The following is a 72,089-nucleotide window of genomic DNA, read 5'->3' on the forward strand; positions in this document are numbered from 1 at the left end:
TCCCCGGGAACAATATGCTCCAAATTAGACACACAAAGCCATCCCAGACCTTTTGGTGCCAGCAGGAGCCAACACAAAGAGAGGTAAACGACCACCCCAAACCCGCCCATCGATCAAGGAATCGCTCCAGCATTGGAGAATATCGAACCAAGTGATTGGGACGAAGTCCAATCACTTGGAACCAGGTACAGGGTCCGCCCCGAAAGGCAGGAAGCCCCTGGGGACTATAAGAATAGAGTCCAAGTTCAAATCGACCCTTCTTCTCCTCTCCACACCCTTCGAGACCCTTCTGCTGACCTTCTACAACAGCCGCGAGAACCGTAAGTCTTACTCCAACGCTCGCTATGAGATAGGCACTCCTGACTATCGACCTGTACCCGCTTTGAATCCCGCAGGCTCAGAACCCATACGAAAGGCCATTTGTTTCCCTGACCTGGTGGGCCATTTCCAAAGTTACGTATTAGCCTGTTAGTTGTAGGAAGTAGCTTAGAAGTAGGATTAATGTATAAGTATTGATTACTGTTTATAATAAATGTGCGTTGATTTAACTCTTACTAAGCGGTGTGTTGGATTATTGATCATTACTCGGACTTGAACCACGTGGCGGTATCAGAAAGATACCTGGCGACTCAAGAGCAAAGGTGATAGAACAAGAGCAATTAAACTAAGGCTAAAACGAGCAACAAACCGTACCCATTCTTGCCAACAAGGCGCTCGGGATCCAAGCGGCCCCTCTGCAGAAGTTTTGGACGTGTACTGCGCCTCCCGATGCAAACTCGAGCAGTGACCATCAGCGGCCTGTGTCCGCCTCATTTTGGTCCTGAGCACCAATTTTCCCGCTAAGATGCGGAAAGACGAGACTCAAATGGGTGCAGAGGCGGCGACCCATCAACATCTGGGCCGGTGCGATGCCCGACTGTGGCATGCGGGATTACCACCCGGTAGCAGAATAAGAATTTTGCCAAGCGGGATCCTGATGTTTGCTTTCTCATTCCGAATTTAAAAGTTTGCACCATCCACTCGGCCAACCCATTCGAAGCTGGGTGGTATGGGGTGGTCCTCACGTGACGGATCCCGTTGGCGGACATAAATGCCGCAAATTGTATGCTCATAAACGCCGTTGCAGCACTTCAGATATGTCATGTGTACTGAAAATGTGCCGGAGTTTCTCTATGGTGGTCTGGGGCGTTGTCACCTGTATCTTCAGGACCTCCATCCACTTGGAGTGGGCATTGACAAGGACGAGGAACATCGCCCTTGAAAGGGGCCCACAAATTCTATATGGAGGAGAGACCATGGACGACCTGGCCATTCCCACGGGTGGAGCGAGGTTGCAGGAGGCAGCTTCTGGTGTGCCTGACACCGGACGCAGCGCTGCGCCACCCGCTCGATGTCCGCCTCAATGCCGGGCCACCAAATGTAGCTTTAAGCTAGCATTGTCTTCTTGGACACGCCTGGGTGACCATTATGGAGGTCCATCAGGTGCGGGCTGCGTCCATGTTCGGGGACCACCACACGGGTACCCCAAAGGAGAATGACGTCCTCTATGTTGAGCTCCTGCATCTTTGTGGTGTCGGCCGTCATTCCCTGTGGTCAGGCCCTGTGCTGAGCCCCATACTGCACCATGTGTCAGACGTGGTAGAGCTGAGGGTCAGTCTGGGTCCACCCACATATGTTGTGGCCAGTAGTAAGCCCATAAAATGGAGGGGCCTTGCCTGCCCCTTGCCTGCCGCTGCCGGTGAAAGTGGCCTGGTCAGCAGGGGCAGATGGCTTAATGCATCGGCGTGGGGAATCTTGGTCCTGGAGCGGTGCTCCAACACCTAGTCATACGCTGCGAGCAGCAATGCCCATCGCTGGATGCGGGCCTAAACAATTGGGGGAAATCGCTAAATTTTCCTCGAAGAGGCCTAGGAGGGGCTTGTGATCCATGCGAATGGTGAACCGATGCCGGTAGACATTTGATAGAATTTCTTGACCCCGAGCATATCGCTTCTCTGCATCGGCCAACGCTCTTCAGGCGAAGGCGATGGGACAAACAGATCCGTCGTCCATGGTGTGTGCCAGCACGGCCCCAAAGCCATACAGAGGTGTGTCGCAGGCCACCAGAAGTGGTCGGGATGGGTTGAAGTGGGTTAGCATCTTGATGAGGAGAGTTGTTTCATCTCGATGAAAGCCGCCTGCTCCTCTTGGTCTCACTCCCAGTGCTGCCCTTCTTTAACAGACGCTGGAGGGGGGGCTAAAGTCATGGCCAGGTTTGGGAGGGACTTGCCATAATAATTCAGCAGGCCCAGGAATGATCAAAGTTCCATTGGGCGACCTGGTCCAGGAGCCTGCCAAATTGCCGGCAGGATATTCTCCATTGCACGCTGGAATAACTGTGGAAACTCCAGTTCATCTAAAAACTGTCCCATGTCCCTTAAAATCATCCCTAAACATCTTGTTTATCTTCCCCGGCTCCGAAACCACATCCCCTGCCCCAGTCCGTATCTTCAATATTTCCCTGCCTTCGTAGCTGGTGCGCTAACATTTAACTCGCCTTCTTCCCGTATTCTACTGCATCCCTCTTGCTCTTCGCAGCTGTCCTACCACATCGTCTACCTAGGAGTTGCCTCTGCAATTATTTCCTGCTCACCAATCCCTCCATGGTGAGCGCCCTCGAGTACTCCTTACCTACCTCCACTATCTTGTTCATTAACCGCTCATATTCCTCCCTCCTTTCCCTATCCGCATGTGCCTTGAATGAGATCATCTCCCCCCGGACCACCTCTTCTAGTGCTTCCCAAAATGTGGCCGTCGACACCTCTCAGTTTTGGTTCACTTCTATATAATCTTTAATCAAAGCCCGCACTTTATTGCAAAACACTCTATCTGCCAACAACCCTGAATTGAGCCTCCACCCCGGCCTCTGCTCCCGTCCCGATCTAAGCCGGATCTCCAGCCAATGGGGTGCATGATCTGAGATTACTTTCCCCGTGTACTCTGTCCCCTACACCCCAACCAAAACCTCCTGGCTCATCACAAAAAAAGAAGAAAACCCCTCCACATTGGAGGAAAAGAAAAAAAAACTCCCTCCAACCCCCATCTCCCCGTATTCTTCATTACTCCAGAGAGCCAGCACCTCAGTCTCACAAAAATGTTCAGTTCTCCCCCAGTCTGTGGTCCTTGATAAAGTCATTGGCCACTTCTGGGGTCTCAAAACAATATTCCCGGCCTTCATAAGTCACCCATAGTTTCGCTGGGCAGAGCACCCCAAACCTGATCTGCCATCGATACAGCACCGCCTTGGTCCTGTTGAACCCCCACGCAGTTTTGCCAGTTCAGCTCCAATGTCCTGGTATATTCGGACCTTGTTCTCCTCCCATTCGCAGTTCCGCTTCTCCCTGGCTCACTGCAAGATCTTCTCTTTCTCCACAAACTTGTGGAGCCTCACTATCACTGAATCTCCAACTCTTGGCTTCTGTCTCAGAGACCTGTGCGCTTGCTTAGGCGTCCCAGACTGAGCACTGACAGTCCCTGGATCCCTTTTTCGGTGCTTTCTCTGGAGGTGGCTATCTCCACCGCACGTTGCAGGTCCAGGTGGGCCTCAGCGAGTAATTTCCGATCTGTGGCCACATTGCTGAGTCCACACCCCAAGCGGTCTTGGAGTGTCTCATTTAATGCCGCTCTGAATTCGCAAGTCTCAGCCAGTCTTCGGAAGCGGGCCAGGAAGTCACTCACCGACGCACCCTGGGCATGAGAGCCGCATGGTACCAGGATCGGCTCACTATGAGCGGTGGTTTCTGGACAAATTGCTCCCACATTCGGCCCAGCAGGATGGTGAACGACTGGGTATCTGGGGGGTCCAGGTGGGCCAGGCTCTTTATCACACTCTAGATAGGCCTTCCGCAAGCCATTAGTAATATCACAGTTTGTCTCTCCTCACCAGTAATTGCATTTGTTCTAATAAAATAGTTCATACATTCCACATGGTGCCCCTAATCGTCTGTACCTGCGGTGAACGGTTCTAGCTGTCCAATGTGCGGCATTTCGGTGGTTAGTAGTGAAGTCTCCCAAAACCAAAACGAGGTGGACCAGGCGCGTAGCAACTGGTGTCGATGGCAGCTCCACTGAAACCTCGTCACCAGTGTTGTATCCACGATAAGCAGAACGCACAGATGATATCCCAAATTATGAACACAGTTTATTTCAATACACTTACAATTCTCCTCCACTCCCCTGCACCTAGGCTGGGGTATTCCCGCCCCCTTAAAGGGGAAGTCCCCCCACCCTAAAGGGGAAGTCCCCCCACCTTTAAAAGGGAAGTTCATATTCTGCAGAGGTCATGGAAAATTGTATTGCCCTGATCCCGGGACCTCCATTGGGGTTACAACAGAGATATTGACCAGAGATATTCACTGACTGCAAATATTAACCAGATTACTGGTAAAATCTCCCCTGCTATTCTTTGAATAAAGCCAATGGGATATTTTATGTTCACCAGTAGGTAAAAGTGTGTTCCTGCCGAGTAGAAAGTGCTGTCTAGTTGTAAGATTTTTTTTTAAATTTAGAGTACCCAATTCATTTTTTCCAATTAAGGGATAATTTAGCGTGGCCAATCCACCTAGTCTGCACATCTTTGGGTTGTGGGGGTGAAACCCACGCAGACACGGGGAGAATGTGCAAACTCCACACGGACAGTGACCCAGAGCCGTGTCACCTGGGACCTCGGTGCAGCACTTCAAGTTGCACTTCAAGTTGTAAGGTTAGCCTTGGCATAACGGATAGCACTCTCACCTCTGCGTCAGAGGATTGTGGCTTCACACCCCACTCGGAAACTTCAGAACGTGATCTGGGCTGACATTCCAGTGCAGTACTGAGGGAGCGGTGCACTGTCAGAGATGTCGGCTTTCAAATGAGGAGTTTATCAGACTCTTGTGGAAAAGTGGGCCTTTTAAAAATGTATATTCTTGACATAGAAGCAGTTTCCAGAGATTGGTGACGTTGTGTTTTTATTATTCTGAGGAGCCACAGTGCAACATTGAGATAGTGGGGGAGACTAAGGCCCGAGATCAACTAAGATGCTGTCGGAGACGTAATTCCTTCTCCTGCACAACCTATTCAATTCTTCATGAGGTCAATTTTCAGTTATGCTCAGGCTTCCTGAGACGGAGGGAGGAAATACCAGCTAAAATCAAATGGTGTTTGCTTGTACTTTGGTGACAAAGTATTGATGGCCAAAATGTGTTTCAAGAGGAATTCTCATCCTTTCAACAGAGGGAGGCTGAGGTGAAAGATCCCATACACATGGGAATAAAGGGCAGTATCGCCCTGCACAAACAAAACGATAATGCTCTTTTATGAGTCATATGATCAATGTAATTTATTACTCCTGCCACAAAGACGTGCCTTATGCATTCACTGATATTCAGATTATCAGTGATGCATGTATTATTCAGTCATTTTATTGAAGCTGGTTTGACAGTGATCATATAATTACTCGAATTTCAACCTTTACTGTAACGAGTGCAATGCCAATGCTGCGGATATCCCCAATATAATTCAAAGTAGTTTAGTGAGTTGGATTTCAACAGGATCCTCTGATGTTGGATAATCTAATATGGTAATTTGGTAATGCGAAGCGACCGTTCCACACAGGATATCACATGTCCTCCACTGAGTTATGAGGCAGTAATTCAATTGAGTAGTTCTTTCTGACATTGTAAACCACAAGAGAAACTCAAGTGGTTGACGAACTCCAACAGGGCGCAAACTGAAATATGTCTCAAACCCTTTGCAAGACGTTTATTATTTTCTATAATAAGATCTTTTTCTGTGGCATTGTTTGTGGCAAGTTGGAGGTTTGTTTTGTGAAGATAGCGTGTTGCAATGTATCAGCCTGTTACTAAGGTGAACTGGGTCCATTTAAGATAATTAGGTCTAATTGTTGTTAACAGGCACATCATGTGGTCAGTTACATGTTAATTGACGGTTGCAAAAAAGTAAGTGCCACACAAGTGGTGAGCACATAGATACAAGACTTTGATCTCTATGTACACAGACAGGGATTGAATGAAAGAGGGAGATATCTATTGTGTTATATAGATTTTTTTAAGTTCTGTAATGTAATTTGGGTACAATGTTGCTCAAATCTCACTACAGCTCAAGATATCTGGTGTTACAGCTTTCTAACGACTGCAGACTAATTTGATACAATCAAATGATACAATCCCCATGCCCACACTATAGTTAAGAAAGCCCACCAATGACTCTACTTTCTCAGAAGACTAAGGAAATTTGGCATGTCATCTACGACTGTCACCAACTTCTACAGATGCACCATAGAAAGCATTCTTTCTGGTTGTATCACAGCTTGGTGTGGATCCTGCTCTACCCAAGACCGGAGGATACTACAAAAGGTCGTGAATGTAGCCCAGTCCATCACGCAAACCGGCCTCCCATCCATCGACTCGGTCTACAATTCCCGCTGCCTCGGAAAGGCAACCAGCATAATTAAGGACCCCATGCACCCCGGACATACTCTCTTCCACCTCCTTCCGTCAGGAAAAAGATACCAAAGTTTGAGGTCACGTACCAACCAACTCAAGAACAGCTTCTTCCCTACTGCCATCAGACTTTTGAATGGACCTACCTCGTATTAAGTTGATCTTTTCTCTACACCTTGTTAGAACTGTAACATTATATTCTGCAGACTCTTCTTCCTTCCCTATGTACGGTGTGAATTGTTTGTACAGCATGCAAGAAACAATACTGTTCACTGTATACTAACACATGTGATAATAATAAATCAAATCAAAAAATCAAAACTGGGAACCTTAAAAATAAATTCTTTGCCCTGATGTCTTGAATGTTAAAGAGCCGATGGAACAGTTGTCTTTGTGTGAACCTTAAAACTCTGTTGTCTTTCTGACTTTGGTGAAGGGAGTTCCCGGGTTATTGCGTACTGACCGGTGAACTCGCCAATGTCATGAACAACATTCCATGTGACCGGAATATATTAACACACCCAACTTCCCTCACCTGTCAGCAGCCTTTGGCATGGTCGACCACCTTGTTCTCTTCTGTTCCTTTCTTAGTTCAATTCTTATCTGTAACAGAGGATCACGTCCTGTCTTTCCACCTCAGACGTCCCAATGGATGCACCCTTGGCTCTCTCTTTCTCATTCTACCCCCTTGACAATATCATCTGGAGAAATTAGATTGACTTCCACACGTGTGCCGCTGACGCCCAACACTACCTCTCCACTAACCTTCTCAACCTCCCACTGCCTCCCCATGTTATCAGATTCTTTGTCAAAGATCCAAGACTTTGAAGGACTGAAATGCCCCTAGCTAAACGCTGAGTGGACTGGCTGTCACCCTCTGCCCATACCACAAACTCTAGTTCCAATCCAGCCTTCGCCAATCCAACTGTTGATAGTCTCGGGGTCCTATTCAAATCTTGGGTTCAGCTTCCTGCCTCATAGCCTCTGCAACGCAAAGACTGATTAGTTCCAGCTCTGTAGCATTGCCAGCTTCTGCCCCTGACTCAGAACATCTGCTGCTGAAATCTCCTTCCATGCCTTTGCCATCTTCAGATGCCACGTTGTCAATGTTCTCCTGGCTGCCCACCTACACCACCCTCCATCCTGACTCAATTTTCCACTCTCCATATTGTCAGCCCATTCCAATGCCTCTGCCCATATTCACCCTGCATCAAGCCTTCCTCACTCACCATCCCTGCCCTTGGTGTCAAAATTCAATTTTTAAGACATTGGCACTGGGAGGCCAGGTTTGTGAATTGGAAGCACATAATGCCACATAATGCCACATGAGGGCTGGGATTCTCCGACCCCGCGCCAGGTCGGAGAATCGGCAGGGGGCGCGCGAATCCCGCCATGCCACTCTGACGCCGGGCCGCCGATTCTCCAGCGACCGCGGAGCCGGTCAAGGGCCGTTGAAAGCAGCCCCCCCCCCCCGCCGATTCTCCCTGCTCGACAGGCCAAAAGCCCGCCGAGTTCCGCCGAGTCCCACCGGCGGCGTTTACATAGAACATAGAAAAATACAGCACAGAACAGGCCCTTCGGCCCACGATGTTGTGCCGAACCTTCGTCCTAGATTAATCAGAGATTATCATTGAATTTACAGTGCAGAAGGAGGCCATTCGGCCCATCGAGTCTGCACCGGCTCTTGGAAAGAACACCCTACCCAAGGTCAACACCTCCACCCGACACTAAGGGCAATTTTGGACACGAAGGGCAATTTATCATGGCCAATCCACCTAACCTGCCCATCTTTGGACTGTGGGAGGAAACCGGAGCACACGGAGGAAATCCACGCACCAACGGGGAGGATGTGCAGACTCCGCACAGACAGTGACCCAAGCCGGAATCAAACCTAGGACCCTGGAGCTGTGAAGCAATTGTGCTATCCACAATGCTACCATGCTGCCCTTAAGAACAAATTAATCTACACTATATCATTCTACCGTAATCCATGTACCTATCCAATTGCTGCTTGAAGGTCCCTAATGTTTCCAACTCAACTACTTCCACAGGCAGTGCATTCCATGCCCCCACTACTCTCTGGGTAAAGACCCTACCTCTGACATCCCCCCTATATCGTCCACCATTCACCTTAAATTTATGTCCCCTTGTAATGGTTTGTTCCACCCGGGGAAAAAGTCTCTGACTGTCTACTCTATCTATTCCCCTGATCATCTTATAAACCTCTATCAAGTCGCCCCTCATCCTTCTCCATTCTAATGAGAAAAGGCCTAGCACCCTCAACCTTTCCTCGTAAGACCTATTCTCCATTCCAGGCAACATCCTGGTAAATCTCCTTTGCACCTTTTCCAAAGCTTCCACATCCTTCCTAAAATGAGGCGACCAGAACTGTACACAGTACTCCAAATGTGGCCTTACCAAAGTTTTGTACAGCTGCATCAGCACCTCACGGCTCTTAAATTCAATCCTTCTGTTAATGAAAGCTAGCACACCATAGGTCTTCTTCATAGCTCTATCCACTTGAGGGCAACTTTCAAAGATGTATGAACATAGACCCCAAGATCTCTCTGCTCCTCCACACTGCCAAGAACTCTACCGTTAACCCTGTATTCCGTATTCATATTTGTCCTTCCAAAATGGACAACCTCACACTTTTCAGGGTTAAATTCCATCTGCCACTTCTCAGCCCAGCTCTGCATCCTATCTATGTCTCTTTGCAGCCGACAACAGCCCTCCTCACTATCCACAACGCCACCAATCTTCGTATCGTCTGCAAATTTACTGACCCACCCTTCACCTCCCTCATCCAAGTCATTAATGAAAATCACAAACAGCAGAGGACCCAGAACTGATCCTTGCGGTACGCCACTGGTAACTGGGATCCAGGCTGAATATTTGCCATCCACCACCACTCTCTGACTTTTATCGGTTAGCCTGTTCGTTATCCAACTGGGCAAATTTCCCACTATCCCATGCCTCCTTACTTTCTGCATAAGCTTAGCATGGGAAACCTTATCAAATGCCTTACTAAAATCCATGTACACTACATCCACTGCTTTATCTTCATCCACATGCTTGGTCACCACCTCAAAGAATTCAATAAGACTTGTCAGGCAAGACCTACCCCTCACAAATCCGTGCTGACTATCCCTAATCAAGCAGTGTCTTTCCAGATGCTCAGAAATCCTATCCTTCAGTACCCTTTCCATTACTTTGCCTACCACCGAAGTAAGACTAACTGGCCTGTAATTCCCAGGGTTATCCCTCGTCCCTTTTTTGAACAGGGGGCACGACATTCACCACTCTCCAATCCCCTGGTACCACCCCTGTTGACAGTGAGGACGAAAAGATCATTGCCAACGGCTCTGCAATTTCATCTCTTGCTTCCCATAGAATCCTTGGATATATCCCGTCAGGCCCGGGGGACTTGTCTATCCTCAAGTTTTTCAAAATGCCCAACACATCTTCCTTTCTAACAAGTATTTCCTCGAGCTTACCAGTCTGTTTCACACTGTCCTCTCCAACAATATGGCCCCTCTCATTTGTAAGTACAGAAGAAAATTACTCGTTCAAGACCTCTCCTACCCCGTGGGACCTCGCCGATCTGCGGGGGCTGTCCTGGTGGGGTGTGGGGGGAGCCGACTCCGGGGTGTCCTCCACAGTGGCCAGGTCCACGATTGGGGGCAACCGATTGGCGGGCGGGCTCATTCTGGGGGGGCCTATGTTCCTCCACGCTGGGCCCCTGTAGGGCTCCGCCATGTTGCCCGTGGGCCGGCGCAGTGACGGCCATGGCGCGCATGCGCAGACCTGCGGCAGCCGTGGCGGGCTGGCTTTCGGTGCCAGAGCAGCGCACAGCACTCAGGCGCCTTTCTAACCCCCGAGAAAGGGGTGAATGCCTAGGCCTGGAGGCCCGTTGACGCCGGCGCCGTTCGCGCCGGTTTTGATGCCGGCGTCAACACTTGGCCGGGATTATGGAGAATCCCGGCCAAGATGTTTAATAATATGTGACTTGACATCTGAAGAAAAATATTTTAATTTGTTGAAACGCTACGCGCCAGCCCAGCCTTCGGCTGACTGAGAAATCCTTTAGGACCAGGAGCTTAAACCTAATACGAAGGTCATGGATTATTGGGCAGTAATGATCCTGTGCTTCTTCATGCCTCAGAGACTTAGACAATCTTCAGCAGGCACCTCAAAAAATACCACCAGCAGTGCGTTCATGAGACCCTCCAAATTAAATGGCAAGAAAGGCGATCCAACAACAGCATCTTCTCCCAAGTCAACATGCCCAACAATGAGGCACTAATTACTCAAAATCAGCTCGACTGGACAGGAGACAGTGTTCGGAGACCTGATACCACACTCACGAAGCAACTGTTCCATTCAGAACCGGATCATGGCAGAGGTCTCCAGGGACGACAGGGGAAATGCTTCAGGGCTGTCCTCAAAGCACCCCTGAAGAGGTCACACATTTCCGCTGGTTCATGCGAGACCCTGGCTTGTGACTGATCAAAATGGAGGAGGTTCATTCAGGAAGGGACCAAACACATCGAGAGAATTCAATGGGAACCTGCAGAGGGGGAATTGAGCTGTCAGAAAGAACACACAAACCTCCAAATCTATCAACACAGCCCTTCAATCACCACCTGCCTCACATGTGGCAGAGTCCCCAGATCGCTCATTGGACTTGCCAACCATCTCAGAGCCCATTGAATCGGAGTGGGAGCAGGTTACCCTCGAACCCGAGGGATTGCCTAAGAAGAAGACAAAGATCAGATCGTACTGGGAGGTTATACAAAACTACAAAAATGTAAATTGACATAATACTGCAATGATAAAAAGTTCCCTTCAAGGGAACTCTGGTGTAAAAACACCATAGAGACCAGTGAGTCCCAGGTTCAATCTCCAGTCTTGGTAGAAATAGCTGCTGAAAACAGTTGAGAGAAAAAAATTGTTGTATTTACATAGTACATCATCAAAATGCTTCACAATTAATTACTTTCAGAAGCAGTGGCTGTTGCAACAGAGGCAAACACAGCAACTGTTCTGCTCCACTGAGATCCCATAAACCCGCAGTGAGATGAATGAGTAGTTAATCTTTGTTTGGTGTTACTCATTGAGAAATGGTTGTTTGGTCAGGGGACTGGGAGTTCTACATGTGTTTCCTCCTGTCGTCTCATAAGATCCTCACGTCCACCTGATTCAGTAATCTTGGCTGAGCACCAACTGGACTTAGATTCATAGCCCTCGTACGAACGGGATATGTCGCTCGACTCATCGATTGACAATTCCAACGCGCCACAGCAAAAAACCGCACCGACCTCCTCAGAAGACAAACATGGGACACAACCGACAAAATACCCTTCGTCGACCAGTACTTTCCCGGAGCGGAGAAACTACGACATCTTCTTCACAGCCTTCAACACGTCATCGATGAAGATGAACATCTTGCCAAGGTCATCCCCACCCCCCCACTACTTGCCTTCAAACAACCGCGCAACCTCAAACAAACCATTGTTTGCAGCAAACTACCCAGCCTTCAGAACAGTGACCACGACACCACACAACCCTGCCATGGCAATCTCTGCAAGACGTGCCAGATCATCGACATGGATACCACCATTACACGTGAGAACACCACCCACCAGGTACGCGGTACATACTCGTGCGACTCGGCCAACGCTGTCTACCTCATACGCTGCAGGAAAGGATGTCCCGAAGTGTGGTACATTGGCGAGACCATGCAGACGCTGCGACAACGAATGAACGGACATCGCGCGACAATCACCAGGCAGGAATGTTCCCTTCCAGTCGGGGAACACTTCAGCAGTCAAGGGCATTCAGCCTCTGATCTCCGGGTAAGCGTTCTCCAAGACGGCCTTCAGGACACGCGACAACGCAGAATCGCCGAGCAGAAGCTTATAGCCAAGTTCCGCACACATGAGTGCGGCCTCAACCGGGACCTGGGATTCATGTTGCATTACATTCATCCCCCACCATCTGGCCTGCGAAATCCTACCAACTGTCCTGGCTTGACACAATTCACACCTCTTTAACCTGGGGTTACCCCATCTCTGGATCTGTAAAGATTTAATCACCTGCTAATGCTCGCATTCCAAGCATTGTCTGGCATCTTTGAATCTGTCTATATATATATGTTTCTGGAACATACCCCTTCATTCACCTGAGGAAGGAGCAGCGCTCCGAAAGCTAGTGACATCGAAACAAACCTGTTGGACTTTAACCTGGTGTTGTAAGACTTCTTACTGTGCTCACCCCAGTCCAACGCCGGCATCTCCACATCATAGATTCACGGAGTCATAGGGTTTTGCAGCAAACAAGGAGGCCGTTCAGCCCACCGTGTCTGTGCCGACCATCAAGCACCTATCTGTTCCAATCCCATTTCCAGCACTCTGCCCGTAGCCTCGTGTGCTGCAGTGTTTCAAGTGCTCATCTAAATGTTTCTCAAATGTTGTGAGGGTTTCCGCCTCTACCACCCTTTCAAGCAGTGAGTTCCAGATTCAAACCCTCCTCTGGGTGAAAGCTTTTTCCCCAAATCCCCTCTAAATCTCCTGCCCCTGACCGTAAACCTATGCCCCCTGGTTATCGCCCCCTCTTCCTTTCTCCCCTATTTATGTCCCTCATAATTTTGTACACCTCACTCACGTCTCCCCTCAGCCTTCTCTGTTCCAAAGAAAACTACCCCAGCCTAACCAGTCTCTCTTCAAAGCTGAAACTCCCCAGCCCAGGCAACAGTCTGGTGAACCTCTTCTGCACCCTCTCTAGTGCACTCACACCCTTCCCTGGGCTTGGAAGCGGATTTTTAAAAAAACGACCTGGATTCATGCCACTGATCACGGGACAGTGACCCTCGCAAACAAGCAGGCCTGGACAGAAATTGGGTGAAGAGTGGGTGTGGCTCGGACAGTGAAGTCCCTCTGTCAAACACTCCCTTTCCAGCCGACAAGTGAAGAGTGACTATTTGGCCAAAGTATTGGAGAGTGCAGAGTCAGACTAAGCTTCAGCCTGAACCTGCCGCTTCCCGATTAAAAAAAAAAGAGGATAAAAATAAATGTAGCCAATCAGATGAGAAAGTAATCGAGAGGCTCAGCTAATGTATAAACTGCCCGAGCTCCCTGGTCATGGTTTATTAGAGCACCTGAATCCCTTGATTGTGATACTGTCTTGCAGTTCAGTCCTACCTATCCATTATTCTTTATTTAAAGGATAATAGGCCAGCAGAAAATCTCATTACAGTACAAAGACCGGCACACTCATTTGCTCACTTTGAAAACAAGCTGACAGTGCAGTATTACTTTCTGCTGTAACAAGGCCCGTGGGTACAGTAAAATCCATACTTACTGCAGTTTTTTTTTTAACTGGTAGTGCTATAATATTTTCCCTCAAGTTACTGAAGCGACCTTTATACCTGTTTTAAATGTGGACTAATACCCTGTAATTATCAGTGCAATATATATTGCTCCGTGTAAATGTGAAATGCCGTAAACAGAGGAGGAATTTTTAATTTCCAATAAATGCAATTGACTTGGAGGAGTCAGAGCTGTCAATAACATAGGAATCAGCATTAAACAGAAACAGCACTGTGGATGAGTTACTGTTAATCTATCGCACAGAAGGTCATGTAAAATGCCTGTTACCATTTAGAAACTGTGTTACCGATCAGAATGTTCCAGGTTTGATTCCTGATCTGCGCCGGGTTCACTGATTTCAGGCAAATCTAGGAAGAGAATAAAGAAGATTGCCACTTCCAAGTATTTGTTTTGTAAATTTAGAGTATCCAATTAAGGGGCAATTTAGCGTGGCTAATCCACCTTCCCTGCACATCTTTGGGTTGTGGGGGCGAAACCCACGCAGACACGGGGAGAATGTGCAAACTCCATACAGACAGTGACCCAGAGCCGGGATCGAACCTGGGACCTCGGCGCCGTGAAGCAGCAGTGCTAACCACTGCGCCACCGTGCTGCCCGCCACTTCCAAGTATGACCTACACTTGGCTCACTCCCATCCCAGCCAAACTGGGAGATGCACTCAGGCACACTCAGGAGATGCACAACAGTTTTGGCGATGGTTGTTGTGGTTGACTAGCCTGTCAATCTCGGCTCACCCCTGAAGAGTGGCCACCTGGACCTGGGCGAGGTGTCAAAAGTCTGCTGACACCCATGGCATTGCATTCGAGTAAGTTTCAGCGCCCTTCAGGAGAGATAGCGGGGGGGGGGTCAAATATTTACGGAGGCCCTCAAGACGTTGTAATGCCCGTTATCGGCATGGCGCCACCAAAAACCAGCTGTACCAGTCTGAACCTGGGCAGGCTGGCATTAGTGACAAGTCAACCAACGTGAGGCTCTGATTGCATTCGGCTCTCCCTCAAGGAAAAATGGACCAGTTACTTTGATGCACAGCTGGGTTGAGTATGGTGCAGAATAATACCAACAGTGCAAGTTCAATCCCAGTACTGGGTGAGGTAGTTCTTGGGGATTGAGTGCTTGCCTTGCCCCAAGGTGATACAGTAACTCAAGCCAGGATTAGCAACTCTCGGTCTACTAGAACACTGCATTGAAAGAGAGGCAAAGGAGCAATTATAAGTCTTTTGGGCCAAACAATTATGGTCAAGTAAAAGGCAAAAATGGTGGTTAAAAATCCACTTGTAAACGTCACTTACTGTGAATCTTTTAATAATAATAATTGTCACAAGTAGGCTTCAATGAAGTTACTGTGAAAAGCCCCTAGTCGCCACATTCTGGTGCCTGTAATGCCAGCACCGTGGGTTCAGTTCCCGTACCGGCCACCCGGAGGAAACCCACGCAGATACGGGGAGAACGTGCAAACTCCACACGGGCAGCCACCCGAGGCCGGAATTGAATCCGGGTGCCTGGCGCTGTGAGGCAACAGTGCTAACCACTGTGCCACTGTGCTGGGAATAAATTAACATTAAACTTAACCTTTAAGGATCACAGGACTGGCTGCCAACACCCGTCAATATTCACTTGGAGCATATTTATTCAAATGTCACGAATATAACTTTGTCTCAAACAGGCATTTGGGGCAGAGTTTTACAGTCCCGTCACAGTGGTTGAGAGGCCAGAAACTGCGAGCCATTCAGAACTCCACTGACTTCGCCAGGGCTGGAAGACCCTGCCACTGGGAGGGGATGTAAAATTCTGCCTCAAGGCCCTATTTCCCAGAACCCTGAAACAACATTGACGTGGGGCCGACATGCTCCAGGCCGAACCACCCCACAACTGTTACGCTCTGCGGGATGGACCAAAGTGGGCCGAATGGGATTTCCGCCCCTCATTGAGGTGGAAGTCCCGCCCTCTGGGGCCGCTGGTAAATCCAATTGGCCGCAGCTCCATCAGTCCCAGCAGCGCCAGGAAGGCTTCTGTGGCTGCTGCTGGGACTGCAGAGGGAAAAGAAGATCGAGGCCCATTAACCTCTGGTGCAGGTACGTCTGGGGTTTGGGGCCTGGAGGGTTTGGGTAGGTTAGGGGGTGGGGTAGGGGGTGGGGGGGGGGGTGGGGGGGGGCATTGGTGGTGGGTTTGAGGGAGAGAGCAGGTAGAAAGGAATGGGAGTGGGGGTGGGGGGGCTTGACCCAAGGGGAGCTGCCCCATGATTCCCAAAGAGCCTGTTACTTTACTGCCCTTTAGAAATTAAAATGTACAAATCTGGCTTCCGGTTGCTTCCATGCCACCCACGCCAAACGTTTGGTGGTGTGGGCAGCGTACTATCAGGCTCAATTGGTTTAAAATTAACTATAATTGGCCGCTAATTATTTATTTTGATGATTTTGATGCCCGCTCATTCCCCATATTATGGAGTTGAGCTTGGGGATGGACGGGAACGTGGTGGGATTGGCCCCGCAGCACCCCTGGTAACACGCCCACCAGGGAGCGCATAAAATCCAGCCCCCAGGACTGGAACACTCCAGTGCAGGACTGGGGGAGAGTTCCACTGTCAGACCCGCCATCATTCAGGGTGAGACATCAAAACAAACTCTCATCTGTCCTCGCTGGTGAACGTAAAAGATCCCATTGCCCCAATGCGGTGAAGATCGGGGGTGGGGGGGTTATCCTCAATTTCTTGGCCGGGATATATCCCTCGATCAACATTCGGATGATCTGGTCACTATCGCGTTGCTGCTTGCGAGAGCTTGCTCTGCACTTCCCTGCCTGTAGAGCGCTTTGAGGTTTCTGATGGCCCCGAAAGGCGCTATATAAATGCAAGTCTTAGTTTATTTGTAGTGCAGGAACCGTTATCAATGTGACAGGAGGTGAACCTCTGGCACACCCACCAGCCACCATATTAAGTGCTGAGGTCTTTAAGCCTTTGGGTGCGGGCCACGATTGAATATGTAGGCCGCACTCTTCTGCGTTGACACACTCCTTCATCACCGCCTAATTAAAATCCAACAAATTTAATTGATGGGCAAGTAGGCAATAATCATGTTGTAGGAATACTCTTTTTAGCTTCAGCAGCTGCTGTGATCCACAACCCATTTTAAATCAAATAAGCACTAAGGGGATTTCTAATGGATTTATCTTTTAATGGCCCTGGTGTCTGAATACGGAAACTGTACTCTAGAATAGGGGAGCTCCAGCTGATTAAATCAGCTCTTTGTCTCCTATTTAAACACAGATCCCGTGAGCTCAAACTCTATAGTCTTAATGTTGTTGTCCAATTTACTGAACTTTGACCTACTTAAACTCAGCTCGGTCTGTAACAATAGTTGAAATGTCTGAAAGTATTGCGCTGAATGTTTATTTGTGGTGTTATGATCCTAGAGCAGACCCCAAGATTTTGGTAAGATCCAGTTAGGGATTAATAATGTTTTGTTTGAAGTAGACAACGGCTGAAGTTCCACCCCACAACCCCACTCCCCCAGACACCGCCCCCCCCCCCCCCACCCCATCCCCCAGACTGGAAGGTGCCGCTGGTGTGAGGGGTTGGAAAATGCTGGCCAAAGTTTCAGATTCAAAACACTTGCTAAGAGAATAAAGCCACCAGACCATATGGTTTTTGAACAAATAACAAAAAACGTACAAGGTCAAAAATAAAACAATTTACAATATCGAACTTGGACTCTAATGTCCCAGGGAAGTATGAGGTACATATAAATTAACAAACTGTAGTCGAACACACCGCACGTCACACTAAATGCCAGATATGATTAGAGTCCATGGATTTTGGCGGCACGTGGTACAGTGGTTAGCACTGCTGCCTCGCAGCGCCAGGGACCCGGGTTCAATTCCGGCCTTGGGTGACTGTCTGTGTGGAGTTTGCACTTTCTTCCTGTGTCTGCGTGGGTTTCCTCCGGGCGCTCCGGTTTCCTCCCACAAGTCCTGAAAGACATGCTTGTTAGGTGAATTGGACTTTCTGAATTCTCCCTCAGTGTACCCGAACAGGTGCCGGAGTGTGGCGACTAGGGGATTTTCACAGTAACTTCATCGCAGTGTTAATGTAAGCCTACTTGTGACAATAATAAAGATTATTATAATCCTATCTTTTGGGTCGTCTCCCAAAACCCTCTCCCTGTCCCCTGCCTGGGATATTTGCCGACAATGGTGCTCCGCTCACAGTCTGGCGCGACCTGGGTTTTTGCATCGTTTTTCTCTTTTTGCGCGGGTGCGCTGGTCCACAGAACGTAAAAATTGCAGAAACACGCGTATACTGCCCTCTCCAGCTCTGCGCTTTCGCAGAAGGTCCGCGGTCCACCGGGTATTGAAGTTCCCGACCTCCATTCTCAATAAGGTAGGTGTGGCTTTTGTAACAGCGGCCAATTGTAAACACCTCAGGGGTGGTTTTCCAGTCCTACGCTAGATTCAGATCCAAGGGAGAGCCTTGGTGATAGGCTGTGCGGCCACACCACAGAAAGTCCTTGACCATAGGAGTGTCCACATCCGTTGAATTTAAATCAAAGATATGTTGGGAAATGTGGAGTAAGGGTTATTGAAGAACAGGAAGCTCCGAATAAGAGAGCAAGGTGGAGCAGTAGGTGTCCAGGAAGCCGTTTGCTTACCTCGAGGTCTTTGTAAATATTCCTTAATAATTCATTTCAAGAAAAACTACATACCGACTATCTCAAGTCACTCCTAGAATAAGCAAAACCTCATCAGGACATGTTAACCCAATCAAAACAGGAAGATACGAAACTGGATTTCCAATGCAAACCAAATTAGTTAACTTCTGCTCAGCCAATGGTTGGAGTGTTAGATTTGGCCTATTAGCCACTGGTTTAAAACCACAGAGGATTCTTGTTCCTGGATTCTTTTTTTTAGAAAAAAATATGTTTATTCAAGGTTTTCAATAAATTTTTACAAAACACTCCAAAAAGGAAAGAAAATATACATAAGACAAATAAAAAGGGGGGGCCTTACGCCATCCCCTCCAACATCTTAAACCACTAAACATTAAACTATCTAACAAACTAAGAACAAAAATGGGGCAAACGCCCCTTACAATAACATAAACAAGCAGAACCCCCCCCCCTGGGTTGCTGCTGCTCTTGACCTCCACCTAACGTTCCGCGAGAAAGTGTTCCTGGATTCTACCGAGTGACCACACCACACATGAATAATAGCCTCTCCTCTTGGAAATCACTTGTATGCGAGATCCAGGGGGGGCACCATCAGGCCAATGTGGTTGAATATCCTGCCAGCACCCACTCTCCAAGCTTCCTCTCAACCAATTGCCTGAGGCCCAGCAATCGGCAGAAAGGTGGAAGAAAACATGGGAGAAACGTTACCCGGGAGACAGGATGGGCCATGCACTGACGTATTGAGTTGCAAAAACATCTATTGAGTGACAAGGGGCTGGTTTAGCACAGGGCTAAATTGCTGGCTTTGAAAGCAGACCAAGGCAGGCCACCAGCACAGTTCAATTCCCGTACCAGCCTCCCCGAACAGGTGCCGGAATGTGGTGACTAGGGGCTTTTCACAGTAACTTCATTTGAAGCCTACTTGTGACAATAAGCGATTTTCATTTCATTTCATTTTCATTTCATTTCATCTCATGTCCCTTTAATTCAAATCAGCAAGTTTATGCTTCAAGCCTTCACACCGAAGTAACCAATTCTAGATGACTATCACCTGCGACATTCTTTCACTATAATCTTTAATGGTGCCTAATGATAAATTAACTATTACTCCAGTGGAGCTGACGACTAATAGCACAATTTCAGTTGTACACTGCTAATGACGAAGGGTAATTATTAACTTGCTGGTATGAGAGTTTTACGGGGCTCCAATCTGGAGATTAATCTAAAGTTAAATCTTTTTTCCGCCCGTTCCAATGTTTTGCTTTCTTTCCAGTTACCTCCCCTCTTCTCAGTCAAGCAGTAGTCACCTTTGGATTTGAATTCCAGAGGTTATGATTAATGTGTAGATTTGGCATCAATCATCGGGAGGCTGTCCAACATCAAGCCAGGTTGACCTTGTCCCTCTCCGATGTCACGTGCGCCTGCATAGCGATTACGAAACGGGCCAGCTTCTCCCCCGTCCTTCGAGCCCCACCCATTGCCCATGGCTGCAGGTTCGCAAACCGACCGCCCAAGAAGCCACCTTGGGACCTTCCCGAATTGACTGACTTAACGCCCTCTGAACCACACAGAAGATGGGGCCTCCTCCACGCTTTAATATAGGTTCTCCTTTTGTTGAGATTTTCAGAATCCATGATTCCCAAGAAAGAAGGCGACAGAAAGCCTGGCCTTAGATCTTAACTAAAAACATTGGACGTGACTTGACGGAAATGAAACAGAGGCCTGTGTCAGGTGCGTTTAGCAGGGTGTTTCCCGGCACTTGCAGCACCGAGAATGACCTCGCCATTAAACGGGACTCTGTTTCATTTCTGGGCCTCGGTGAGGAACACCCCACAGAGGCCACACTTAGGCTAATTTCCTGCACTAACAAGTTCAGCTCACCAGTGCAGGAAGAGATCGGGGCACCATTTCTAAATTGCGCCCTGATCTCTTATCCCCCACCGTGGCCTCCGGATCCCCCCCAATTCACCAATTAGGGGGTCATCGAACACTCCCGTACCTCACCCCATCAGCCCCTCCCTGACCTAGACGGGGCCCTCCCTGGCCTACTCCCCGACCTGGGCAAGATGCCACCTGGGCACCGTGGCATTGCCAAGGTGGCACCCGGGTGGCACTTCCAAGGTGGCCCAGCTGGTATCGGGGCTGTCAGGGTACTGCCCTGTCTGGAGCCCGACCACCCAGGGGCCCCCGATCACCAGGGAGGGCCCCTCCTCCCCGAGTGCTGGTATGCCTGGTCCACATTTGTGGAAACCAATGCTAAACGTGCCCACTCGAGATCTCCGAGGCGAGACCTTTAGATCCTGTGCCTTGGGTAACTCCGGCACAAATGTATTCAAGTGAAACTAACTACTCACTTGAATATGCAAATCTGAATCCCAACCTCTATAGGTCGGATCCAGATCGCATTAGGTCTCGCGAAGCATGACGAAGCCAGTACATCTCTCGAGAAGCCTCTTGCGAGATTTATTGCCCTCGTCGCGTCCCGAGTCGGGATAGATTAATTGATAGATTGGGCACATTGTTGAAGTCACCAAAGGAAGCATGCAAATATTAATTTAACCTCTAATTTTTTCCCCTTAGACATATTGCAGGGATATTTAATCTCTATGTGGTCCCATGCCATCCCCTCAAGCCCCCACCCAAGCCCACAACCCCAAGCCCCCAGCCAACCCGACCCTTTATCAAACAATTCCGCCAAGGTCAGTATATCACTGGAGGAAGGTCTGACTTCGATGAATTCAACACTCGTCCAAGCATATTTTAAAATGTATGGCGATAGATCAACACATTGAATTTCCTCTGTGTGTGTCTGTGTGTTATTTTTATTTTAAACAGGCTAGCAACGATGATAAAACAGCACAGAGAAGAATTTATTTGAATACATTAACTGCTAGGCTCAAAATAGCAGAGAGGGAGAGAGACAATTAAGCCTGCTGAAATCCAGCTTATTCTTTTCCAAATCGATGTCTTTTGTTTCCCCAAGTTATTCCTCCGTCTACTGACGCAGTTACTAATTATTAAGGATTTTAACTCATTTTCATCCAGAAAGGCAAGGGGACATCAGAACACAAGCCCTGATTCCAGGCCTTGCTCCCTTGCGATCTCGCTGTGTGTTTAGTTTTTGAAATTTGGCAAAAGCCAGCCAGTGTAATTGTGAACGAGTTCCGCTCTCAGTAATGTGAAACCAACCGTGGCCCCCAACTACTCAAATCAAGTCTATATATTCTGTAGCGCACATATCAAATCAGAATCAATAACTGGTTCAGATTAAATAGTGAACCCCAGAAATTGACAAATAGGTCGCTGGAAAATGAGATTGCGCTGCTTTAATAAATCAAAGATGCACTTTTTCTGTTGCTCTCTGACATCACTCACTGACTACTGTTGCCTGGAGGAAATAAGATAGAAAGCTGTAGGAGAAAAAAAAAATGATTCCATGTCATGTGACTGCAGTTTAGCTAGTCACATTTAAGATTCTAGCCCCAGGTACAATATTAATAGGCTGCTGGTTTATGCGTTGTTCCAGGAGTGAGGGCAGATTGTAGTTAACTCTTTAACTGCTCAAATCTCAAGTACCATTAAAAATACATATTACCTTCCTGAAAACGTTCAATGTCCTGATTTGCAACATATGCTTTGGTCTAAATCGTGTCAGGCTGTGAAATTAGTCTCCCAGTTCTTTGGTTTTTTGACCCAGTTAAAATAATCAAATTACTGCATCTGATAAAAGAGCAGGCAGAAGGGTTTCACCGAAAGTCGTCAGTACGTCCACATACCGATATCCCACAGATCCATCTCAAATCTGATCTTCTCCTTACGCAAAGGGAAAAGCTTTACCTGTGACAGGTACAATATGAAGGGCTATCTTTAGATATATTGGCCTAGAAATTCGATGGCACTGCGCCAATATTTCAGGTGCAAAAACACATATCTAACATCCACTTTAGTGGGCAAGGCTCTTGTACTAATGGGTCACCACTGTCATAATTGTAATGGCAAGAAAGAGGTCACCACCCACCCCTGCCCCGTCCACCAGGCCCACATCTGAAAGAGATATCAGGCCCTTTGCTTATGAACATAGGGGGGGCCGTCTGCCTTTTTGAGGCCCCCTTCACAAAATCAGACAGTCTTGAGCTAGCCTGTGCAGGACTGGTTGCATTCAAGAAAATGTGCTCTGTATGAGGCCTGCCCACTGGACTGCTGGAGGCCGCTACCAGCAAGACACCTGAATGTGGGGCCCGGAGAGGCGTGAGGCATCCCTGTGGGGCCATAGCAAGACTGAAGGTCAGCCCACATTCAGACCTCTCTTGATTGCCCCTCCCTCCCCTCCTTTAGTCACTCTGCTCCCTCCTGAACACCTCCTCCCTTTCCCAGGACTACCTGTAGGGTTGCCAACCTCCCAGGATCCCCTGGGGTCTCCGGGTGTTGAAGACTAATCTCCTGGACCATGCTGTGAGTGAAGAATCATGATGAGGAATCAAGTGAAGAAATGGGGAAGAAAGGTGTGGGGGATTTTTAAAATTGTGCTTTTATTGGTCATTTTTTTATTTTAACAAACAATTTTATTGTGGTATTTTAGCCATATAAAAAAAGTGACATTGTACAGTACAAAAAAAAGTCAAGACACAAATTAAACATAGTGCAAACCACGGCTCTGTTCACTCAAGGACCTGCCTCAATATCCCCCTACTCTACTCTACTCTACCCTAGGCCTCCCCCCCACCCCATGCTAACGCTTACCCCTCTGCGAAGAAGTCAATAAATGGCTGCCACCTTCGGGCGAACCATAGTAGTGAGCCTCTCAAGGCGAACTTGACTTTCTCTAGGCCAAGAAAGCTCGCCATGTCCGATAGCCATACCTCAGCCCTCGGGGGGCTTTGGGTCCCTCCATGCTAACAGTATTCGACGCCGGGCTACCAGGGAAGCAAAGGCCAGAACGTCGGCCTCTCTCTCTTCCTGGGCTCCCGGGTCCTCCGAAACCCCAAAGATTGCCTGGTCATTTTATTTTTAAAAATTTTTATTGGGGGGGAGCACCCCTGGGTTTTGGGGGGTGGGGGGGAGATCTCCCAGGTTTTGTGGGGGGGGAGCGCTCCCAGGTTTGGGGGGGAGCTCTCCTGGGTTTGGTGGGGGGAGCTCTCCCGGGTTTTGGGGGGGGAGTTCTCCCGGGTTTGGCGGGGGGGAGCTCTCCTGGGTTTGGGGGGGGTGAGCTCTCCCGGGTTTGGGGGGGGGAGCTCTCCTGGGCTTTGGGGGGGGGGAAGCTCCCGGGTTTGGGGGGGGATCAACCGGGTTTGGGGGGGGAGCTCTCCCGGGTTTGGGGGGGGGATCTCCCGGGTTTGGTGGGGGGAACTCTCCCAGGCTTGCGGGGGGGGGGAGCTCCCGGGTTTTGGGGAGGGGGAGCTCCCGGGTTTGGGGGGGGGGGAGCCCTCCCGGGTTTGGGGGGGAGCTCTCCCGGGCTTTGGGGGGGAGAGCTCCCGGGTTTGGTGGGAGGGGTAGCTCTCCCGGGTTTGGGAGGAGCTCTCCCGGGTTTTTTGGGGTGGGGCTCTCCCGGGTTTGGGGGGTGGGGGAGCTCTCCCTGGTTTTGGGGGGGTGGAGCTCTCCTGGGTTTTTGGGGGGGGGAGGTGGAGCTCTCCTGGGTTATGTGGGGGGGAGGTGGAGCTCTCCCGGGTTTGTGGGGGGGGAGCTCTCCCGGGCTTTGTGCGGGGGGATCTCTCCCGGGTTTTGGGGGTGGGAGGTGGAGCTCTCCCGGGTTTTTGGGGGGGGAGGTGGAGCTCTCCCGGGTTTTGGGGGGGGAGGTGGAGCTCTCCCGGGTTTTGGGTGGGGAGGTGGAGCTCTCCCGGGTTTTGGGGGGGTGGAGCTCTCCCGGGTTGGGCGGGGGGGGGGTCTCACTCCTGGGTTTTGGGGGGTTGTCTCTCCCGGGTTTGGGGGGGGAAACTTTCTACCGAGTTTTGGGGGCAGTGGGGTCTCTCACTCCCGGGTTGGGGTGGGGATTTCGCCCTGGGCTCCCACCCGGGTTTGGGGGGGGGGCTTCCTCCCTGATTTGGTGGGGGGGGGGGGAACTCTCTCCCGAATTTTCTTTTTTGGGGGGGGCTCCCGTGTTGTGTTGGGGGGGTCTCTCTCTCTCCCGGATCGGTCATTTTATTTTTAACCACCATTATTCGTTAGCTATAGAAATATTGGGGAAACAGGGTAATGGCTCTTAGATTATGCAGGGCTGTTGTGACCAAATCCTCAAGAATCAGTCCGACCAGAGATGGCATTCCGAACTACTTGAAGGCCACTGCCAGCGAAGAAGTAGCGTCAAATTGAAAGCTGTTTAGCTGGCGAACTGTCAGCGGGCACCGAGATGTTGCCATGGCTCGTCAGTCTCCTGTGAGCAAGGCACTTCAATATCAGGCACACCTTGGCACCACCACCCTGTCCTGGTGCAAACCAGTTTCTAAGCTGTCATCTCTCGGTTCCAACTGGCCCCTCAAGCAGGCACGAATGGTTGTCAGTGGATTGGGTTAAGGGGATACGCTGATGCAATCACTGATGGACATTTGTATCTTGTGCTGACCGTTGTTTGTTCTATAAGAAGATCTGCAACGTTCAATGTACTGAAAACATCGAGCAGAAAAATACCAAACATAAAATTGAAGAAGAGTGCTTCACATTTCAAACAGGGGTTCAGTTAGTGAGAACAGTTTAACAAAATACTTACGAGTAAACAATAGTTGCAGTGGCAGTGTTGCCCAAAGATACACTTTATTCACAACATTTCTGAAAGTACATTGCATGACAGTTCAACTTTAACGTCATATAAAATAAAAACCAGATCAATTTCTTTCAATACGTGTATATTCTGAGGTGACTCACTGGACTTAAAATTGCAGATTACATTTACAATATTCAGCTCATAACAAACATACGGCATGAGGATTTTACAGTTTCCAACCCCTCGGTACATACTGCGGCAGGAGGGCCTTAGACAGTGGCCTTTCCCCATTGCTTTGGTGGCCCCAAGCTTTAATGCATCTCTCAGTCCGTAGTCCTGGATCTTGGACTGTCATTCGGCAACACCTGCTCATCGACAGCTCTTTGCATCGGTAAACCAGCGGGTTTCAGGCAGACCAAAGAGCATCTTTCCACCAGCTGTGTCCACTGATCCATTGCAGATCCGTCAAGGTGAATCTCGGCATAATGGCAGCAGAGCATAGTCCTCAGCAAACTATTATGGCCCACATGTTCCATCTAATAGTAATATGGGTTACTCTTGCACCGCTCGCTTTGCCTAACGTCTGTCTGATTGCCGATAGAATTTAATTCCTTTCCCTCCGTGTCCTGTTTATTTCACACATGCAATGCCTACTGTGTAAATTAGCTCAATCTGGACTGTCTGTACACCTTAAACCCTCACAAGGACAGGTTTCTTGTCAACGTCACCCCACGGGTCCACAGAAACAGTCAGAGAAATTGGCCATGAGCCATTAATGGAGTCGCCACAGAATTATCACAGGTCCTGGATAAATAGCTAGCCCCATGGGTGGCGCGGTGGTTTAGCACTGCTGCCTCACAGCACTGCGGACCCTCTAAGGGGCAATTTAGCGTGGCCAATCTACCTACCCTGCACATCTTTGGGTTGTGGGGGTGAGACCCACACAGACATGGGGAGAATGTGCAAGCTCCACACGAACTGTGGACTGGGGCTGGGATCGAACCCGGGTCTTCAGTGCCGTGAGGCAGCAGTGCTAACCACTGCGTCACCGTGCTGCCCTTGCATCTTACACTTCATGGATATGCCCATTCACTTAACTTCTGACCATATGATAATGTAAATCAGGGTCCAAGAAGAGTAACTTGAACTGGATATCTGTCATAGAGGGTGCAATACATCTTTGGACACTAAATGGGCAGCATCAAGGTTGGACTAGATTTAGCAGTGTTCATACAGACTGCACATTCTACTGGTGGCTTAGTGGGTACAGTATGCTACTTAGTGTGTTACCGAGCGTCACTGACAAAAGAAGCCTCAGGCTCCCTCCCCAGATAGTGAGGGTTACCAACTCCGATTGGACATATTCCTGGAGGTTTCCTCACATGGCTTCAGCCTCCAGTCGTCCAACCTCCATGTCCATTCTCATGGTGCAACATCTTCCCAAACCAATGAGAAAGTCAATAGATTCTTTATTACACAGTTGGATGCCTCTAGACCGTCAATCAAACTATCTTTTCTCCCCGTGTCCGATATCTAACATATAAAGACATTAAAAATAAACACAATTTTCTATTCACCATGATGGATTGTTCCCTGAGTTTCTCAAAGCAATGTCTTGGAAGATAACCATTTTTTCATTCCAGCAGAGTGATCTTGGAGGGTGGTAAGCCTTGTGGGTACTCCGGCTGGTCTCAATAGCTGAAGATTAGGAAGAGGATAAACTTTAAAAAAATAAATTTAGAGCACCCAATTCATTTTTTCCAATGAAGGGGCAATTTAGCGTGGCCAATCCACCTACCCTGCACATCTTTGGGTTGTGGGGGCGAAACCCACGCAAACACGGGGAGAATGTGCAAACTCCACACGGACAGTGACCCACATCAAACCTGGGACCTCGGCGCCGTGAGGCCGCAGTGCTAACCACTGCGCCACCGTACTGCCCGGAGGAGGATAAACTAACCAGAGTTCCTGCTCCTGATTTGTATGTGTACATAAATGAATGTTTGGTAAGGATGAGACTGACATGAGACTATGACGTTGACATTGAAGCCCCGGGTTTGATGGAGGAGAGGTGAGAACGATGTGTGCGAGCCGTGAAGGAGGCGGCGCACTTCCTGAAATAATGGGAAGGCCTGAATCCAGCTTGATTTTAATGGCGGGGCTTCATTTCCGCAGATGTTGTCAAACTGCTGGCCAGAGTCACTTTCTGGCCAACAGGCAGAAGAGGGATGAGGTGGGAATGATGAACTTGGGTGGGGGCTGGGTGTGACCAGAGGATCTGAGGCCTGTCTGACCCCAGAAATCTGCCCCGTTCAGACCCTGGGATAAGTTTGCAGTCAGCTCCCAATGATGTCAAGGGGATCCGGCCTGCGTATTTAGATTAGCCTTCTTACGGGTATTCCTAATATTGGGACAAAGCAGAAAGACCGTGGGGTTAGAGAGGACATGTTGCTGCCCTTATCTTCCTTCCTTTTATCCATTCATGAGTTGTGGGCTATTTATTGTCCATCCCTAATTGTTCTTGAGAAGGTGGTGGTGAACTGCCTTCTTCAACTGCTGCAGTCCATGTGGTGTAGGTACACCCACTGTGCTGCTAGGGAGGGAGTTCCAGGATTTTGACCCAGTGACAGTGAAGGAGCGGCGATATATTTCCAAGTCAGGATGGTAACTGCCCCCTTTTGTCTGGGTATTTGCCAATGTTAAAAGCAGGGCCTTCCTTTCTAGGCCTCAATGTGATTCTAACAAGAAACAATACATTCAGGAGGGAGAGAGGGAAAATCAGCATCCCAACAAAATGCAATGTACCTTTATCTACGATACAAATATATTGGTCCCCTGAAGTCAATGAAAGTGAATCCGTTACAATAAAAATATGTATTTTCTAATCCAGATGCATTATGTGCCACAACAAAGATAACATTTCTTAATAAATATAAACCCGTGTCACATTAATGCTGTACGCCATGTTCATGTTTATTACTTTTTTAATTTAAATATTGAATTTCTCTAAAGTCCCAGCTGAGAAAGCATACCCTTGTGAACCCTACTACGCATTGTTACGAGTCTTGTTTATTATTTGGGATTGTAGAGCCCAATGCGCTGTTAATATAGCTATAATGTCATCGCTGGCCCTGAGGTGGTTATTAATGGCACAAGTGAAGTGAGGCCTGGTAATGAGATCCACAGCCCCAGTAATGACCAGAATGCCCCCAACAAAAAGAAAACAATATTATCACTGTTATTATCAATCTGAGTGGCCCCTTATCAAATTCTCCACACTTGGCTTATAATTTTTCTTGCTTCCTTGGTACTTTGCTTGTAATTGTCTCTCAAATAGTCTGTGCTTTCTGTTGATTTATATCCATTATTCTCTGCAATGCTTACTGCAACCTCTCTTGATTCTCCCCGGCTAACAATTTCCAGCCGGCAAGCACATTGATAAACATCACAGGCTCTGCTTGGAACATTCAGTCACGATATTTTGTCTGAGGCTTTTATTGTAAGAGTGAAATCAATAATCCCTTTGTAAAGGTGTGAGCTACAGCTGGCGTGGGATGATATTTGATCTATTGATGGGAATAATTTTCATTGCCATTGATATTCTAAAATAGTTAACAGCTGTAATATTCATGGTTAGAATATACTCACGTTTAGATCCTGAAACAATATTTCTGCAACAAAATGAGGATATGATCATTACAAGCTCTGCAGTGAGTTTTTCTTCTATTCATTCATGGCATGTGGGCATCACTGGTTTGGCCAGTGTTTATTGCCCATCATTAATTGCCCTTGCCATTTCATTTAAGAGTCAACCACATTGCTGTGGATCTGTAGACCGGACCAGGTAAGGATGGCAGATTTCCTTCCCTAAAGGGACATTAGTGGACCTTAGTGGAAAAAAAGGTTTTCCTTTTTAAAAAATTAATTTAGAGTACCCAATTATTATTTTTTCCCAATTGAGGGATCATTTAGCGTGGCCAAGCCACCTACCCTGCACATCTTTGGGTTGTGGGGGTGAAACCCACGCAGACACGGGGAGAATGTGCAAACTCCACACGGACAGTGACCCAGGGCCGGGATTCAAACCCAGATCCTCAGCACCACGGGCAGCAATGCTAACCACTGTGCCATGTGCCGCTCCCAGGAGGGTTTTCCTGACAATCGGCAATGGTTTCGTGGTCATCATTAGACTTTTTATTGAATTCAAATTCCATCACCGTCCATGGCAAGGTTTGCACCCGGGTCCCCAGAGCATTACCCTGGGTGTGTGGATTACCAGTCCAGTGACAATACCACTGCGCTACCGCCTCCCCATAGCAACTGTCGATGTTTGCACTAAGTAACATGCACCCTGAATATACCAGATTCTATCCTTGATCTGTGTTGAGTTAGTTGATGTTGGATGGTAAAGGGTGTGCACCAGCTGGCCTCGCTACCCTTGAGTTGCACAGAGAAGATTCAACTTGGATTTCTGCCCTCATTGCTATCGAGTGACCCTCTTCTGGAGTGGACAGGATTAAGTGGACATAAATTATCTTGTTCATAGCAATGAGACTGAGAATCACAACTGGCTCAGTTGGCAACACTCTTGCCCCCTAAGTCAGTATGTTGTGGGTTCAAATCCCACTCCAGTGACCATATTATAAAAATCTAGCTAACGTTCAGTGGAGTGCTGCCCATGAATGGTGCTGTCCTTCAGATGAGGTGTCAAATCAAGCCCCTGCCTGGTCTTCCTAGTTGGATGTAAAAGATCGCATGGCACTATTCAGGATCCCCACAGGATGATGACACCTTCAACACTCAGCTCTTGTTGTTTAGTGAGGAAGGACTTCATGTCACCCGTGGGGTGTCCCTGGATTCCCTCACTGAGGATCCTATGGCACAATTTTGCCAGTGTGAGGTCCTGGGTCCACACTTGAATCTGCTTCATGGATACTGGCAAAGTATCCAGGCAGTTCAAGGCCACGATGACTTCTTCCAATGCCAGGAGAGGAGCCAAGCTTGTGGGCAGTGGGAGGCGGCTCAGGGCAGTTGGCAATGTGTGTTCTTGGGCGGTGCTCGAGAAGATATTCATAAGCCGCTAAAAATAATGCAGCGTCGGATCCGAACTGAGGCAATGGGGGGAATCATTTTATCCTCCTTGAAAAGGTCCTACAGGGGTTTATGACCTGTTATGAAATTAAATGAAATGAAAATCGCTTATTGTCACGAGTAGGCTTCAATGAAGTTACTGTGAAAAGCCCCTAGTCGCCACATTCCGGCGCCTGTTCGGGGAGGCTGGTACGGGAATTGAACCGTGCTGCTGGCCTGCCTTGGCCTGCTTTAAAAGCCAGCGATTTAGCCCAGTGTGGATTGTGAAATGTCAGCCGTAGACATATGGGTGAAATTTTTTCACCCTAAAAATAACAGTCAACCCTTCCTTGGAAAAGACAGCCCCTCCTCCAAATGGAGGGGCATCACATATCCTCCACTGAGTGTAGGCATTTTCTATCGAGACGGTATGCTAGGTAGATCAATTTGCCTAACTGAAACACATTTTCCTCTTTTGGGACGGACACCTTGATCAGAAAACCATTTCAAAACCTCCTCCAGGTTTGCAAGAGGCTCTTTTTCCATGGCTCCTGTGATTAGTGCATCATCTCAGTATACTGCCACCTTAGGAAGCCCTTGGAAAATGATCTCCATCACACGCTGAATAATGACGCATGCTGGCAAGAGTCTGAAAGGCAGGTGTACATACTCGGATAAACCCTTATGGGTGTTAATTGTCATGTGCTTCCTGGATTATTGGGAACAGCCGGCCCGGGTCCGGGGGCTACATTTAAAGGTCCCGCTAACGAGCGCCATCTGGATGGATCTCTGCCCCCTCACCACAGGAACTTGTCTTCTATGAAGCCCACAGGGAGATCAATCAGCGATTCCCCATGGTCCTCATGAGGGTAATCACTGTTACGTTTGTGAAAGTTCACCATCTGATTTTCCTTAAAGGTAGTTGTAAGGATGCACTTTCACAGACTTCATTAATGAACACAAGAAGGATTTATTAATAAGAATTGTTCAGCAGCCTGTGATAATCCAGATGACACGAGCAGGAAGATCATGTAGATGCTGTAATATTGGGCACTGGCTGGGGCGATCACGTAGGCTCTCCACAGGATAATGTTGTCATCCACACTTAGTTCCTGCCATTTTGCGAGGAAGTGTTTTAAGTTCTCTGTGGGGCATCCTTGTCGTCTGTCACTTAGGGTGACGTGGGGCAGCTTTGCCTGTTAACGGTCCTTTTCGGTCCAAGTTTGGATCTGTGTGGCGGTTGCCGGCAGGGTATCTATGAAATTTAAAGTCATAATAACTTTGTCCATCACTGGTGCTGGAGGCAGGCTTGTGGACAGCGGTACGCAATATGGGCATCTGCTATTTGCTTTCCTGGGCAATGCTCAAAGTATACTTATACGCTGCCAATAATAGTGCCCAGCGTTAGGTCCGAGTCGAGGCGATGGGGCAGATCGCCTTTTCTTCTTTAACGATGCCCAATAAAGGTTTATGGTCTGTGATGATAACCTGTGCATATCTCCTCTCTGCATCAGCCAGGGCCCTGGGTGGGATTGGCCGCTCGGTGCCATCCTCCCATCGGTCTGATTAGTAAGTTTGCAGACGACACAAAGGTTGGTGGAATTGCGGATAGCGATGAGGACTGTCAGAGGATACAGCAGGATTTAGATTATTTGGAGACTTGGGCGGAGAGATGGCAGATGGAGTTTAATCCGGACAAATGTGAGGTAATGCATTTTGGAAGGTCTAATGCAGGTAGGGAATATACAGTGAATGGTCGAACCCTCAAGAGTATTGAAAGTCAGAGAGATCTAGGTGTACAGGTCCACAGGTCACTGAAAGGGGCAACACAGGTGGAGAAGGTAGTCAAGAAGGCATACGGCATGCTTGCCTTCATTGGCCGGGGCCTTGAGTATAAGAATTGGCAAGTCATGTTGCAGCTGTATAGAACCTTAGTTAGGCCACACTTGGAGTATAGTGTTCAATTCTGGTCGCCACACTACCAGAAGGATGTGGAGGCTTTAGAGAGGGTGCAGAAGAGATTTACCAGGATGTTGCTTGGTATGGAGGGCACTAGCTATGAGGAGCGGACGAATAAACTCGGTTTGTTCTCACTGGAACAACGGAGGTTGAGGGGCGACCTGATAGAGGTCTACAAAACTATAAGGGGCATAGACAGAGTGGATAGTCAGAGGATTTTCCCCAGGGTAGAGGGGTCAATTACTAGGGGGCATAGGTTTAAGGTGCGAGGCGCAAGGTTTGGAGGAGATGTACAAGGCAAGTTTTTTACACAGAGGGTAGTGGGTGCCTGGAACTCACTGCCGGAGGAGGTGGTGGAAGCTGGGACGATAGTGACATTTAAGAGGCATCTTGACAAATACATGAATAGGATGGGAATAGAGGGATACGGACCCAGGAAGATTTTAGTTTAGACGTGCAGCATGGTCGGCATGGGCTTGGAGGGCCAAAGGGCCTGTTCCTGTGCTGTACTTTTCTTTGTTCTTTGTTCTTTGAGATAGTACTGCTCCTCCTCCACAAGGAGAGGCATCGCACATTAATGTGAGTGGTCTTAATGAGCCAATATGTCAAAAGACAGCAGTTGCTTCTACACCCTCACAAAAGTTTCTTCTCATGATGTTTGCCATGACCATTTCTGATTCTTTATTAACTGTGTGCGCAGGGATGCCAGCAAGGTGGCTAGATAAGGTATAAACGTCCCGTTATAATTTATGAAACCTTGGAATGACTTTAGTTCCATTGTGTTTCTTGGTGGCGGTGCTCCTTTTATGTTCTTTACGTTGTCTCCTACGGGGTGTAGGCCATCCTTGTCGACACGGTACCAGAGGTACGTTACCTCACTTGCCTGAAACACACATTTTTCTCTTTTAAGGTCACCTGGGACAGAGAATCAACATAAGGCTTCCTCCAAATTTTCTCAGTGGCTACTGAGATTAATACGTCATCTAGGTATATAGCCACGCTGACAATCGTTGAAGGATGTTTTCCATCACCCTCTGGAAAATTGCACACGCTGCTGATACTCGGTAGCACAGTGGTTAGCACGGTGGATTCACCGCACCAGGGTCCCTGGTTCGATTCCCGGCTGGATCACTGTCTCTGCTGAGTCTGCACGTTCTCCCCGTGTCTGCAGGGGATTCCTCCGGGTGTTCCGGTTTCCTCCCACTAGTTTAGAAAGATGTGCTTGTTAGGTGAATTGGACATTCTAAAATCTCAATCTGTGTACCCGAATCTGGCGACGAGGGGATTTTCACAGTAACTTCATTGCAGTGTTAATGTAAGCCTACCTGTGACAATAAAGATTATTATTATTAAGAAAGGTAGGCGAGTATATTCATATATACCCTTGTGGGGATCAATAGTGACGTGGTTCTTGTAGACATGTTGGGTTCCCAAATCACAGACAACAAGGACTTATAACGAAGAGGAGTTCATTCACGAGCCCAGCAGCTCCTTCAACACTTGTGCTCGGCCCGTGGTCTGTGGATAACTCCCGCACTCCCTACACCTGACCTCTCTTGTAGCCATGCCATCGCGTTATCACGTGACCACTCGGTCCACACCGTAATAACCCAATGTGCTCTTTGGATGATACCGAGAGACCACGAGGGAAAACAAACATAAAATTAAAGCAAAATACTGTGGATGCTGGAAATCTGAAATAAAAACAGAGAACGCTGCATAAACTCAGCAGGTCTGGCAGCTTCTGCAGAGAGAGAAGCAGAGTTAACGTTTCGCCCTTCCATAGAACTGCAGAACCTCCTCTGGGAAAGTCATATGGACTCAAAACGTTAACTCTGATGTTGCCGGAACTGCTGAGTCTATGCAATGCTTTCTGATTCTATTAAAGGTAAAATGAATCTATTTCTGACACCACAACGTCTTCAGCTGAAAGTGCCTCTTCGCTTTTCAGGCACTAAAGCATCCTGCCATGACTTTCTGTTTTAACTTCACAGATGTATGGTTCAGCTGCTCATACTAGCTATCAAAATGCTCCCCTCGAACACGCTCCAAAATCTGTCCTTGGTCTAATTAGAAGTTACTGGATTGCAATAGGGGCGGGTGGAATGCTGACAAATATTCTCTCACTCCAAACCAGTTGCACCGGCGAAATGGCTCTGTACAATGAATGTACAAACAGGGGCACAGACTAACGTGTAAAAAGGACAACTTGGAGCAGAGATTGAAACTCAAGAGTGGTTTCGCAGGATAGGGTAGCGGAGGTGAAAACATTAGATTCATTCAAGATACCATTAGCTGAGGTGGTGAGAAGCATTTTCCTTTATGGATCGTTGAGTTTTGAGAAGCCAAATGATATGCGCCTTCTGTATTCATTTTACGACTTTATGAACAGGAGCAAGTGAACTGCTGCTATCTCGTTTTCCTCTCCTCACAGTAACACAGCATGAGCTGAACATGTAACTCGGAGAAGAATATTACTTAAAAAACGTAGCTGAAAACTCAGTCTAACTTTGAATGTCTGCCTGAGGCTTATCTTGACTTGGTCTCCCATGAGCTCTCGGTGTATATCCAAGGTATTATATTGCTGATTGAAATGTCTTAATTATCAATCTTGTTGTAGAAGATAAATGTGCAGCACACTGTGGAGTATTAGTGTTTTCTTAATGATTGGAGTGGATTTGATTTATTGTCATGTGTATCGAGGTACAGTGAAAAGTATTGTTCGCCGTACAGACCAGACAGATCATTCCATACATGAAAAAACATAGGACATACATGAATACACAACGTAAATACATAGGCACAGGCATCGGGTGAGCTTACAGAGTGTATGCATACTCAGTAGAGAAGATGTGTGACGAGATCAGTTCAGTCCATTTAGGAATCTGGTAACAGCGGAGAAGAAGCTGTTTTTGAGTCTGTTCGTGCGTGTTCTCAGACTTTTGTATCTCCTGCCCAATGGAAGAAGTTGGAAGAGTGAGTAAGCCGGGTGGGAGGGGTCTTTGATTAGGCTGCCCGCTTTCCCCAGGCAGCGGGAGTTGTAGACAGAGTCAATGGATGGGAGGCAGGTTTGTGTGATGGACTGGCTGTGTTCACGACTCTGAAGTTTCTTAGGGCCTTGGGCCGAGCAGTTGCCATACCAGGCTGTGATTCGGCCAGATAGGATGCTTTCTATGGTGCATCTGTAAAGGTTGGTAAGAATCAATGAGGGCATGCCGAATTTCCTTAGTTTCCTGAGGAGGTATAGGCTCTGTTGTGCTTTCTTGGTCGTAGTGTTGTCGTGGGTGGACCTGGGAAGATTGTTGGTTATACACCTGGTGCACATCTAGGAATTTGAAGCTTTCAACCACATCCACCTCGGCACCATTGATGCAGACGGGGGGGGGACACACTTTGCTTCCTGAAGTCGGTGACCAGCTCCTCAGCTTTGCTCACGTTGAGGGAGAGATTTTTGTTGTTATGTTGGAAGAATCTTTTTAAAAATAATTTCGTGGGACCTGGGCAAGCATTTGTTGCCATTCGTTTTTCTGTTAAAGTGATTATATTGAAGATTTTTAAGCTATACAAGACAAAGGCAATTTTGAACATACATTGGGAATATAACAGGAGTGAAATAATAGACTAATAATACTACTACAGAGTAAAACAATAAAACCGTAAAGAACAAAAAGAAAAGGAGAATTGTACGTACATCATTATGTTTAGCTATTTACATCGGTTGCGGTTTCTTGCTTTGCGTTCTCCAGCAGGTGTTTATTCCCGACCGGGACCCCCCTTCTTCTCCCCCTACCCTTTCTTCCCGACCCCCCTTCCCCTCCTGGTTGTCGAGCGTGCCCTCTTTCCTCTTCAGCTCCTGTTATGTTCTTGTGTGATCGGCATGACGCCGTGTATGTTGTTGTTCGCTTGCTGATCTTGGTTGAGTTCTATGTTTCATTGTTCCCTCCCCACCCTCCCCCTACTCCTTTCGTAGGGGCTGGTTTAGCACAGGGCTAAAGAGCTGGCTTTTAAAGCCAGACCAAGGTTAAAGCAGCACGGTTCAATTCCCGTGCCAGCCTCCCTGAACAGGCGCCGGAATGTGGCGACTAGGGGCTTTTCACTTCATTTGAAGCCTACTTGTGACAATAAGCAATTTTCATTTCTTTTCATCTCATACGTTATTGTGTTGTGGCTTTCAGCTCCTCTGCTTTACTGGCTGTTGGCTGCAAACAGCTTTTGGAACCTGAGCGAATGGCCCCCACGCTTTGTGGAAGCCTTCTTCCGACCACCAGATGGGGAATTTGATTTTCTCCATCTGGAGCAATTCCGGCAGGTCGGACAGCCAGTCTGCAGCTTTGGGTGGTGCTACTGACCACCAGCTGAGCAGGATTCTCCGGTGGGCGTTAAGGGAGGCAAAGGCAAAGGCGTCTGCCCTCCTCGCCATGAAGAGATCTGGCTGTTCATACCCCGAAGACTGCCACTCTTTGGCAAGGCTCCACCTTCATCCCCACCACCTTGGACATTGCCTCAAATAAGGCTGTCCAAAACGCAACATGTCTGGAGCAAGACCAGAACATGTGGGCGTGGTTGGCCGGGCCTCCTTGGCACCGTTCACATTTGTCCTCCACCTCCGGGAAGAGCTTGCTCAATCGGGTTCCAGTTAAGTGAACTTTCAGCTGCATTAGGCCTTGCGCAAGTGGAGGTGGAGTTGACCTTGCTCAGTGCTTTGTTCCAGAGTCCCTATCCTATTTCAAACCCCAGGTCCTCCTCCCACATTTTTCTTGACTCATCCAGTTGTGTTTGCCCTCCCCAGTCGTCACCCATACAGGTCACCACAATTCTCCTTCCCTAAGATATCTGCGTCCAGTAGGTCCTCTAACAACGACTGTTGCGGTGGTCTTGGGTATGTCCTTGCTTCCTACGTAAGATGTTTTTGACCTGCATGCATCTTAGTTAGTTCCCCTCTGTCAGCTGGAACTTCTCTGTTAGTTCCTCGAGTGTTTTCAGTCTGTTATCAGTGTAGAAGTCCCAAACAGTCAACGTCCCTCCACCCTGTTTCCACCTTTTGAAGGTGGCATCCATTGTCACGAGCGTGAACCTGTGGTTTATTGCAGATGGAGGCCTTAATGGACATTTTGGTTAGCCCTAAGTGCTGTTGCAGTTGGTTCCACGACCGGAGTGTTGCTATCATCACTGGGCTTGTTGAGTATTTATTCGATGAGGATGGAAGTGCTGTGATTCTTTTTTTAAAAAAATATATATTTATTAAAGTTTTCTAACAACACAATTTCTTCCCCTTACAAACAATAACCCCCCTTCCCCCCCGTAACAAAATAACAAGAAATCGCACTGAGCAAGATATATACATGGCAAAATGGTATATTTACATAGCTTTATACACTGGCTCTGTCCCGCACGTGCCAGTTTCCCCCACCCTTCATGTTATCTCTTGCTCATCCATCCCCCCAAGCAATCCCCCATCCCCCCCCCTCTCCCCCCCCCTCCCAAGATCCCCCCCCCCCAGGGTTACTGCTGCTGCTGACTGACCTTCCTCTAACGCTCTGCGAGATAGTCTCGGAACGGTTGCCACCGCCTGTAGAACCCCTGCGCAGACCCTCTCAAGGCAAACTTAATCCTCTCCAGCTTTATGAACCCAGCCATGTCGTTTATCCAGGCCTCCACGCTAGGGGGCTTTGCCTCCTTCCACATTAGCAAGATCCTTCGCCGGGCTACTAGGGACGCAAAGGTCAGAATGCCGGCCTCTTTCGCCTCCTGCACTCCCGGTTCGTCCACTACTCCGAATATTGCGAGCCCCCAGCTTGGCTTGACCCGGACTTTCACCACCTGAGATATTGCTCCCGCCACTCCTCTCCAGAACCCCTCCAGTGCCGGGCATGACCAAAACATATGGACATGGTTCGCCGGCTCCCTGAGCACCTTCCACATCTGTCCTCTACCCCAAAGAACCTACTCAACCTCGCCCCCGTCAAGTGAGCTCTGTGAACCACCTTAAATTGGATCAGGCTGAGCCTGGCACACGAGGAGGAGGAATTAACCCTACCTAGGGCATCAGCCCACAGACCTTCCTCGATCTCCTCCCCCAGCTCCTCCTCCCATTTACCCTTCAACTCTTCTACTTGCGCTTCCCCCTCTTCTTTCATCTCCTGGTGTATTGCCGACACCTTGCCCTCCCCGACCCATACACCCGAGATCACCTTTTCTTGAATTTCTTGTGCCGGGAGCAACGGGAATTCCCTGACCTGTCGCCTCACAAAAGCCCTCACCTGCATATATCTAAAAGCATTTCCCGGGGGTAACTCAAACTTTTCCTCCAGTGCCCCTAGGCTCGCAAATGTCCCGTCAATGAACAGGTCCCCCATTCTTCTAACCCCCGCCCGATGTCAGCCCTGGAACCCCCCGTCCATCTTCCTCGGGACAAACCGGTGGTTACCCCTGATCGGGGACCACACCGAGGCTCCCACTGCACCTCTATGCTGTCTCCACTGGCCCCAGATCCTTAACATTGCCGCCACCACTGGGCTCGTGGTATACTTTGGCGGCGAGAACGGTAGCGGTGCCGTCACCAATGCCCCCAGGCTCGTTCCTTTACAGGACGCCATCTCCATCCTCTTCCATGCCGCCCCCTCTCCCTCCATAACCCACTTGCGGATCATCGCCACATTTGCTGCCCGGTAGTAGCTCCCAAGGTTTGGCAGCGCCAACCCTCCTCGGTCCCTACTGCGTTTCAGGAACCCTCTCCTTACCCTCGGGGTCTTATGCACCCACACAAACCCCATAATACTCCTACCTACTCTCTTAAAAAAGCCCTTGGTGATCACGATGGGGAGGCACTGAAACACACACAGAAACCTCGGAAGGACCACCATTTTGACCGACTGCACTCTACCCGCCAGCGAGAGCGGTAACATGTCCCATCTTTTAAAGTCCTCCTCCATTTGGTCCACCAACCTCGTCAGATTCAGTTTATGTAGGGCCCCCCAACTCCTGGCTATCTGGATCCCCAGATACCGAAAACTCCCCACCGCCCTCCTCAGCGGTAGGTCCCCTATCCCTCTTTCTTGGTCCCCTGCCTGTAATACAAAGAGCTCACTCTTCCCTACATTGAGCTTATAGCCTGAAAACTCCCCAAACTCCCTTAGAGTCTGCATGGCCTCCACCATCCCCTCCATTGGATCCGTCACGTACAGCAACAGGTTATCCGCATATAGCGACACCCGATGCTGGAAGTGCTGTGATTCTGGAGTCACATGTAGGCCAGACCAAATAAGGATGGCGGATTTCCTTCCTTAAAAGGCATTAATGAACCAGATGGGATTTTACATCAATCAAGGATAGTTTTGTGGCACCATTACTGAGATACATAGAACACAGGAGCAGGAGGAGGCCTTTTGGCCCTTCGAGCCTGCTCCGCCATTCATCACCATCATGGCTGATCATCCAACTCAATAGCCTAATCCTGCTTTCTCCCCATAGCCTTCAATTCCATTCTCCCCAAGAGCTATATCCAGCCACCTCTTGAATATATTCAAAGTTTTTAGCATCAAAGAGATGACCTTTCAATTTCAGATTTTTTAATTAATCAAATGAAATTCTTAATCACTGAATTCAAATTCCACCATTTGCCATAGTAGAATTCAAACATGTGTCCCCAGGGTATTAATTTGGGCCTCTAGATGATTACATGACATTACCACTATGTCACTGCCTTCTGAAAGTGTTTGGAGATTTATATCACATGTGAGGTTTCCTCAATACATCCTCACAAGATTATCTACAGCACTGTCATGCACAGTAAAGTCATACTATATTGTTAACTTTCTGTCAATACTTTCTAAGATTGGACACAACTAATTGTTAAGATGGCTGCCACAAATCATGTGACTTTTAGAATTTGGACTTCAGATAGTACCAAGTCTCAGACAAATACCTAATTAAATATGGATATAGGAGAGGGTACCAAACAGCCATTTGTGGAATTCACATATCTCATTGTTTAAGGACAGGCTGACATTCCACAACAATGGAGGTTCCAGACCACCTGTCTCGGTGTTTCATACTGGACAAAAAAGGGGAGATATGACCATTATCAACTTCCCATTGTTCGACAATGCCCTTCTTCATCCATGGGCTGGGTGGGCCTCAGAGGTGTTAACACAATAGTCACAGGATTAAAGCTTGTTTCAGGGACTGCACCCCCATTGCTTCGGGAACCTTTAGAATCATTGGAACCATCAGTCATCAGCCGCAGACATCAAGCAGCCAAAGTACTTGTGATGTTCCAGTTTTAAAGTTTAGCTGAGTACCAATCTCCTGTGCACTGTGCAACGTGCTGTGAACCCTTTGTTTTACAAGACCTACACTTCAACTGTAAATTATTAAATTAATTCAATCAACCATAGGCCTGCCACTTTGGAGACTGGAAATCATAAATCAGAGACTGAATTAACTGTAAGTGCACGTGCGACATTAAGTTAGTTTGAGGTAAGTGTGTGAGAATAAATAACCTGTTCTTAAACTCACAACAGCTTGCTGCTGAATTATTTAAATGGAATACACATTACAAGGGTAGGAAAGGATACACCACCTCCCATGCAAAACATAGTGATTGTGGGCAGTAGGAAAACAAATACCTTATTTCTGTGGGGCATTAGTAGCACTTTAAATTGACCCATCAACAACAGAATTTCCCATATTTCCAATTTAAAGTTTCACTTGCTGCAGGGGCTGCCATTTTTAAGTTGGCAATTTTTCCAAAAAATATGTATTGTGTTACTAATAGTGCAGAACTGGGTTTAGAGTATATCATCTGTTAAAAGGGACCTGACAAGTGTAACTATCGACAACAATTCTATTGCGTGTGCTCTAAGGTCATATAAACCAGGCAGCTCCCAATTTTGATCCAAGTCTATGCTGACCTCACCTGTGGACACTGGACATCCTCATTTTCTCTTCCAGCCACCTTTTGAAGCATTGTCAGTGCCCAATGCTGCCGTTGTGCTCCCAAAATACCAAAACCTCTTTTCTACCTGCCCATGAACATATGGCAGGGTCAGTAGTGGGGTTCAGTTGCTGTGCCAATCTCTTATTGATTTTATACCCGTGGGCCAAATAATCTGCAGTTGGTTCTCAGGCAGCTCACATTATGTGCATAATTTTATTGCCAGCCCGATGTGCATGTGCAGCTGTCCAGCAAGGCTGGACATTGATTGCCCATTTCAGGACCCCAGAGTGGGATGGGCATCTTGAGCTTTCCCGCCACATATATAATCGGCGTGGTGGAAGTAGGGCGGCTGGGTTCCCACCTGAGTACACTCTCCTGCCCAATGAAATTTAACCCCTCTCCTCACCACCAAATTCACCAGGGGGGAGCGCATTAAATTCCACCCATAGGATCTTACGCCAGAGAAGGAGGCCATTCGGCCCATTGTGACCGTGCCAGATCTTTGAAGGAGCCCTCTGATCAGTCGCACTCTATGCCCCTCCCCCCATCGCTCTGAAAGTTTTCCCTTGTCAACCATGGATACAATTCTCTTTTGAAAGTTATTGAATCAGCTACCAGGACCCGACGGGTTCCCAGCGGACTTCTACAAAACATTTGCACCAGTCCTGGCCCCACACCTAAGGCACATGTTCGTAGACTCACTGGCAGGGGACACCTTGCCCCCCACGCTAGCGCAGGCCACAATGTCACTGATACCCCAAAAAGATAACAACCTGACGGAATGTGGATCAGACAGACCCATTTCACTGCTGAACGTGGATGCGAAAATACTCGCAAAGGTCCTGGCCAAAAGGTTGGAGGGTTGCGTACCAGAGGTGGTCGCAGAGGACCAAACCGGCCTTGTCAAGGGTAGGCAGCTCACAGTGAACATCAGGCGGCTGCTGAGTGTGATAATGACCACCACCCCCTCCCACTACTCCCTGCCGGGGAGAGAACACCAGAGGTGATCGTCTCCCTGGACACAGAAAAGGCCTTTGACAGAGTCAAATGGAGCTACCTCCTCGAGGTACTGGAAGGGTTTGGGCTAGGAGCGGGATTCACCGCCTGGGTGAGGCTCCTGTACAACGCTCCCAAAGCGAGTCCGAACTAACACCACCAGCTCGAATACTTCCAGCTGCAGAGAGGAACAAGACAGGGCTGCCCCCATCCCCACTCTTGTTCGCGCTAGTGATCAAACCCCTGGCGATAGCCCTGTGGGACGCAAAAAGCTGCAAGGGTATCCGGAGAGGAGACAGAGAGCACAGAGTCTCACTCTATGCAGATGACCTGCTCCTCTATGTCTCGAAGCCACAGGAGGGACTGAAGGCAATACTGCAAATACTGAAAGAGTTTGGAACCTTCTCGGGCTATGAACTTAACCTGGGCAAAAGTGAGACATTCCCAGTGAACCCAAAAGGGGGAGGGACAGAGCTGAAGGAGCTCCCGTTCAAAATGGCCCAGAACAGATTCCGCCACCTGGGGATCCAAATAGCCAGAGACTGGACACAGATCCACAAGTGGAACCTGACCAGCCTGGTGGAGGAAGTAAGAAGAGACCTTCAACGGTGGGGCTCACTCCCACTCTCCCTGGCGGGAAGAGAGCAGATGATCAAGATGAACGTACTGCCAAGGTTCCTCTTCCTGTTTAGATCCATCCCAATCTTCATCCCCAAGGCCCTTTTCCAAAACATAGACAGGCTAATCATGGCGTTTGTGTGTGGGGGGCAAGAACCCGAGAATTCCCAAGCCGACACTGCAAAGAGGGAAAGTCAGAGGGGGCCTGGCTCTGCCGAACCTACAATACTACCGCTGGGCAGCAACGGCAGAAAGAGTGAGGGGATGGGTACAAGAACCCAACACAGATTGGGTACAAATGGAGGAGGCATCCTGTAAAGGAATCCTCCGGGCCCTGGCCACAGCAGCACTTCCATCCTCCTCAACAAGGTACACAACAAGCCCGGTGGTAGCGGCTACGCTGAGAATGTGGACCCAGTTGAGACAGCACCTCGGGATAACCAAAATGTCCCTTAGGCCCCGACCTGCGGCAATCACAGATTCCCCCCAGCCATGCTAGATACCACCTTCAAAAGATGGAGGCGGGACAGGGGCACACTGACGGTCGGGGACTTCTACGTAGGGCGCAGACTGGCGACACTGGACGAACTGACGACGAAGTGGAAACTAGCAAGAGGACAGGAATTGAGACACCTCCAAATAAAGCACTTCCTCCGCAAAGAGACAGTAGGGTACCCCGGGGCCTCAGAAGCCACACTACTAGAGGACCTGATAGGCACAAGCAGCGAGAAGGGGGGGCTATGTGGGAAAATATATGGACAGCTACTGGACTGGGCCCGAACACCACTGAACGGGACCAGACAAAAATGGGAGGACGAACTGGGGACAGAGGTAGGATGGGGACTCTGGAGCGAAGCACTGAGCAGGGCGAACTCCACCTCCTCCTGCGTAAGGCTAAGCCTAATGCAGCTCAAAGTGGTGCACAGAGCGCACCTGACCAGAACCCGAATGAGCAGGTTCTTCCCGGAGGTGGAGGACAAATGTGAGCGGTGCCAGAGGGGCCCGGCCAACCACACACACATGTTCCGGGCTTGCCCCAAGCTTGCTGGGTTCTGGACAGCCTTCTCCGAGGCAATGTCCAGGGTTGTGGGGGTGAGGGTGAAGCCATGCCCGATAGTGGCAATCTTCGGGGTATCGGAGCAGCCAGAGCTACACGTGGGGAAGGGGGCCGACGCCCTTGCTTTCGCTTCCCTAATCGCACGCCGGAGAATCCCGCTCGGCTGGCGATCGGCAGCACCACCCACGGCTGCAGACTGGCTCGCTGACCTCTCGGAATATCTCCACCTGGAGAAGATTAAGTACGCCATCCAAGGGTCAGAAGAAGGCTTCCTGGACACTTGGGCGCAGTTCGTCGGCCTGTTCCAAAACCTGTTCGAGGCCGGCAACGAGGAGTAAGCCAGGAAAAAAAAAAAAAAACCTCTCTGTAAAATAAAGCAAATTAGCGCGGGCAAGAAAAATGTAATGTATATAAGTAACAACTGTTTATAAATAGGAGAAAAGCCAATAAAAAGATTTAAAAAAAAAAAAAATTATTGAACCAGCTTCCACCAGCATTTCAGGCAGTGCATAAACAGCGGGGTACAAAGAAAAAAGCATCTCGACTCCTCGCTGATTTCTTTTGCTTATTATCTTAAATCTGTGTCCTCTTGTTATCAACCCTCCCGCAGTGCTCTGTGCACCCTCTCCAAAGCAATAAAGATATTAACAGATAGTCTTTTTGAAGACCATAATCTCTGGGTATTAATATTGATATATGAAACCATATGTGACAGGCGCGATGAATGTTTTTCAAGTTGCGTGGACTGAAATTTATGCAATTTCAATAAAGTCAACTTCAAATGTAATGAGTTTGCATGGTGCATATCTTTAGCTGCTAATTTCCCTGGGGAACCCTGGAACCTGTGGTAATGTATCAACTGATTATTTAAAAAATGTTACTTTGCCAGAATTTTTTTACATTCTTGTTCTTTGTATGAATCAGGTTTTATTTAATAAAGGCTTATAGAATCTTATAGCAGAGAAGACCATTCCAGCCTTTGTGAATGGGCTTTGGCAGATTGATCCAATTGGTCCCACTCTCCTGGTCTCTCCCCATACCCCTGCAAGTTCCTATTGAATCTGCTTCCATTACCAGCTTGCAGATAGTGACTGATCAAAGTGCGGAGGGTGAGGCAGATATGGGGTTGCCTACTCTCCCGGGATGATAGCGAGTCCACCAGAATCAGCATCAATCTTGGCCAAAGAAAGCGCTCCAGGAGAATTTAGAATGACACTTTAGACAAATCAGTCCCATAATTAATCACCTGCAACTATCAAGAAGGGGGAGAAATGACAACTCCCATCGCGAGGCGTTCCACTTTCCGGTAGTCTGCACAGAGGGCGGGATTTTGCAGACGCGCCCGTCTTTGGACCTGAATATCTCACCCACCTTTCAATTGTCCATGGAATTGATGTACCATTCATGCAGATTCCCGGGAAGGGCGAGTCTAGAACATTTACTGCACAGCCTTTGGGTTCCTTTCGGCTTTGGTACCATCACAATTGGTGAACTCCAATCACTAGAACTCAATTAAATAATGTAATTTTTGAGCATGAATTCAATTTCTTTTTGAATCTGTGATAACTTTACTGGATTCAACCTTTAAGGATGCTATTGGAATAAAATTTCCCACATCTACATCTTGCATAGCGACATTCATTCTTCCCGATTTATCGCCACAGTTAGATTTCTCTGACTGCAAACGGTCTTTCAATTCAATTTGATTCTTATCTGGAAATTTTGTTTAAATTTTTGTGTACTCCTCATTGCCCAGTTGAATTTGGGGAAAGTCACTTTCAGAATCTTTTAACTTTTTCATTTTCCTGATTTATCACGACCAAATCTTCTTGCGTTTGGTTATCATCTTGATAGAAATACTTTCTGAACATATTTATGTGACCAACTCTGATGGTTTTTCTTCTCTCTGAAGTTCTTACCAGATCATTTACTTCACTGTGTTTGTTTTCAATTTGGTATGGCCCACTAAACCTAGCTTTTAATGGTTCACCTGATACCGGCAACTAAAATAATACTTTCTCCCCAGCTACAAAACCATCCATTTTTGCTTTTTTATCTGATTCTGTCATCATCATCACCACCTGCTGTGTTATTTTTAAACGCTCTCTCTGCAATTCACATGCCCCATTTAATCTTTCACTGAACTTTGATACATAGCCCAGGAGTGTGGTTTCAGAATTCTTACACACCAACTTCTCCTGCATTAGCTTGCATGCTCCTCTCACCTCACAAGGGGTTCCATACAATCTACTAGCATGCTAGTAAAACGTGGAACAGGAATTAAAGGTGCCGGATTCATTACAGTTTGTTACTCCAGGTTTTCCTATCACTTGACATTTGTGACATGTCTGACAGAGCCTAATTACATCTTTATGCAAACCAGGCCAGTAAAACTGTTTCTGTATCTTAGCCTGAGTTTTCCTTATTCTTAACTGTCCCCGTCATGGAACCTCACGAGCTATTTGCAGAATTTCTCTCCTATACCCAGGTGGCATTATGATTTAACGTGTTTCTGCCTATTTCTCATCCACTTGAACATGAGGGTGCGGCCGTGAGATTCAGAGAGGGATGACAGCAACACTCCAGCAGGTCCATAGTTGATTGGAGAAGTCTCAAAGACAGGGCAGCACGGTGGCTCAGTGGTTAGCACTGCTGTCTCACGGCGCCGAGGTCCCAGGTTCGATCCCGGCACTGGGTCACTGTCTGTGTGGAGTTTGCACATTCACCCCGTGTCTGCGTGGGTTTTGCCCCCACAACCCAAAAATGTGCAGGGTAGGTGGATTGGCCACGCTAAATTGCCCCTTAATTGGGGGGAAAAAAGAATTGGGTACTCTAAATTTATTAAAATAAAGAAGTCCCAAAGGCATAGGAGATTGCGCCGTCAATGTGTGGCACTGAAGCCAACACTGCTTGGGTAGCGTCCGCAGTGGAGAACCTGGAACACAATGTCAGCACCATGAGTGGCGGTGTCCAAGGCATTGCTCAGTCTGTGACGGCCATAGCTGTGCGTCTCGACAGCATGTCCCAGTCGCTGGGGGACGTGTCCCAGTCCTAGGTGAACCTTACCGAAGCACTGCAGAGCATGTCCCGGCCGCTGAGGGATGTGTCTCAGTCTCAGCTGGACCGTGACAAGGCGCTCAAGTGCATGTTTCAGTTATTGAGGACCGTGTTCCAGACGCAGGTGGACATTGGCGAGGCGCTGCAGAACATGGCCCTGTCACAGAGGGGCATCGCTGAGGGCATCAACACCACAGTGCAGACAATGGGGAGCTGCCGGGGCTGGGACAGTCAGATGGCGCAAGGGCCTCTGGAGCTCAATCCTGCTGCCCACTTCGTCCCAAGGCACTGACCTGGAGGAGGGAGCGCTTGAGGCCAACACTACACGGAGATGACGGTGGTCACCAGCTCTCCCAAGTCTACCTCCCCCCCGGCCTATCGACTACGGTGCATCTTAGAGTCAGCGGGCAGAATAGGGTGGCATGGCGAATCGGTGACACCGGCAAGTCGGCTGGGGCCCACTGGCCCCAGCCCCTCCAACGGACGCCCACCAGGGGCATCAAAGCCACATGGCGCGGTAAGGAACAGGCTGCCTCCACCGCTGAGGTGCATCCTGGGGACACACCTAGACATAGTGGCAGCGCACAGGGGGGTTAAGCAGATACAGGATCACTGCAAGGACACTGGGTGGGGGGGCGGCAGGGACCACCATCGGGGTCTAGGGACAGTTGGAGTCACGATCGTACACTATTAAAATACGTTACACCTGAGACAGGTGACATCTCTGTCAAGGCATCAGAACCAGTTGAATCTGAGGAAGGAGCAGTGCTCCGAAAGCTAGCGATTCAAAACAAACCTGTTGGACTCTAACCTGGTGTTGTCCAACACCGGCATCTCCACATCAAAGTTTATATAGTCAGCTGCCCGGGCAAACAGGGCATTCGTGACTTCACAGATACACTTGTAGGACGTTGGTTGGGAAATTACTCGCTTGAGCCCTGGAATGATCCTGATGTATAAAGGTTCAGGGCTGCAATAACCTTCAGGCCACCTGGTGTCTTCCTCCTCCACATGGTGCCAAGTCTGCAAGGACATGGCACAGGTGTCGCACCGTCCCCTTGTTGAGGCAGAGCTTTCTGCAGCACACACTGTTCGATATCTCAAAGACCAGCGATGCCTGTACACGTTGAGCCTCGCTGGACCCCCCCTCTGAGACCTTTCCTGACTTGCTGGGCGGCCGGGTTCTCAGGGTGTGGGCTGGGCCCCTGTGCATGGGCCACCACCCTGAGCCTCTGTTGACGCTGCTGCCTTTTCCGGTGTATGGCCAACATGATTGTCATCTTCACCGTGAGGGCAGCTTCTGTGGGGGTCCACATAATTACCCATAATATGGAGCGTATGGGACAGTCAATCAATTATGCCTTCCACCCCGTGACCTGTGGTATGCCCCCCCACCCTCACACCGCTTGCCATCCCTCATGATGCCATCCAACACGCCCTGATCACACCCCTCCCCCCCCCCCCCCCCCCCCTGCAGCTGGGGCCCCTGGACTCTGGGTGTTTGAATGTTGGTTGCTGCCTCTGTGGTGTTGAAGCCTCCAGTTTCCAGGCAAAGTGCCCAGGCCTCCCAGTCTGATTGGGATGCAAGGCAGTGACACTCGCCTGCAACATGGGACGCCTACCCACGGGAATGCACTTTGAAGCTCTGAAGAGCTCACATTAGCAGAATTGCCAATTCTCAATTAGCGATAGACTTCAGCTGTGCGACCAGCGGTCACCACGGTCAGCGGGAGCCAAAGTGACCTTAACCATATCACCATGGACCGGGCCCTGTCCTGGGGGTGTTCGGTTGGATGGATGCTCCCCCGTCTCCCCCCCTCCACCCCCGGCCGAGCAACATCTTGGAATAAACCTCCTATCGTGTTTGTAAGAAATCCAAATGTGCGGCACCTCCACACCTTTTCTCTTTGCAGCACGTAGAGAATATAACAAAAACATTATGCGTTTAACTGTGGAGGTGCAAAAGTATTAACTCCAAAAGCAGGTGTGACTGCACAATGCAGTGGTGGGAGTCTTCACTGGCACTTGATGCTCCATAGAGTCTAACACTAGCCCGCGCTGTTGAAGCAGGTTTGAATGGTGTTTGGTTGGGCTTCCTAAGGGTTTTATGAACAAGATTTTTTTTTCTTAATGTTTGTAGGGTATAAATGTTTCTTTTTTTTAAATTAAAAAAAAGCTTCCAATTAAGGGACAATTTAGCGTGGCCAATCCACCTACCCAGCACATCCATGGGTTGTGGGGGCGAAACCCACGCAGACACGGGGAGAATGTGTAAACTCCACACGGGCAGTGACCCAGGGCCAGGATCGAACACGGGTCATCGGCGCCATGAGGCAGCAGTGCTAACCACTGCCCCACTGTGCTGCCAGAGTATGACTGCTTCTACAGCACTCAAAATATTCAGAGTGCATCTGCCTGGAGAGGAACTCAGCACAGGCAGAAATTTATCAATGCACAGCACTCTCTCTTCGAGGCCAGAGTGTGTGACCTGTGGTCAGAATTAGCTTGCATGTACAACACAGAAGCTGCTGGCAGTGAATTGTATTCTGTAGCTACCCATCCCCAAGAACAGTGCAGCTTAAATGTTATTTAAGCTATGCATTGAAGTCCTTCCTGTCTGATTTATGCACTGACATTGCTGACTTCTGAGCTTTGACCCCGTATTCTGGTTCTGACTCTGCGAGTGGCACAGAAGGTGTAAGCTCACAGTATGAATACACAAACTGCACAGTTACTGAAAGCAATGAGAACAGATAAAGGTTTTAACGTTCAGTCCCATTTCCTTTGACATCAAGTATATACACAACTGGGACTGTTCTCCATAGAGAAGCGGACATTTGATTGAGGTGTTCAAAATCAAGAACAGACTGGATCAAGCAGGTAGGGAGCAACTGTTTCCATTTAGGGTGGCACAGCGGTTAGCACTGTTGCCTCACAGCGGCAGGGACCCGGGTTCGATTTCGGCCTTGTCTGCACTTTCTCCCCGCCTCTGCGTGGGTTTCCTCCGGGTGCTCCGGTTTCCTCCCACAGTTAAAAGATGTGCAGGTTAGGTGGATTGGCCACGCTAAATTGCCCCTTGGTGTCCAGGGATGTGCAGGATAGGTTATGGGGATAGGGTGGGGTGGGCGGGGGAGTGGGCCTAGGTAAAGTGCTCTTTTGGAGGGTTGGTGCAGAATTGATGAGTCGAATGGCCTCCTTCTGCACTGTAGGGTTTCTATGATTTTATGATTCTATGGTGGTGGAGTAGAGAACAAAAGGCCACCAATTTTAGGTGATAAGTGTGGTGTCCTTTGTGTTGCTAATTCTAGGCTGGTTGGCATAGTGTTCACAAAGATCACAAATAGCTTTTTATTGAACAAAGCTATAGATTTAGTAACACTACTTAATTGGATTCAACACTTACTCCTATTTAATACACAGTTGATAATAAACATATAATCTACACTCATCTACTACTAATCTCTAAACTAATACATTAACTATGATCTGCTCTCACTTACACTATCTTTCTCTCAGTCTGTCCTCTAGCTTTCTCCTCAACCTCACACCCTCAAGGCTTAGCATCAATGCTTTACATGGTTCTACATCTCTCTCTCTCTAGTGGTTGATTTGGACATAACATTAACCCTTACAGTTCTTTACATTTATGATAATGTCACAATTGGCAAAAGAAGCAGCGGTGACCTGAGGAAATACTATTTTGATGTAGCTCGTGGTAAGGACCTGGAATACACTGCCTGAGTATACGGGGGAGGGCGATTCAATCAAGACTTTCCATTGAGAATTAGACAAATATTGGGTGAGAAATAAATTGCAGGGATGTGGAGAAAGTGCAAGTGGGATTCCTCACGGCACAGACTCGCCGGGACAAATAACCTTGTTGTGCGCTGTAACCTTTCTATGATTCACATAAACGAATGACGCAGCAATGGACATATTGAAGGATTACACTCCAAGGTTATCACAGTCATTGTAGCATAACAAATTCAAAGGGAATTTCCAGATCACAGGGTGGGTGTGGCAAAGGAAGCCCTTCAGCCAATCTGATCTTGCAAAAATACCAACCCGCAGGGTAAACTAGAATAAAAAAGCCATTAAGATGTTAAGAGGTGACTTAGATTTGAGTCAGGATCCATTTGATCTTCAGCACAAAGCGATAGCCATTCACCATCACCCAGATTATTCCTCATAGTTAGAAAACATTGCACCATATACTTCATATTACTTATATTTTTCTCTGATGCATGTAACATAATATTAATGAGCAGAGTTTATTGCAGTTTGTACAGGGAAAAGTTATTCAGACAACATAAAATACATCGGCGGGATTCTCCGTCTGCTGACTCCGCATTCGGGAAATGCTATTGGGCAGAAAATCGGTTTTGACGCAAAAATAGTAATAGCCGCCAATTTTACGCCAAACCGCAATTCTCCAATGCCTCAACAACAGCACCAATGCGTTCCATTCTGCATGTAGAGTAAACGCTGTTGGCATATCATTAGTGGCCTGGTATTCTCCGGGGCCTCCGCGTCCACAGAGGGAAATTCGGGACGGTGAGGTTCACTTGTACTTTTAAAAACCGTGAAACAGGCACCGTGGCTGATGAGTGAGAGAGAGGAGGTAGGACACAGAGAGGCGTGACCGTGGGCTGGCTGGAGGGGGGAGGGCGCGAGCGGAGCTAACCCCTGAGGCTCCCCTGCCACCTGACGCTGCCAGTCCTGGAGGCCCGCTCGTCTCGACCAGGGTCTGCATGCTTGTGGCCATGGAGCACAGGGAGTGGATCGCCTCTGTTTGGGACTGTGCCACATCACCCACTGACTGTGCCACCAATATCTGTGTCTGTGCCACATCAGCCAGTGACTGCGCCATCTCCCTCTGGGTCTGTTCCACCTCGGCCAGTGCCTGGGCAATGCCGCTACGCTCTCAGCCATGGCCTGCTGTGACTGGGCCACGCTCAGGAGCGCCGCTGCAATGTCCAGGTGTCTCTGGCACATGGCTGCCTGTGAGAGGGCAACTCTGTCCTAGGCCTCGGCCATGGCCTGCACAGATTGCCCAGGCCTCGGACATGTTGATCCATGTCCAAAACCCTCGCCCCCCCCCCAAGGCCACCATTGTGACACCACCCCGTGCGGTGATGGCCTGGGTGGCACGAATGTCCGGCACCACCTCCTGCTGCTGCACGCGGTTGGACTCCGCCAACTGCACCTGCAGGTGCTGGATGCTCGCTGACAACCTCTCGTGTAGTCCCTGGCTCTGTGAAGCCACCATCAATGGGACTGTCCGTCCAGAAGCCCAAAACCGTCGGGACGGCAACTAGTCCTCGGGGTCAGCCTGCTCTCCGACTGTCCGCCCCCTCGGGAGTACCTACCTCCACCTGCTGAACCGGAGCATGTATGCGGCGCGAACAAGAGCGTGCCCCAGGAGCGTCTTCACTAAAGTGCCGGTGGAGTGTGTTGAGACAGCTGTGATGGAAATTGTGGCAATGGTATGAGAGTGATGTGGGGGTGAGGGTGGTGTGGAGGTGGGAGTTGACACACGAGTCACGGGGAACCGTAGCTCAGGAGGGTCTCACTTCCTCGCCCGATGCTGACCTCTATCCCGGTGACTGCCCTTTTCTCAGGCTCGCTGACCACGCCCAGGGCCCGCTGCTCTGCCATGGGGAGGGGCCGCAGGACCGGTGGTCTCTTCCAGCCTTCTCCCGCTCCCGGCGGTTATGGGCGGCCTTCTCCTGGAGTGGGGGAATGGAACAGAAAACGCACAGTGTTAGACAGTCCGATGCTTGCAGCCCAGCAGCTGGGTAGCTGGTTGCTTTAGTAACCAGGGCACCCGGCCACGTGGCTGGTATGGATGCCGGCATTTGGTGCAGGGCGGGGGTTTGGCCGCCCTTCGAAGGGGGGCGGTGGGGTATCAGGTGTGCAGGGTGTGGGTTTCCAGGGGCACAGTGCTGCCTACTCACCTGGCCGCCCTTCGAAGGGGGGCGGTGGGGTATCAGGTGTGCAGGATGTGGGTTTCCAGGGGCACAGTGCTGCCTACTCACCTGGCCGCCCTTCGAAGGGGGGCGGTGGGGTATCAGGTGTGCAGGATGTGGGTTTCCAGGGGCACAGTGCTGCCTACTCACCTGGCCGCCCTTCGAAGGGGGGCGGTGGGGTATCAGGTGTGCAGGATGTGGGTTTCCAGGGGCACAGTGCTGCCTACTCACCTGGCCGCCCTTCGAAGGGGGGCGGTGGGGTATCAGGTGTGCAGGGTGTGGGTTTCCAGGGGCACAGTGCTGCCTACTCACCTGGCCGCCCTTCGAAGGGGGGCGGTGGGGTATCAGGTGTGCAGGATGTGGGTTTCCAGGGGCACAGTGCTGCCTACTCACCTGGCCGCCCTTCGAAGGGGGGCGGTGGGGTATCAGGTGTGCAGGGTGTGGGTTTCCAGGGGCACAGTGCTGCCTACTCACCTGGCCGCCCTTCGAAGGGGGGCGGTGGGGTATCAGGTGTGCAGGATGTGGGTTTCCAGGGGCACAGTGCTGCCTACTCACCTGGCCGCCCTTCGAAGGGGGGCGGTGGGGTATCAGGTGTGCAGGATGTGGGTTTCCAGGGGCACAGTGCTGCCTACTCACCTGGCCGCCCTTCGAAGGGGGGCGGTGGGGTATCAGGTGTGCAGGATGTGGGTTTCCAGGGGCACAGTGCTGCCTACTCACCTGGCCGCCCTGAGGAGGTTGTGCAGTTTCTTCCTGGACTGGCAGCCTCCTTCCCGGGCCGGGGTACAGGATCACCCGACTCTCCCCCACGGCGTCTAGCAGGGTCTCGAGCTCGACTTCCGTAAAACGAGGTGCCGCTCTCCTCACTGCCATCTTGTTGTCTGGGATGGGGTGTGTGGGGAGTCAAGTGTGTAGATGTGGCTGCTGATGTCAGCCTTCTGAGTGTCAATCGCGGATCTGGCAAATCCTGCACTGTTTCCAATTGGAATCGATCGTGTTCCACGTGGCGTCGGTGCTAACCCTTTAACAGGCATTGAATAGGTCCAGGTGCGGCACCAGTTTTGCTCTCGTAGAACTCCACGTCAACACTTAGTCTCAGGAATGGAGAATTCCGTCGCATGGCTTCATCTCGTGGATGTATCCAGTACATACTGGATAATTATTGTACTGGTCTAGAATACACTAATTAAGTATAGGAAATGTTAAGAAGAGTTCCTTCCATGTCGAAGAGTTCAATAGTTTTAAAACACATATTAAGTAGCAGGCTTTTTTGATAGCATCTCCCAAAACTACAGCCCCCACAACCTAGGGGGGTTAGGGCAGTAGATGTTTGTGAATGCCATCACCTCCAGGTTACCCACCATTCCAACATGATTATACATAGAGCTGTTCCTTCCTGTGGTAGTGCCAAAATCCTGGAACTCCCACCCTTAACATCAATGTGGGGGCATCTTCACCACTTGGACTGCCACAGTGTAAGAAGGCAGAACATTAGTTACTCAGGGGCAGTTAGGGACGGTCAATAAATGCCAGCCTTGCTCGCCAACATCTCGGTCAATGAAAAAAAAAGGGTACAGAGGCATCTATGAGAAAATCTTCCTGGTGAGTAGTCAGCAGAGATGTTAGCAGATCATCGCATTCCTCTGGGATGAGGCGGAATCCTCTTCGTCCGGGTAAAGAATGTTAAATGAGATCTAGTGGAGCTGATCGAAATTGAGAGCGGTTTTGATCATTTAACTAGGGAACAATTATTTCCACCGGTCAGTGAGTTGATAACGAGAGGCCATAAACTTATGATTAACATAATTTTTATGTCAAAGGCCTTATTGGAACAGGAAATGCTCCACCAGAGGCAACAGTAAATTCAGAATCCATAACAAATTTTAAAAGTGCATTTGTGAAAATATTAGAAAAAGAAAAACATGTAAATGAATATAGAGAGGGCTCTAAGAGATGGGTTCTTTCGGGAGTCAGTACAGGCAGAATGGGCGAATTAGTCTTATTCTGTGCTGTAAAGTTCTATCATGTGGTACCTCTATTGCTGGTCACTGCCCTTGAATTTCCTGTGTCAATCTTTAATCCAATTAAATATTGGGAAGTCCGAAGCCATCGCCTTTAGCCCTCGCTTATATAAACTCCATTTCTGAGCCGCAAACTCCATTTCTGGCAACTGCCTGAGGCCAATTCAAACTGATAATAACTCTCGTGTTACACTTGGTCCATCGATGAGCTTTCAATCACATATTTGCACCATCACTAAGATCACCGAATTCCACATATCCCAACATTTCCTGAATCTGTCCCTGCCTCCTCTCATCTGTTGCTGAAACCCTCATCCATGTCTTTCTTATCTCTAGCTTGACTATTCAAATGTGCTCCTGGTCAGCCTCCCTCCTTGAACCCAAGGTCATCCAAAACCCCGCTGCTTTGTGCAAAGTCCCACCCATCACTCCTGTGCTCACTGATAATAATCTTTAGTGTCACAAGTAGGCTTACACTGCAATGAAGTTACTGTGAAAATCCCCTAGTCGCCACATTCTGGCGCCTGTTCGGGTACACGGAGGGAGAATTCAGAATGTCCAAATTACCTATTTCTTTTGGGACTTGTGGGAGGAAACCGGAGCACCTGGAGGAAACCCACACAGACACGGGGAGAACGTACAGACTCCACACACACACTGACCCAAGCCGGGAATCGAACCTGGAACCCTGGCGCTGTGAAGCAGCAGTGCCAACCACTGTGCCACCATGCCGCCCATCAGCTCTGGTTAAGTCAACACACGATTTTAAAATTGACATCTTTTTTCAAATCCCTTCATGGCCTTGTCCCTCCCAATCTCTGGAATCTCCTTCAGCCTGAAGTATCTGAGCACCTCTGGCCTGTCGAGCAAGTGTGGATGGGCTCTGGAAATCCCACTCTAAAACTGTCTGCCTCCCTATCATTCTTTCCTGCTCTAAGATGCTGCTTAAAAGCTACCTCTCTTACCAAGTGTTTAGTCATCTGTTCTAATATCTCCTTATGAAGCTGGATGTTAAAATCTTTGCTTTATAACTGCTTTGCAGAGTCTCGTGATGTTTTATTAGTTAAGCGGCCGACACAGAAATAAGCTGTTGGTGTTACTCTGTATGTCATCCACTATGTTATCTTTGAACATATAACTGTACCATGTCTCTTTTCCCAGACAAGTGTGTTGCTTCTCTGCTACAAGCACTGTCCCTCTGGCACAACCCAGCCACTTGGGGGAAGTGAGTACCTAATCGGAGCTGGGATTCGAGTGTTTTGCTGGATGAGTGATCCTTCTAATGAATCAGTGAACTGAGGCCACATCTAACTGTTCAGGTGGACAGTGAAAGCCACCTGAAACCCTTCAAGAAAGAGCAAAGAGTTCCCAGCTGTCCTGGTTACAGTACTTCCTCAACTAGAACTCGAAATGAACCGGCAATTGCTCTCATTGCTGTTTTGACCTTTTAATAAGGTGTTAGGCAACATTATCACATCTGTATCATCTTAAAGTGCTTTTCTTTTTCCTGCTTCCTGGCTCTGGTTGGATTTGGTCATGTAGCCAGGATTAACCTACTTACCCAGCAAATCATAAAACAGAATCACCTCTCTCACCATTATATCCTCTGGCGCTGTGCCTGCAAAGTCGTCGACAAGTTTTCAGACTCACACAACGCAGCCACCAATAAATTTGCATACACCGATCATAATCATTTGCTATGAAGTCATTGTCACGGACAATCAGGTCCTCTTCATTTGAGCTCTCATTTCCAAGTGTCAGGAGATAACAGTTATAACGGCTGTAATTTAATATATTAATAATAACACTTATGTAATTTCATTTGCTTCGCAATCAGCTACAACCTGATCAGCATTACTTACAAAGAATGCATTGCAATATCAGGATGTAATTATAGTGTCATTGCTTGATTGCATGATTTATGCAATTGACAATGATCAGCATGCCAAGTGTGTGCATGCATTAAGTATAATGTATACATCTCTGTGTGTCTGCCTGTGTCTTGTGCGTAATATTTATCTATCTATATATGGCTCCCTATCTTCTCGGAAGTATCACTGTAAACGGAGACATTACAATCTAAATGGCACGGCTCCCTGAACGAATAAATCAGCTCCACAGCGAGACATGTGAGAACCAATCTCCAGTCTGAAAGAAGGCAGACGATTGCCTTTTGCCGCACTCACAGTGTTTGCTGAAGCTTCTCTGTGCTGAGGCAGGCTGGGTTCGACCGCTATTAATAATTAAAAAGGCGAAGCATGTTTTTACCATTGTCTGCTCCACAGGTGGCATATGCTAATGAGGGACAAGGGGTAGCAGTGATTTGCAAAGTCCCCAGCTGGAGGTCTGAATTCAAAGCCAGCCAGCCAGCATGCAAATGCTGCTAAATGCTCCTTACACAAATTTCAAGTGTGGTTTGTAAATAGGCTACTCATTAAAATGTCTCCAGGCAGCTTTTTTTTTGTAGCACGATGCTTCTGCTGAAGCTAAATTAGGAAATAATTAGCAGCTGAATAATTAGAAAGCAGATGAATAGAATGTGAATTTATTTCTTTACTCAGGAAGCTTTGAGCGTCAGGAGAGGGTTCCAGCACTCTTCTGAAGTGCGCACTTTGCAATTGTTTTCTTAAACCTCCGAAAACATACTCATGAATTGAAATTATCTGATATAGTGGGCCTTTATATTAGTAAGCTCAATTTACCAACCATATGTGCAATATTAAAGAGGTAGGAAACCTGGAACCTCTAGTGGTCTCAGCACAATCGTCAAAGTCATTTCCAAATGGGAAGTGGGCCAACGTGAAATTATTCAGCTTCATATTCAGCCAGGTCAGCTGAATTGGGGCTCGATTTCCTCCGGGTGTTCCGGTTTCCTCCTAAAGTCCAAAGATGTGCAGGTTAAGTGGGGTTACGGGGATAGGATGGGGGAGTGGGCCTAGCTAGGGTGCTCTTGCCTCTTTCTGCACTGTAGGGATTCTATGGAATTCACAAGTTTTTAAATAAATTTAGAGTACCCAATTCATTTTTTCCAATTAAGGGGCAATTTTAGTGTGGCCAATCCACCTAGCCTGCACATCTTTGGGTTGTGGGGGCGAAACCCACGCAAACACGGGGAGAATGTGCAAACTCCACACGGACAATGACCCAGAGCCGGGATCGAACCTGGGACCTCGGCGCCGTGAGGCAACAGGGCTAACCCACTGTGCCACCGTGCTGCCCAGGAATTCACAAGTTAAGGGAAGATTGCGCAGATCTGAAAAAATGGAAATCAAATCTAAAGTTTGCATTGAGGTCTGAACCTGCAGCGAGAGATTAAAACCAAGCGCCCTTCCCTGTTAGTGGTAGGGTGTTGGACCTGACTGTTAGCTATTTCCCTGTCTGCAGTTCCCTTCATCTTGTGGTGAACTGACCTGCTCTTTCCTCATGACCCCGTTCAATTCGCATTGTTGTTGGCGCAAAGTGCCAGCTGCTAAAAGGGAACAAATACTTTTGGCCACCCGTTGATGGTCAGCCAGAAGATTGTTGCTCATCAGCAAGTGTAGAGGTGGGAAAATCGCTCCTTCGAGAGGTACCTACCACATGCCAACTGGAGACAAGAGTGCTGGCCCTTGCCAGTTGTGGCATCCACCAATGACGATGCTTTAGCATAAATGGGACATTAACATAGTTTCTTTCTACCCTCAGTGTCTAATATTAAATCTGAATTTGGTGGTTTGAAAGCAAACCTGAAATAGTCTGGATAAGAGATTGTATCCCCCAATTAAACCACAATGGACTATTACATTAAATATTAAGCACACTCTCAGTGCTTGGCAGAAAGAATGCATAAACTCCATTAAGTTCTGTTACTATACATATCTGACAATCTTTATAGACAATGGGCACGATCCAATGGCCATATGGCACACAAAAACTTGCTCGCTGCAGCAGCGTGGCCGATAAAAGCCGGGAGACCCAGCTTCCGGGATCTACCCTGCTCGCAACGCTTTGCAAGAACTAACGTGATCTTGTGAGACGCTGCGATGTAAATCCCGCCCAGCGGGGTCACATTTTAGCAAATCTGCATATTACAGTGAGACAGCAAGTCACACTTTAATGTGCAGGTTCCCAAGGTACCTGAGACTTTGGGATCTTTCTCCTTCACCTTGGAGACCTCGGGTGAGCGTCATTCAGCACAGGCCTCCAGAAACAAGGACCAGATGGAACGCCCAGAGGATCGGAGGCCCCAGGTGCATACCGTTTGTGGAGGATGTTACCCTGGCAGTGTCTGCCTGGCACCCTGGCAGTGCCACTTGTGTGTGAGCCTAGCATTGCCAAGGTGCCCAGGTGGCGCTGCCAAGGTGCCAAGCTGGAATTTTGTGTGTGCTGATGATTGGGCCGGTGTTTGGGTTTGGTGGGGGTGGGGGGTGGGGGGGGGGGGGGGGGTGGGGGGTGGGGGGGGGGGGGGGGGTGCGGACACGCCCACAGTGCATTGGGGCCTCTGAGATCGGGGCACCATTTAAAAATGGCATCCCAATCTCGCACTACGCTGAGGAGTTCTGGCGAGTGGAGTTTCTCATGCAGAAAACAGGGCTCTGTGTGGCCTCGGCCGCGTGGTCCTTATTTAATGCGAGTGGCGTTTTATAGCCATGGCGCTGTATGCGCTAGGAAACGTGTGACAAAATGTGCCCGCTATGGGAATTTGTTCCCATTTAGCTGAATCGCACCTAGTTTCAGTGTTGGTCTGCTATCTTCAATGTGAACACACAAGCTTGTTTTGTGATAAGACCATGTAAAATCTGCTGGTGAAGACGGTTCTTTTTCAGCATATGTGAAGCAATTTTGAATTGCTTAGCATATAAGAATTAACCAACGCTGAAATTCAGATTAGATGCCTGACTTCTTAGGGGACTTAAACCCAAGGGGCTGGATTCTCTGCAGTGGCCAGTGTGGGGGCAGAGAATCCACTTTCACGCCGTAATCGGGCCTGGAGCCGTTCCGCCGATTCTCCGGGCCCCGAATATCGCGTGATTGCAGAGTATGCAGCGCCGCTGGGGGGGCCATTGCCAGAGGCCCGCCCAGCAATCCTCCGCTCCGGACCGGTCGAGTTCCCGACGGCGTGGAACTAACCACCTATTGCCAGTCAAGGTGCTGGCATGGCGGCTGCAGACTCAGTCCGCAGCCGCCCTGGTTGGGGGAGGGGGGTACGGAGGCCAGGGTGGGCCTTATAGGCGACCGGGGATTAAATCTGTGTGGTTTCAGGCTCGGGGGGGTCTCCTTTCTCTGTGTGGCTCCGAGGTCTGAGTCTGCCGTGGAGTTCAGCGTGGCCGCTGGAGGCCGCCACCGTGACCATGCGCGGTCTCTGAACCGGAAGTGCGGGGGCCCGGATCCGCAGCAAAAACTGCCAGATTCACTCCAGGCCCCTGCTCGCCCCCTGCAGGGCACTGAATTTGTTCAACTTTTTGTAAGGAATTTCTGGAGTAAAACACCACCGTTTTTACGCCGGAGTGGGGACATAGTCTCATTTTGGGAGAATCCAGCCTCATGTGGTTGAGCAATAAAGAAAGAAATTCCGGGGGCGGAATTCTCCGCAATCGGCGCGATGTCCGCCGACCGGCGCCAAAAACGGCGCGAATCAGTCCGGCATCGCGCCGCCCCAAAGGTGCGGAATCCTCCACATCTTGAGCGGCTGAGCCCTAACCTTGAGGGGCTGTGCCCGCGCCGGACTGATTTCCGCCCCGCCAGATTGCGGGAAAGGCCTTTGGTGCCCCGCCAGCTGGCGCGAAACTTACTTTGCTGGGCGGCGCATGCGCGGGAGTGTCAGCGGCCGCTCACGGCATCCCCGCGCATGCGCAGTGGAGGGGGTCTCTTCCACCTCTGCCATGGTGGAGACCATGGCGAAGGCGGAAGGAAAAGAGTGCCCCCCCGGCACAGGCCCGCCGCGGATCGGTGGGCCCCGATCGCGGGCCAGGCCACCGTGGGGGCACCCCCTGGGGCAAGATCACCCCGCGCCCCCCCCAGGACCCCGGAGCCCTCCCGCGCCGCCTTGTCCCGCCAGTAAGAGAGGTGGTTTAATCCACGCCGGCGGGACAGGCATTCCAGCAGTGGGACTTCGGCCCATCCGGGCCGGAGAATCGCCGGGGGGGGGGGGCCGCCAACCGGCGCGATTCCCGCCCCCGCCGAATATCCTGTGCCGGAGAATTCGGCAACCGGCGGGGGCGGGATTCACGCCCCCATGTCCTGAAATGACCTGGAGTGTCCTTTTAAAGTGTAGACCCTGCTGTAAAGTTGGAAATGTAGTGTTGCGACTGAATTTTGTGGAGAGTTGTTGCTTCCGGAGACTGCTGTCAGGCATTGAACGACACATCCTACCTAGCGGAGCCGATTTTCAATCGAGATAATGGTTTCAAATAGCATTGAGATAACGACTGCATAAGACATTTGAGTGTCGGCCGTTTAAAATAAATTTGGCCAGAATACCCTAACTTCTGTTGCCACAGGATCTTTTATATCCATCTGAAAGGACAGACAGGGCCTTTGTTTCACATCTCAACCAAAAGAATTGCACCTTCAACGGTGCTGCACGCCTTCGGTGTTTCGCTATACTTCAGTTTTGTGCTCAAGCCTCTCAGTTGAACCCATAATATTTTGACAGTGAGACATGGGGCTTGATTCTCCGGCTCAAAGTACCCGACCGAATTGGAGGTGGCACTGCTTTTGTGATGCTCCGCTCCCTCCAAAGCGGCGTATTCTGAGTGTGGTGACAAGGGGATTTTCACAGTAACTTCATTGCAGTGTTAATGTAAGCCTACTTGTGACACTAATAAAGATAAATATATTTTTAAAATTTTTGCTGGCCCATTAGCATGTCCTGAATGGCTCCAGCAGTCACACCCCCATCGGGATTGTGGAACACCCGCCATGCAGGCCCGGCATCAGCACTTTGTCTTTCAAACGGAGAATCCTGCCCATTGTATCTGAACCTGAGGTTCACATGCACAATGATCAGGAGGAGACTCACCCGGCTGATTTCTCTGCTCTTTTGCCAAGGTCCAGCGTGACCCTCGCAGCTTCCATTATGAAATGGAATTAGCACTGACGAAACATCAAACCTGTAGCCACCTTATCGGTAGCATTGAGCAATGTTATGGTTGGTTCTCCTATCCACTAAGTCAATGGAGACCTGTGTATTTTTAAAATAAATACCCAGTCTCGACCTTGGCTGAGAGGTTTAGAAATTCATGTGAATGAATAAACTCCAGAACCTCGCTTTTTTTTTTGCTACACCTGGGACAAGGTAAATTTAGGATTAACGGAAGGAAATTCTTCACTGAAAGGGTGCTCCGGTTTCCTCCCACAGTTCAAAGATGATCAGGTTAGGTGGTTTGCACCTTAGTGTCCAAAACGTTAGGTAGGGTTACTGGGTTAGGTGGAGGCGTGGGCTTAAAAAGGATGCTCTTTTGAAGGGCCGGTGCAGACTTAATGGGCTGAATGGCCTCCTTCTGCACTGTAGGGATTCTATGGGGGCACAGCAGGATTTTTAAAAATGGATGAGCAAAAATGGTCTTCCTCACCTTCCTTGATGTTGAACAAAATCTTGGTCATGTTCAGAGAGAAATATGATCTGTTCTTGAGTCATGAGATTAGGCACTTCATCTCATTCATGGAGAGTGGCCCATTCTCCTTGGAATGCGGCCATAGATAGCTGTCAGCCGATTTATATCATGCCTTGGGGCCAAACTACCATATTTAAGCCCGTACATTTGAAAGTTTTGCAATATTTGTAATTCATCACCTCAAATTGCTTGCACTACTCCTGCCTCCATGAAAGGCCATTAATCGCTGTTACTCCCCCATGTGTGACAAAGCTCAAAATATTCTGTCCAGAAACAACTGAAATTTGGAAGAGCAAATTCGACAATGGGTTTGATCGGGCAGACTATGAAATTCTCTCACATCCACCGTTATGCTTTGCTGAAAAGCTAGTGACAGCACTGCTCGCAATCTCATGTCTAATGCATAAGACTTTTCACATAGGCATTCTATCAAGACAGATGACAGTTCTGCCACAGACATCATTCCCTATCCTTACATTGTGTGTCAGCTGGAGGGCCCTGCACATCAAGCCACAAGGTACCACTTTCATTGAAAAGCAAACTGAAGCTATTTCATCGACATATCATTGCTGACTGGTTGTCACTCAACCACCACTCTTACATCCCCATGGTCGTGAAGCAAGAAGTGAAGAGAAAACTAAGAAGGGGGACCATCCATGTATAAATACACACACACACACTGTGACAACAGCTGAATAATCTGGTTGCAAACATTTGCTGGATTCTGGAAAGATCCCGGTGGATTGGAAACACGCTAATGTGACTCCCCTATTCAAAAAGGAGAGGGGCAAAAAGTAAGAAACTATAGACCAGTTAGCTTGACCTCTGAGGTGGGCAAGTTGCTGGAATCAATCATTAAGGAGGAGATGACTGAACATTTGGAAAGACAAAGCTCAATCCACCATTGTCAGCGCGGTTTTCTGAAGGATATGTCACGCTTGACAAAGTTGCTTCAGTTCTTTGAGGGTGTAACCAGCAAGGTGGATAAGGGAATGTGGATGTGGTATATCTAGACTTCCAGAAGATGTTTGACAAGGTGCCGCATAAAGAATTGATCCAGAAGATGAGATCGCAGGGTGTTGGGGGTAGAATACTAGATTAGTTTGAGGAGTGTCTGACTGACAGAAAGCAGAGGGTTGGGTTAAATGGGTCCTTCTCTGGCTGGCGAACTGTAACTAGTGGGGTGCCGCAGGGTTCAGTCCTCGGACCTCAACTGTTTACAATCTATGTAAAGGATCTGAAAACAGGGACAGAGTGTAACAGCAAAGTTTTCAGATGATACTAAAGTAGTGGGAAAGCAGGCAGTGAAGAGGAGATACAGATTTTACAGATGGATATAGATAGGCGAGGAGATTGGGCCAAAGTTTGGGAGATGGAGTTTAATGTGGATAAGTGTGAGGTTATCCATTTTGGCCGAAAGAATAATCAGGCAAATTATTATCTGAATGGAAATCAGATTCAAAATGCGTCTGGGTAGAGGGATCTGGGTGTCTTTGTTCATGAATCACAGAAAGTCGGTATGCAGGTACAAAATGTACTAAGAAAGGCAAATGGAATGTTAGCGTTTATTGCAAAAGGACTGGAGTATAAAAATAGAGAAATATTGTTGCAATTGTATAGGGTATTGGTGAGACCACATCTGGGGTATTGTGTCCAGTTTTGGTCTCCTTATTTGAGGAAGAATGTGGGGGCATTGGAGGCAGTTCAGAGGAGGTTCACCAGGTTGGTTCTGAGGATGAAAGGGTTGACATATGAGGAGAGATTAAACAGTTTGGGCTTATACTCGCTGGAGTTTAGAAGGATGAGAGGAGATCTGATCAAGGTATATAAAATACTAAAAGGGATTGATAAAGTAAATGCAGACCAAATGTTCCCCTTGTGGGGAAATCTAGAACAAGATGTCACAGATATAGGTTGAGAGACGGTAGATTTAATAATAATTAGGCTTCCATGAAGTTACTGTGAAAAGCCCCATTTAAAACTGAGATGAGGAGGAACTACTTCTCGCAGAGGGTGGTGAATTTGTGGAACATAGTGCGGGGGAGTCCGAATTATCAAATGGTTTCAAGAGAGAGATAGATATATTTCTGATTTTTTAAATGGGTTAAAGGGATAGGGGAACAGGTAGGGAGGTGACTTTGAGATCAGGAAGAGATCAGTCATGATCTGATTGAGTGGCGGAACAGGCTCGAGGGGCTGAAGTACCTGCTTCTGCTCCTAATTCCTATGTTCCTAGTGTCACTGACCACATAGAAGCATCACAAGGTTCTTTCCCATGATGTATCTGTAATGCAACCAACAATAACCTAGAGATAAACAAAACTGCTCTTTTAAGACCAGTTTTTTCTTTATTAGGTCTTCCTAACTTTTACTAGGACCAGTAAATGCACCATCTCAGTCTTAGCCGAGCACTAATAACTATTAGCACAATGATACACTGTATACATGAGCAATTTCAGTGTGTGGTTAGCACTGTTGCTTCACAGCGGCAGGGTCCCAGGTTCGATTCCCGGCTTGGGTCACTGTCTGTGTGGAGTCTGCATGTTCTCCACGTGTCTGCATGGGTTTCGTCCGGGTGCTCCGGTTTCCTCCCACAAGTCCCAAAAGATATGCTGTTAGGTGAATTGGACATTCTGAATTCTCCCTCCGTGTACCCGAACAGGCGCCGGAATGTGGCGACTAGGGGCTTTTCACAGTAACTTCATTGCAGTGTTAATGTAAGCCTACTTATGACACTAATAAAGATTATTATTCTGTTTATTTTGGGGCATAGTGGGGGAAGTGCTGAAAGGATTAGGCTGATTATGGGCCTGTTGAAGCTAATCGTGAACACTTCTTCCATGGCCACCAAGTCCTGGAGTGGGACTTGAACTGAGAGTTTGTGATTCAGAGGTAGGGGTGCTATTAAACTGATCCAGAAGAACTCCAGCATATTTGTGTCTGTCGTGAGATTACAATATCTGCATGATGCGCACGTGTACAAGCCAAATGATCAAACCTAGTGGAAAATAATAAGTGTGGTCAGCTACAGGGAGATCAACTGGACCATCTACTGACAAGTTCAAATGATTGATGCAGTTAGTTAGCCCCTCCGAAGCCCAACCTACCTTATAAATGCAGTTTAACTCATTATGTATGCTTCTGATGTTAATCCTTTACTCTACATCTCCCCCAAGTCTTTATCCCTATTATATTTACATCTTCCTACGTCTCCTCCCAAAGTCACAGACTTTGCCTCTGACGTACCTTGATTGGATTGGATTGGATTGGATTGGATTTGTTTGTTGTCACGTGTACCGAGGTACAGTGAAAAGTATTTTTCTGCGAGCAGCTCAACAGATCATTAAATACATGAGAAGAAAAGGGAATAAAAGAAAATACATAATAGGGCAACACAATCTCTCTGATCTTATTCTGATCTGCTTTTGAGGTTGGGGATATACTCTCTCATCTGTTGGTGTGACTGTTCTTCTCCTGTGTAGTAAGTCTTCCTTCTTCTTTATCCGGACCTGAGTGGTAAGCCCAAGTTTCTATTGGCTTCTCTCCAGGGGTATTAAGGCACTGTGGCTTCTCTTTATGAAACCCTGTCTCAAACCTCTACAATCTTGGTTGTGGAGGTTTTTTTCAATTATTGTGCCTCCCTTCTGCCAGTCTTGTCCCCACTCTTTCCCCAGGCTTCAGCGCTGACAACCCGTGTGCTCCATGGCCTGTGATTAAGGTTTTACCCTCTCGTGGTCGGCTGTGGCGATATTGTCTTTGAATATTTGATTGAGACTTGGAAACTCAATCTCACTCTCCTACCCATTAGTCACTCTGACGATGAGCAACTGTTTAATTGTGGTGTGGTTTGGTAACTGAGAAGAGCTAGATTAAGGTTTTAATTTTTCTTCAATAAATCTTCTCTTGGTTTCTCCATTCATTTGAGGATAAGAAGGTGAATTGTTTACAGGACGAACCCTCATTAGTTTGCGAAATTGTGGAATAGCTCATTAGCCCATTGTCGGACACTATGATGTCTGGAATGACAGGTGGTGCATACATTATCTTGAGGATGAGATGTCTGCTTGTGCTGTGATGCTATGCAATCTGCTTACTTCAATCCACCGTGAGCGGTAATCAATGACAGTAAGGAAGGTTTTTCACCTAAATTCAAATAAATCCCACTCGCAGGCACTCGACAACCTTATTGAAAAGTAGACGGTAATAGTGGTTCTTTTTATTCTTGGCTGTTTACAGCACAAATAAGTTAGTTAGAAATCACTTCTTCTATGGAGCGAGTATTGCTCGGCCACCAGACTGAATGCTGTGCTCCTGCACGACATTTTGTTATTCCCAGATGACCTTGGCAAAGGCTTCCCCTCCTGGAAATGCTGGCTCAGTCTGCCATACAGGTCCACAGGTAAGACCATAAGACACAGGAGCAGAATTAGGCCATCCGGCCCATCGGGTCTGCTGGATACGGACCAATATCTAATTTGACAGCAGGTAGTGATAGGTTATTTGACTGTGGGAAAATATCTCAGCCAGGACTAACCCTGTCTCCACCAAATGCCCATGGAAGCACATTTTACTGGGAGCAGGAGCAGGAATCATCAGGAGAAATAAGGCCAAAATATATTGAAGTAGACCTTAGTGCTGTGGAGGAGTTTTACGAACTAACCATGAGGACTCAGGTACAGGCCAAGTAGTTTACTCAAGCATGCAGGGAGAGCACTCCAATACAGCACTCAGCCAAGTCACAGATTTCCACTATATTTATACACTGTGAAGCACATACACAGAACATTGTTTAATTTCCAATCTTGACTACATATGTGTTTATCATTAAACTTTTCACCCAAAGTAGGGTTATCTCCTCTCAGCTAGAGGCTTCTGTCTTTCACTATCTTCCCAAAGGTTTCACATAATCTGGTCTGACTCAATGTTTGTCCTTCTAACAGCAAACAACCAAGGCCTTGCTGGAGAGTACTGCTGATCTCAGCTCCTTAGGGTGTGTAAGGTTCACTGGAGTATAAGCATTTGACTAGAATGTGATCTTTCTTTAACCTTTACTAAATCTATTCATTTCCCCTAACACTAGGAACAGGATAAGTCCATTCAGCCCTTCAGGCCACTTCCACCATTCAACACAGAACACAGAACATACAGTGCAGAAGGAGGACCTTCAGCCCATCGAGTCTGCACCGACCCACTTAAGCTCTCACCTCCACCCATCCCCGTAACTGAATAACCCCTCCTAACCTTTTTGGTCACTAAGGGCAATTTATCTTGGCCAATCTACCTCACCTGCACGTCTTTGGACTGTTGGATGAAACCGGAGCACCCGGAGGAAACCCACACAGACACGGGTAGAACGTGCAGTCTCCGCACAGACAGTGACCCAGCGGGGAATCGAACCTGGGACCCTAGCGCTGTGAAGCCACAATGCTATCCACTTGTGCTACCGTGTTGCCCTAATTCAATTAGCTCATGACCAATCTGTACCTTAACACTATCTATCTGTCTTTGTTCCACTTCTCACACAACTCATGCCTAATTAGGAATGATCGTGATGGCGATGATGCAGTGACATAGGTACCAGCTTCTACTTGGAGTACAGTGCTGATCTTTCTCATGCCCAATCAAGAGGTGTTGAGGTTAATTTGCAGCATCCCTAATACACTCGGAACTGAGATTAACCAAGGCTCCTTGAGCAGCACTTTTTGCACTTGTGACCTCTGCACCGAGAAGGACAAGGGCAGCAAATGCATGGGAACGCCATCACCTGCAAGTTCCCCTCCAGGTTACACACCATCGTCCCTTGGAGCTATATTACCGTTCCTTCACTTATTGGTTCAAAATCCTGAAATTCTCTCCCAAACAGCACTGTGGGTTTTCCTACACCCCATGGAACTCAACGGTTCGAGAAGGCAGCTCGCCACCACCTTCTCAAGGGCAACTGGAGATACACAACAAATGCCGGCCTAGCTACCGGTCACATCCCATGAAATCATTTTTAAATGGGCTAAACATGGGTCTCTTTGAATCATAGCTGTCAATGTCTTATTAATTGCATTATTAAGGCTTGTTAATATCAATTGCATCGTAAAGGGGAACAGGTGGTGGGTATTTGAACATGTATAAATAGGAGATAGCTGGAACACAGGGTAGCTGATGGGGAGTGTTGACACTGAACAAAGGGAGTAAATTCTTGAAGTGAAAGCTTTGTGTCTTGGTTTTGATTTCACTAACCAGCTTGTGTCCAGTTAACATTGGTAGCAGATATTGGGCGACCTAATGGTGAAGATTGGAAGTTAAGGTATCTTTTCAGACAGAGGGTTGCATTCAGAGTTACTTTGGAGAAGAATGGTTGAAACCAAGTACAAAGTGTTCCGGTCTGATTACTCTCCACTGTTCTCTGAATCAGAACCTTATTACCAGTGAAAATAGAGTGGCTATGTGGACACACAGGTCACAGCTTTACCAAGGAGGAAGAAAGGTATGGTCTTGGCAGTGTCAGTTCCTGACAGATCTGGGGCAGCAACAAGTTTATTGTGAATTGAATGGCCATCAATTGGATACTGGATATTCTAATAGGTTTCATGGATAAAATCTAAGACAGATGATCTCTTAAATGCCTATGAGGCATAGGCAGATTTTATTACATTTAGAAAGATGGCGGGTTATTCCATCGCAAAATATATCATATAAATCGTTAGGACTGGGTGTGGAAGTGTGGATAGGTTCCCTTTTATTCAGCCCCCCTGGTTGGCTACAACAAAGGTTTTTTAAAAATATATTTTTCCCGTAGATGCTTTTTCCAATCCAAATGTATTTATTTTTCAACTAGGAGCAAATCAAACCAGGCTTTCCGGAGCCAAAGAAAGAGTAAGTTTATAGCTACTGAACCCAGGAAAAAAATAACAGACGACATGACGACAATCACAGACCACAGAAATAAGAAAAGTTAGTGTCTAAATAAAAGTTAAAGGAATATACAATTAAGTCCTTTGATTTTTTTTCCTGGGGTGTAGATTGCTTAACGTTGTGGCTGTTTAAAGTTAACTTGTTTCCTTTAAAATCCTGGAGTTGAATTGAGGTTCAGATAACTGCTATTTTCTGGGGACAATATTGGCTTCAGAGATAGAGAGAGGGAGATGGATAGATAGAGAAAAAGATTCCTTACTGCTTCCATCAGTCATTTTTCCAGGTGTTTTTGATGACATCTCTCTTTCTGGCTTGGCAAAACTAGTTTTTAAACCTCCAGTCTGTATATTCCAAGCAAGGAATTTGATGAATGTGACTTGCAGTCATTGTTGATGAACAAATAATCATATTTTTGATCGTTCATCTCTGAAACGTTTGACAAATGACACTGTTGCTTCACAGTGCCAGGGATCCGGGTTCGATTCCTGGCTTGGGTCACTTGTCTGTGTGGAGTCTGCACGTTCTCCCTGTGTCTGCGTGAGTTTCCTCCAGGTGCTCCAGTTTCCTCCCACATGTCCTCAAAGACTTGCTTGTTAGGTGAATTGGATATTCTGAATTCTCCCTCAGTGTATGCGAACAGGTGCTGTGATGTGGTGACTAGGGATTTTCACAGTAACTTCATTGCAGTGTTAATGTAAGTCTACTTGTGACACTAATAAAGATTGTTGTTGTTATTATTATTATAGCCAATGGGAGTTGGGGTTATTTCATCCTCCACAGATGGTTCTGAGTGTCTTATTTTTGTTGGATTATCTGGCTGGTTAACAGTTTCCACAGTCTTGACAAAATTATCATTGATTAAAGTCCCGCACTTTGCATTTTAAATGCCTCCCTTTCAAGAGCCCCTGTTTGAATTGTACCTTGACATGCCCCAGAAGTGAAATTCCATGCAACCAGTCAGGCAGGTCTGCTGTGCAATCCATGTAGGAGCTTACAGAAAAGTGGTCAACTTACAATACCACATATCAGATGACCGATGGTAGCGAAATTTGTCATTGTCTTTTCCTGTATTTATTTTACAAAATAGGCCCTCTTTAAACAGTCCAACATATTTTTGGTTAGCTGGTGAAATTATAGGTAGATTCACTCAGTCACACTTTCCCATAGTCATGACAAATTTAACAGACGACATCAGGATTACAGGTATTCCAGATGGAAATTCCTGAAATTCAGGAAGTGATCATGGCCATAGGAAAAGTTCATGGACTTGCGAAATGGACTCTGATCCTAGGGAGGAGAGATTGTGTCGTAGCAGTCCACAAAGAGATAGGAGGGCAGTTAGAGGTTGTAGTTTGACAAGAACAATGACCATAGAACATGCTCAGAATGCCACTAGAAGTAGAAACTCTTCTGATTGAGACATTTTAGTAGCGACTAACAAATTAGAAGACAAGCTAATAAAGAATGCCGAACAAATATAGTTGGAAAGAATTTGGCGTCTGCACTGAAGTACTAGACAACTAACAGCCAATCTTTTTAAAAAAAATAATTTTTATTGAAGTTTTCACAAAATATCAACAACAAAATGAAAAAGGAACCCAATAGAATTAAATATCAAACAAAATAAAAGAACCCCCTTGCCCCCCCTCCCCCCTATACATAAATAGTAAATTAACACCCCGAATTAACACATAGCAAACATAGCAAATATATACACCCCCTCAGATCCCCCAGTGTAGACAAACAAAAATAAAATAGAACCCCCCCCCCCCCGGGTTGCTGCTGCTGCTGACCATTGTCTACCGTTCTGCCAGGAAGTCCAAGAACGGTTGCCACCGCCTGAAAAACCCTTGCACCCCGCCATATCATTGATCCAGGATTCCACGCTTGGGGGCCTCGCATCCCTCCACTAAAGAAGAATCCTTCGCCGGGCTACCAGGGACACAAAGGCCAGAATACCGGCCTCTTTCGCCTCCTGCACTCCAGGCTCCTCTGCAATCCCAAATATTGTGAGCCCCCAGCCCGGTTTGACCCTGGATCCTACCACCCTCGACACCGTCCTTGCTACGCCCTTCCAAAACTCCTCCAGCGCTGGGCATGCCCAGAACATATGGGTGTGGTTTGCTGAGCTCCCTGAGCACCTAACACACCTGTCCTCACCCCCAAAAAACCGGCTCATCCTTGTTCTGGTCATGTGTGCCCTGTGCAGCACCTTAAACTGTATGAGGCTGAGCCTCACGCACGAAGAGGAAGAGTTCACCCTCCCAAGGGCATCTTCGCACGTCCCCTCCTCGATCTCCTCCCCCAACTCCTCCTCCCACTTACCTTTCAACTCCACCACCGAGGCCTCCTCCTCCTCCTGCATCACTTGGTAAGTTGCCGAGATCTTCCACTCTCCAACCCACCCCCCCGAGAGCACCCTGTCCTGTACTATGCGTGGCAGCAGCAGCGGGAATTCCACCTCTTGCCGCCTGGCAAACGCCCTTACCTGTAGATACCTAAAGGTGTTCCCCGGGGGGGAGCCCATACTTCTCCTCCAGCTCACCCAGGCTCGCGAACTTCCCATCCACAAACAGGTCCCACAACCTTCTTATCCCTGCCCTGTGCCACCCCAAAAACCCTCCATCTATTCTCCCTGGGACAAATCGGTGGTTCCCTCGTATTGGGGTCCACACCGA

The sequence above is a fragment of the Scyliorhinus torazame genome, chromosome 18 (genome assembly GCF_047496885.1).
Source record: "Scyliorhinus torazame isolate Kashiwa2021f chromosome 18, sScyTor2.1, whole genome shotgun sequence".
Lineage (NCBI taxonomy): Eukaryota > Metazoa > Chordata > Chondrichthyes > Carcharhiniformes > Scyliorhinidae > Scyliorhinus > Scyliorhinus torazame.